This window comes from Staurois parvus, unplaced genomic scaffold (genome assembly GCF_062004578.1).
Source record: "Staurois parvus isolate SC_StPar_1 unplaced genomic scaffold, SC_StPar_1.0 ptg000066l, whole genome shotgun sequence".
Taxonomy (NCBI): Eukaryota; Metazoa; Chordata; class Amphibia; order Anura; family Ranidae; genus Staurois; species Staurois parvus.
Genome location: NW_028317862.1, coordinates 3040108 through 3112196, shown reverse-complemented (window position 1 = coordinate 3112196; position 72089 = coordinate 3040108). Strand labels below are relative to the sequence as shown.

The 72089-nt window shown below is 43.2% G+C and overlaps 1 long non-coding RNA gene across 1 annotated transcript; it reads left to right on the top strand.

Annotated features, from left to right (window-relative positions):
- The first annotated feature begins 37765 nt into the window (after positions 1-37765).
- On the top strand, positions 37766-67185 carry LOC149469605 (uncharacterized). The gene is made up of 4 exons (XR_016311547.1): positions 37766-37855; positions 64495-64572; positions 66497-66574; positions 66959-67185. It is a non-coding gene; the product is annotated as an uncharacterized LOC149469605 (long non-coding RNA).
- Positions 67186-72089: the final 4904 nt, after the last annotated feature.

Sequence of the window (72089 nt, the reverse complement as noted above, 5' to 3'; positions counted from 1 at the left end):
AGGGGGATTGCCCTCTTAAAGATAACATTCAGCAACAAACAATAGACCAGGAGTCTCTCTTCTCTCCTAAAAGCAAACTGAGGAGGTACAGGTAGGTCCCCTGATTTTGTGTTTTAGCAATAAAAATTGGAATTGGGGACCTGGACCATCCTTCTTTCCATCTGGACACCAGATGTTAATGGCCCACACCTGGTTCCTGTGACCAGCCTTCACAACAAGAACTTTGACCATGGATGGACCTCCCAAGTTCTTTTTAATGTCCAGAAACTGCTGTCACAACTGGGGATTTGCTTGATTCAGAAATGGCTTGGGTACAAACATAAAGTCCCAGGCTTCATTCTCACATCAAGATACCCTTTGCTTCAGTCTCCTTAATGATTTCCTGTGGGACATAGGGGAAATTATACCCGTACTCCAGAGCCACCTGCTGTTAGACTATCCATTGGAAGTCGGAAAATCTAGGCAGCTCATCCCAGTCTCATTTTCCTGGTAGAACAAAAGGCTTTTGGCCCTTTTTATGAGATGGCTGTAGGCCATATTTTGTGCCCAAGTGCAGGCTATGGTGCGAGGTGGGGATAGATCAGGCCTCTTCTCCGCATAGGCCTCCCTGCACACAAGAGTTTTGGCACACTATCTCAGTTGTGCAGCAGGCTCCTTCTCTTCCTTGTCTGGGCCAGAATCTGGGGAACACTTTCCTACTCCAGCTTCACAGTCCCAGGCAGTCTCTGCCACTGACTCCAAGTCTCCTATCCCCTCCTCTATGGTTCCATAGAAATTTTTGAACCTTGGAGACCCCATAACAATGACCCCTGGCCCCTCGTCACCTGAGGAACTTGCAGACTTTGGCCCCTGGGTCCTATGGGTCTCAGAAATTTGCATTACAGCCAACTGGTTACTCGCTGTGACTGAAGATCTGGTGCTAGGCTGCTGTACATCCTTGGCAAACTGGATGCCTTGAATGGTGGAGATGCATGTCTCTCTGCTCTGGCAGAATGTAGTCTGGGCGGTAAAGGGGATGGAGGACCTCATTTATGAGGATAGATTACACAGATTACAGTTATTTACTCTGGAGAAGAGACACTTACATGATTACAATGTACAAATATATTAAAGGTGACTTCAGTAACTGTAATAACCAGTTTACTCTGAGGTCTCTGAAAAGGAAATGCAGCCATGATTTGAGGTTAGAAGAACGGAAGTTTAACATTAGATTGAGGAAAGGGTTCTTTACTGCTAAAGCAGTAAAAACGTAGAACTTCCTCCCCCAGAAAATGATACTAGCCAAGAGTGTCGACAACTTCAAAAACTTTTTAGATGTCTTCCTCGGGAAGCAGAATGTACAGGGTCATGGGAGTTGTTAGAGAATAAAAATCACACACACAGGTTGAATAGATAGACCTGGGTCTTTTTTCAACCTTATAAACTATGTTTTATGCAACTCAGCAGAACTGTCACTCTTGTGTAAGCTTTGCTTGCTTGCACTACAGTTGGGTCATAAGATGTTGCAGGCATTGTCACTGCTGATAAAAAAAAGCCTAGAGCTTGTCAGTCAGTACCTTGCCTAGTTCTGCCCATTGCCTTCTGAATTGGCAGCACTGCCTCTTTTGCTAAATCCCTGCCACTGAGAGCTGCAGTGTCTGCAAGGTGCACATGAAAGAGGATTTAGCTCATTTAGAGGGGGTAAAAATCTACTTTATTGTGCATTACATAATAACTGGATTTTGTACCTGTTTAGGCTGTCAAACAAGAACACTTTGATTTAGATATTATTCACACAGGGCGTACTATATTGTATGCCCTGAAGGGTCATATTTACCCACACAGGTGCTCTGTGCATCCCCATGCAGGCTGCTGTCTCCCAATATGACAACTGTGTGAGTGAGGGTGCATGTTCCTCAACTCACCCTATCTGTGTATGAGGAAATTCCCCCCGTGTGCATGCAGGTGTCATACTGGGGGCACAGCGGCTGTGTCCGTACAATTGCTGTGTCCCACATAACATCAATGTGACCCCATGCACGCCCCATGGAACACCCCATGGTAAACATGGCCGCGCAGGGTATATGTAATGTAAAGTAAAAGTAAATGTAATTGCAGCTTGATTTATACCTAGAGGTGTGTTTTGGATCATTATCTTGCTTAAGGATGAACCCCTGACCCACTCAAGTTGCCTACACTGGATCCGGCAAAAGAGCCCTAGACCATTATGCTTCCTCCTCCATGTTTGACAGTTGAAGGCACACACTGCGGAGCCGTCCTTTCACCTACGGTATACAAAAAGCCTGCGGGATGAACCAAAGATCTCAAATTTTGAGTCATCTTCAGTATTCCGTGCTTCATGGTTTTCATACAGCCCCTTGGCCTGGCAAACCTGCAGCTCGAAGTCTTCTCTTCATGGTTGAAACTGAGACTTATTTACTTTGATCAATGCTAAAGAATAAGTCCACCTTTTGGACAAAAATAATAAAAAATTAAAAATGCACAAAAAATAATAAATGCACATTTTTTTGCAGGTATTTTGCATTTATTATTTCTGTCCAAAGGAGCCTTGAAAGCACTGCACCAGCGATCAGTACACCGCTGATGCCATGCAGGTCTCCTGCAGACCTGTCAGAATATCTGCTTGCCGTATGGGATGTATGGTCAAGCAGATATTCTGACAGGAAGCATTAATGAAAACTATAAGCCCACAGCCGCTAAGGCCACCGGGACTTGTAGGCACTCATTCACAGAATCTGTGAATGAGTGACATGACCCTGTGGATGGAGAATCGCTGTTTTCAAATCTAACAGATAGTACGCACTATCTGTCAGAGGGGAAGGGGAGGGGGGGGGGGGCGGTGGTGGGTGCTGCTTCGATTATGGGAACATATTACATGCTATATCTTTCACACAAACCAATTCATATACACTTACTGGGACATTTTTTTTTTTTTTTTACCAAAAACATGTAGCAGAATACATTTTGACCTAAATCTGTGAAGAAATTTAATTTTTAACATTTTTTTATTGGATGTTTTATAGCAGAAAGAAAAACATATCTTTTATCAAAATATTTGATCTTTAATCATTTATATAATAAAAACAAACAGTGGTGATCAAATACCACCAAAAGAAAGCTATATTTGTGAGAAAACAATTACAGAAATGTAATGTGGGTATGGTGTAGCATGACCATGTAATTGCCAGTTAAAGTAGTGCAGTGCCAAATAGCAAAAAATGGCCTGTCATGAAGGGGCTATTTTATAGTTATCTAGTTAGATATTCCAGTAGAATGTTAATCTAGTACTTTAATTATTTTAAAATTGCTGTTTCTTTATTTAATTAATTCTTGCTTAATATAATGGCTGTAACTAAATTCAGTGTCATGCGGTTTGCTATTTAAATGGGGGAACTGTTTGGAGGGTAGGAGTAGAGACCATTTCTGACAAATCCCTCACCCTAGGTTCACACCTAAGTGTTTTCTGCAGCATTTTGCAGAAACTCAGTACAGTCCATTTAACATGATTTCCTATGGGACATGTTCACATCTGCACGTTTTCACCCGGTGCGTTTTTTGGAAAGGGTCAGGGACTTTTTTTTAACACAAAAAGTTGCGTTTTTGTTTCTATAGACTTCAATGGAAATGCTACATGCAGAAAAGCATGTATTGCGTTTTTGCAGTGTTTTTGATGCATTTTTCATTTTAAATCTGCCTAGCAACAAAGAAGCAAAACGCATAAAAAACACAGAAATGGCTCAAATGCAAACTGCATAGGTGTGAACCTAGTCGCAGTCATGTTGGCTTCAGGGCAGGTATGCCAGATTACATGATGGTGTAAAGGTGTGCTCTGTCTTGGAATTGCTACTTTAACTAAAAGTCAAGCAGTGGCTCGTTCTTATAGGACCCCTTTTCAAATATGGAATGTTTAAGCTTGCTAGAGTTTAGTTGTTTAGGATAATAACAATTGTAAACCCAGCTGCTAGGGGATAACATGCTCACACATGTAAGACACTGTGAAAGAAGATAGGTAATCAGTTGACATCTACATCACAGTAACTTGAGCTTTTTGTTTTCTGGAAAGATATATAGTCAAAGTGACTTTCATGGCAAACTCTGCAAATGTGTCCTTTCAACAGAAAAAAAAAAGACAAATTACCGGCAACAATATGTACAAAGAACAATAACCACAGCAAGCCATCTATAATTGTTCATTAGGCTGTGTGCAGAGATGTTAAAAATGTATTTTGTTTATTTCAGGACAATCACAGTAAAGATTTGTACAGCACAGTGGCTAAATGGTTAGCACTTCCACCTGACAGTACTAGGGTTGCTGGTTCAAATCCCATCCATTGCACCCCCTGCCTGAAGTTTGCATGTTCTCCCTGTGCCTGCATGGGTTTCCTCCTCCACGCCAAAGATGCTGGTTCCTCTCTAAATTTGCCCTAAATAGTGTATGTATGAGCTTAGGGACCTTAGATTGTATGCCCTTTGACGGTTAGGGACTGATGTGAATGTATAATATAGGTATGTAAAATGTTGGTGCTGTAGAAGCACCTGACATAAATATCCTGGAGGTGAAGCAGCTGTCACTCCCACTTCATCAACCCCCCAGCTAATCAGCATAGCATGTCAAACATGAAAGATGAGATCTGCAAGAATGGAATTTGTAAGAAAATTCCATTACAAAGAAAAAAGTAGAGCTTAAAGTGTTATTAAATTGAAAAGCAAACATTGTGTTGCAGCTTACCAATTCTTAGGGCTATTCTACTTTCCTTTTTGTGCCTTTCATTACTCTATTTTCATCTGGTGATCCAGCCAGTAAGTCTGTTGTTTTTCAAAAGAACAAGCTCTCCTACAGATATATCAGTTACAGGAATGAGGCAAACCAGTACCACTGACAGAGTGCTTACAATGATCAGCATGTATTCATTTATGTAAACCCTTTATCCCAAAAGGAAATAAATAGTTGTCGTACAGTAACTGCTTATAAGGTATTAACTGGAGTTTGACTTCAATTTGGTGCATTTAAATCTGCTAATACATATAACACTCCACTGCCCAGTGGTGTATTTAGATTTTGTGCTACTCTAGCCAACACAAAAATGTTGCCTCCCCAATGAGAAAGCAAGAGAGTTCAATAAGTGTGCGTATGCATATATAATTCTCTCTCTTTCTTTCTCCCTCTCTTTCTTCTCTCTCTTTTCTCTCTCTTTCCTCTCTCTCTTTCTTCTCGTTCACTTCCCTCTCTCTTCTCTCTCTTCCCTCTTTCTCTCTCTCCTCCCTCTCTCTTTTCTCTCTCTCTTCCCCCTCTCTCTTTCTTCTCACTTCCCTCTCTTCTCTCTCTCTCCCCTCTCTCTTTTCCCTCTCTTCCCTCTCTCTCTTTCCTCTCTCTCTCTTCCCTCTCTCCCTTCTCTCTTTTCTCTCCCTCTTCCCTCTCTCTCTTCCCTCTCTCTCTATCTCTCCCTCTCCCTCTTCCCTCTCTCTTCCTTCTCTCTTTATCTCTCCCTCTCCCCTCTCTCTCCTTCCCTTTCTCTCTCTTCCCACTGTCTTTCTCAGATCGTATGGGACTAGACACACACATAGTATGATTACCCCCCACCTTCTGCAAGGGCTGCTGATCTCCGGGCAGCAGGAAATGTGGGTAGGGGGTGGTAATCATTGTCTGTGTGTGTGTAGTCTCATACCATCTATCAGTGTATCATGTGCTGGGTGGATGACAGGAGGTACAGCCCACAGAACACAACACAGCTCACCTCCTCCGGGTTCTTTCCTCTCTGCCACATCTCCTCTCCCTGCTCCAGGCGTTACCCTGGTCCCAGCTCTGAGTGTGGGTGGGGAAGGAGCTCAGAGGAGAGCGGCCATTCAGGAACACCAGGGTACACCCTCCATCTGATCAGGTCTGTCTCTCCCTCCAGCAGCAGGAAGCCGGTGGGAGGGAGAGGGGGGGAAACCTCAAACCGGCTTTTAGCTGCTGGAGGGAGAGATACACAGGGCATCCTTCTACAGCTGCTTTTCCCCACTACACTGATCCTCCTGCTGTCCGGGCCACCTACAGAAGTACCGGAGGTACCCTTCAGATGGCGGCTCTGCATGGCTCTGTCCACTGCTGCTCACCAGGTCCCTTCTTTCGGGGGGCAGTGTCGCCCCCCTAAAAATTGCCGCCATAGGCAAATGCCTTGTTTGCCTCATGGTACATATGCCCCTTCCCCCAGACTGGCAATACTGCTGTCCAAATGTGCCACCTGTATTCATTCACCCAGAGTGGGTGCACGCTAATACAGGAGGTGTGTTACTGGCCTGATCACCAGGTGAAAACAAAGGGAAAAAAAATGAAAAAAAGAAAAGGAATGAAGCCACCACATCTAATGATGGAAAGCTGCAATATATTACATTTTTGGTTGTGGGTTTAATACCACTTTAAAAAGTGATTAAAATAAAATCAGAGAGAAAAGGATATGATGTAATCCCTGCTGTTACACCTCCTCCTTGGCAGAACAGATGCTGTTATGTTTTGAAGTACAGAGATGAGGTCATGAAAATTCAAGTAGACTTTTCTCCTAAATGGTAAGGTAAAATTGTACTAACTGTGTAGCACTGCAGGTCACGCTGGATGGCTTAACAGGTTGGGACTCTATGACCTCCACCTCGTTCTGGAGGACCATGGAACATTCCAGAAGCCAGTGGGTGGAAGGGGTGGAGACCTAATCTGCATGTTTATGGGAGCTTAACCAATCCCAGATTGGAGGCCCTTGTAGAGTGGTGAGACCAACCCATAAATATGGGAGAGCCAGGCTGGCAAGGGAGTCAGGAGGAAGATAGTGCTAAGGAGGCTGTTGGTGGTCTGGGAAGGGTCCCCTAGGCCTCCAGGCTGGGTTTGGGCTGGCTCAAGCGGGTCCATTCAGCATATCAGCATAAACAGGATCAAGGCCTGAGAGCAGTGGGAGCAAGGAGGACAGAGTGAGTACATCAGCACACCCAGGGATTCACAAGGGGAGAGACTGCCACATGCAGCAAGCTTTCAAAGGACAGCATTGTGCTTAATCCTTTATCCTTGTCCTAGGAGATCTTTAGAGAAGCCAGGAGGGTTGGTAGTGTTTGCAGGCTGCGTGCAACACACTAAGCTAACATTCAGAGGGACTGTGGGTCCCTAGCCCATAAGGGACAATTGCTACTGGTCTGTAATGGCTGACCACTTTCAAGAAAAAGAACAGTCCAAGATCTGTTTCTGTAAATAGGAAGGAAGTTGTCCCTTTGCACTGATTCAGTCAAGTTTGGCATCCCATAATCCCTATTACCTTAACCAAATGATATCCTCTAATAAATAACAAAAACCAAACTGGCTCTTTAAGGATACTCAAACCTGGGAGGCAGAGGCGAGCCTTCGGGTATTGTGACCACTGTGGCTGTCAGAGTGGTCGCAAGATCGGAAAGCTCCCGATTGCGCATTTGCATCTGGGCTTACCAATCACCGCCATCTACCATGTTGGGGTTGTGCAGTGACTGCACTCTCAGCATGGTAAGCAGTTTTAACAGGGCCGCATATACACTGCTCAAAAGAATTAAAAGAACACTTTTTTTATCAGAGTATAGCATCAAGTCAATTAAACTCCTGGGATATTGATCTTGTCAGTTAAGTAGCAGAGGGTGTTGTTAATCAGTTTCAGCTGCTTTGGTATTAAAGAAATTAACAACAGGTGCACTGGATGGGCAACAGTGAGACGACCCCCAAAACAGGAATGGTTTTATAGGTGGAGGCCGCTGACATTTTTTTCCCTACTCATTTTTTCTGACTGTTTTTCACTAGTTTTGCATTAGGCTAGGGTCATTGTCACTAGTAGTAGCATGGGACGATACATGGACCCTACAGAGGTTGCACAGGCAGTCCAACTCCTCCAGGATAGCACATCAATACATGCCATTGCCAGAAGGTTTGCTGTTTATCCCAGCACAGTCTCAAGAGCATGGAGGAGATTCCAAGAGAGAGGCAGTTACTCTAAGAGAGGTGGACAGGACCGTAGAAGGTCCTTAACCCATCAGCAGTACCGGTATCTGCTCCTTTGTGCAAGGAGGAACAGGATAAGCACTGCCAGAGCCCTACAAAATGACCTCCAGCAGGCCACTGGAGTGAATGTCTCTGACCAAACAATCAGAAACAGACTTCATGAGGGTGACCTGAGGGCCCGATGTCCTTTAGTGGGCTCTGTGCTCACTGCCCGGCACCATAGAGCTCTATTAGCATTTGCCATTGACCACCAGAATTGACAGGTCCACCACTGGCACCCTGTGTTTTTCACAGATGAGAGCAGGTTCACCTTGAGCACATGTGACAGAACACCTCTGGGATTTCATGCTTTGGTCCATCTGACGCCGCCAGATTGCACCTCAGACTGTCCAGGAGCTCAGGGATGTCCTGGTCCACATCTGGGAGGAAATACCCCAGGACTCCATCCGTCATCCCATTGAGAGCAAGCCCCGACATTGTCAGGCATGCATACAAGCACATGGGGGGGCATACAAACTACTGAGTAGAGTACCATTTTGAGTTGCTGCAATGAAATTTCAGCAACATGGACTAGCCTGCTGCATCATTTATTCACTTTGATTTTCAGGGTCCTTGAATTCAGTCCTCTGTACGTTGACAATTTTCATTTCCATCAATTGATGGAACATCCTTATGTTCCTAACACATTACCCAGTCCATATCAGTATAGATATCCAGCATGAGATTTTTTTCCATTGAGATCTGATGTGTTTTCAAAGTGTTCCTTTAATTTTTTTGAGCAGTGTATGTGTGCAGATGGCGTTAAGAGGTTAAAAATTAAAAGAGAGACTCTGTTACTTGAGTTTAAAAACAGTAGATCTGCGGAACGCTACTATCCATGGTATAAACAACCCGTAGCCACTTTATTTTCCTGTTAAGCATTCTTTCTCACCAAAAGCTTTATGATGCCACCTAAGTGACTCATTTCCTACTACTATATTTTTTTTTTACTTTTTCTCTTTCCTCTTGTTCATGTATAATTTCCTGTGTGTTTCCATGATTTCTTTTTTCTTTTATGGAGTTATTATGTCTGACATAAAGCTTTTTTATCAATGATGGGTAGTGATGGGTGTGCCAGTAATGATGTACATGCCATGTAATCCATTGCAACCTTTTTTCTTTTCTTGGTCAATAAAGTGACATTTTTAAACATGTAGGGTATATTTATCAATGATTCACTGGGCAATTCTACCACTGAATTACTGAATGATATTCACCCAAGTGAGCTTTAGTTGGATTTTTTCCTGCATTAAACAGCCACGATTACCCTATTTACAATAGGGTGAATGTGCAAGTGAACAGAGAGCACACTGAAGATTCACATAACCTGGAGGTGCATTTACTGGTACTAGCTCTCCATAATGCTAAAATGGAAACAGTTTCAGAATTTTTGTGTTGTAGCATACCCCCGAAAGAGCCATTGATTTCCTTTCCCCCTCATTACAACACACACAGCCATGCACACAGCATTTCTTCACTCTTCCACTGGCTCGAAGGTACAGTCTAGGGGTGGCTTTTTAGGCTCTTATTGGAATGATGAACTTGAATAGAATGAAGGGAGCATGCAATACCCTAAAACCAATGAACTGCACACTTTGAGGACTTTTCTGTATCTTCCTGAGCTGCACAAAAATGTTCCACAGAATCTCTAATGCTGACGGGTGACTAGGAATTTCCCAAAAGACCAAAAGTTGGACACAGTCACTAACTTTCAGCACAGGGGTAATTCACTCACATGGTCACGGGATCATTAGTTGCCTCTTTTTGATATCCACGGCCACTCTCCAGTGAGGGAGATACGGACTCGCAACACCATAGGGCAGCTTGACTCCTTTCCTCAACTTCCTCCTGGTACTCTCAAGTGAGCTTCTCCAGGCCCAAATTATCTCCAGGATTAGGCTTTGTGACTAGGCCCCCCAGTTAAAGGTTTGGATGGGACCTTCATATCTTCTATATGGCACCTCCAGAGCCCCTGCACAGAGGTTTCCTCCAGCAGAACTTGACCCAATAACTCTGCTGCTCCTGTCTTAGGCCCCAGGCTATTTATGGGCTCTCCCACCCCCTATTGGGCACACCTCTCTAGGGATTGACTACTTACTCTGTTCTTCCTCCCACTATAATTCTAGAAGTTTCTAGAATACAGGAGGAAAAAAATTAGACTAGCAGCCTGTGAGACACTGAGAGCTAAATAATCAATCCCTGTCCACTGACTACAGAGGAGCAAACTAAGTTTGCCTGACAATATGCACTACTCTAGGAGGGCTCTATAGTGTCATCTCCTGCCCCCCCTCCAATCCCTCCCCCGAGCTAACCAGCATGGCACACTCCCAATAGCAAGGGAGCTCCAAGAGTGAAGCCTCCCTGCTATGCTAATGCCAGTCTTCATGTGCATTTGCATAAGGGGGTGCTTTGGGAGGGGTTCCCCGAAAAAGCAGGGATCAACTCCCAAAGAACCCAGCCTAGTGCTGAAAGGCACCAGCCTTTTTAGCTTCCCTAGTGCCCAAGGTTGGCCAACTCCTCCCCCAGTGAACCATTTCACCATTAACTTCCAACCATGTGGAAGTACAGGTAAGAAATTTAAGTAGAAAAAACTGTTCAGGTTCTAGTGATGTCCGAAGATGGCATCCATCTTGCATCAGTAGGTGGGAGGAATGAAGAACAGGGCCATCTTTCCCACAGCTTAAATTCCTGATGTGCAATCCTACAGATGGAGTTTCCTCTGATATTATAGCTCATGTCCACAGTTGGGCTTTAACCATTGCACAGCCAGATTGTTACATATAGTGTCCATGTCTTTTCATATTCTAACTTGTAGTCTATTTATTGAGTCCTTTTTATAGGCAAAATTAATCACAAAGAAAAAAAAACTGAGCTTAGGGCTGGCTCACACCAGAATCACAGGAACACAGTGCACATTTCTGTGTGGTTTCTGTGTGCTCCCCTGCAGTGCGTTTTTCAGCTCATCCACCTGCTAGCACAAAAAGCAGTGCAGGCACTGCTTTTGAAAAATACGCGGTACCAAATCGCATGGTACTCCTGTAGCAGGCGATCCGATGCCTGCAAAAACACTGTATTTGTGATCTGCATCTGGGGTATAATTAACAATGTATTTGCACTGCAACAGATCGCAAAGGCAGTAAGTTTTGAATGTGGAGTGGGAAACACAAACGGAACACTCCGCGTTCTGGCGTGAACTGACCCTTATAAAGAACATAAAATGAAAGCAGCACTTCAAAAACTGATGTATGTACAAATTTAGCCCTGCAAAGTATACCTTAGACATATTCCTTTACATTATGCAGTCAAATTTGTCTAATATGTAGCAAATTATCGTTTTATCCCACCTTGATTACTGCAACTCCCTCCATACTGGCCTTACATAGGCTATCCCTCCTTCAGTCTATTATGAATGCTGCTGCTAGACTTATACACCTTACCAACCAATCAGCAACTGCTGCCCCTCTCTGCCAATCCCTTCACTGGCTTCAACTAACCCAACGTAATAAATTCAAAATACTAACCACAGCTTGCAAAGCCATCCACAACACTGCCCCTAGCTACATCACCAACCTCATCCACAGATATCGACCAAATCGTCTGCTCTGCTCCTCCCAAACATCTGCTCTCTAGCTCCCTCATCACCTCATCCCATGCCCGCCTCTAGGACTTCTCCAGAACCTCTCCCTTCCTCTGGAACTCCCTACCCCAGTATGTCCGGTCAGCCTCCACCCTGTCCACTTTTAGGTGATCTTTGAAAACCCACCTATTCAGGCAGCCTACCCCACCTCCATCTAAGGACTGTACTTGAATCACCTCCACCAGATCACCCCCACAACTATCACCTTTTGTATCACCTCCCCTTCCTTTAGATCAGTGTTTCTCAACCTTTTTCCAGTCGGGGCGCCCTTGAAAAGTATTTTCAGTCTCGAGGCACCCCTGTCCAAGGCTTGGTTCATGATACTGCGTGTTGCGGAACGCATGCAAAATTGTGCTCGTTCATGACACGCAGACATATGCTCTGCTCTTTGGGAGTGCCATGAATTTTTAATGGTACTCCACATATTGGCAAACGTTGGGTGTTTTTATGTGGCACAATTTTAAAAAAAGGGTTGGGACTTCTTTCCCTGTATTTCTATGGATTGGGCAGCCCACTGAAATGAATGGGCTGTGCTACACGTAGCATGCAGCCACACAGATGTGAACCAAGGGCTTGTTCACATGTGCGGTTGTGGGTGGTAAAAACACGTGGTTGAGCTGTTTTTACCACTCCCAATTGCTCCCCTTTAGCTGCAGAGGCAGCAGCTGGGAGTATACACATGATGTTGCCGTGGCTGGAAATATACCACCAGGTGAATGGATTGCACTGCAACCACCATGCAACTGTGTGGTGTGGTGATGCTGAATTTATGAGCTTAAAACAGGTGGTGAGGAAGCAACACATTGCCTCTTTACTACCTGTCAAATGCCTCTGAAAAGCAATCTGAGCATGGACTGCTTTTCAGAGGAGCAGCAGTCCATGTTGCTATTGTAGGGAACTGTTATTTTATACACTAGTTGTGGTTTGTTTACATTCATATACAGCCACTACCATAGAGGTCCCATTACAGACAAGTCCCTAGGTGTGCTTCCTGCCCCTACAAGGAGGTCAAGAAACCCCAGGATGTTATATAGTTTGTTTTCCAGGAAGTATCAGGCAGAGGGTACCAGCCTGCCATGTGCTGTGTATCTGGGGAGAACTGTATGGTGATTCTGTGAGTAATGATCCAGATTAACAAGGCTGTTATCTATGTAGTTGTTACTGAAGCAGATTAGGTCTGCCTCTGTTATATTTCAACTTCTGTATAGGAACCCTAATATCTCTGTAAGAGAGAGATTTGTGGTTCATTATCATTATTCTATTTACACACTGCAGAATCCTTATAGTTGTCTATATATATCTATAGATCAGTGTTTTCACCTGCATAAGACTGTCAGGTGAACTTTCTGTTAATTGCAGTGTATCTTTGCAGCCTCTTTGCTTGAAGAGCCTTATTGGTCTGGATCTCTCTTTAGCTAGGATTAGCATAGGGAGTGTTGGATAGATTAGGCTAGAGGTAGGTTAGGCATCCGACAGCCACTTAGACAGATAGAGGCCCGGTTGCAGTGACAGCCCAGTTTATGGATAGAGACTAAGAGTAAGGCTAGATAGGGCATTTTATCCTTTTAGGTGATGCATCGCTGATCTTCAGACGAGCAGTGCAATCATCTGCATGTTACTTGGACGCCATCACAGCATCTAAAGTGGAAGCGTGCATCTTATGGACTCTCACCTCTCCAGGGGCCCCTGCAACCGGACAGCGCTATAACCCATGGTTGGAGGTATTCTGTATACTACATGCATATATACCCGGGTATAATTGCAACCTCCCAATTTATGCTAAATTGTAATTCCTGAATGTTATTCTTATGCATCCTGTTTTATGTGGCTGCTTTATATAAACTTTGCATTAATCTCATACAGGTGTGGTGACATGTTTCCATGTTAGAAATATAAGCTGGGTGCATTAATACTGCTATGTATAGTTACTTTAAGTTGTCTACCTGTTACATTCCTAGAAAGGGGTGAGTCTCCTCAATTCTAGGTGGAGGCACTGCCATTTGTATTATCACAACCTCCTCTTCCATATAGCGAAGGCTCAGGATTGCCTACTCATATACAGGTTAGCGCCATAGCTTGTTTGGTGTGGGCCATTTCACATAACCCCCCCCCCCCCCAAAACAGGGCTACATTTGGAGGCACTGCTGAGATCGAAGTGGGTTTAATAGTCAATTATGGAGGAGCAACACGAAGAAAAGTGGCGCCCTCAACCTACTCATAGAAGGAGGTACCTTCCCTCTGTCCCACAAAACGTCAGTGTAAAAGAAGAACAAATGGCAGTTAACTATTCTTATCAGGAAGATGTCAATATTCCACAATCTAGTGAGAATGCTGTTGGCACTTTAAATCAACTGACTGAGATGCTAACACAAGGGTTACAGGCGGCACATTCTAGAAAGCTAAAAGTGTTCTCTGGTAATGTTCCTGTACCATAAGGAGAAGAAGCTTTTGAAGTTTGGAAAGAGCACACCCTTCAATGCTTGAAAGAATGGTCCTGCTCAGAGGAAGGCAAGCGTCAGCGTGTTATGGAAAGTCTGCGATCTCCAGCAGCAGAACTAATCCGCTTGTATCGAGATACCCATGAGGGGGTAAGTGCAACAGACTATATACAAGTACTGTCTGACCATTTTGAACCATACTATGACCTTGAACAGATGGTTGCTGACTATCGTATGACCCGTCAGAAAGAAGGAGAGAGTGTTTCCACTTTTATTAATCGATTGCAGTTACTGTTGTCACGTCTGGTGTATCACACTGCTATACATCCTGATGCAGTGAATTCAATGAGAACTAGTCAATTAGTACGGGGGTTGTTACCTCATCATCCTCTCGCACAGCTCTTCAAAGTGAAGTTATCTGATGATGATCTTCCTCTTCATGGACTAATGAAGTTAGTGAAGAAATTGGAAGCTGACATTCAGTTTAGCACCCCTAAGAAAGTGAAACAACCTTTTAAAGAGGACCTCCCTTCTCGTCCTGTTCAAAATGATCAACCTGAATTCACTTGGTCCAAGTCTTCCATTAACAAGCCCGTTGCATTACACAGAGGGAGAGACTCTAGAAAGTGCTTCAGGTGTGGTCAGACGGGCCATTCAGCTAGACAATGTCATGACGATTATGAGGGAATGGTGCAAAGTGTGTCATTCCCTGTACAAAAGCACAAAGGACGACTGAAATATTCAAAGTCAGGATCAAAACAGCCTATCATAGGCTCCAAGTCCATTGTTAACGTTACTGTCAACGGACTTAAAACTTCAGCTTTGTTTGACACTGGGTCTCAAGTTACCCTTATCTATCGTTCCTTCTATCAGAAGCATTTGAGCAACACACCACTTCAATCTATTGGACAGATGAAGTTGTGGGGGTTGAACTCTAAGTCATACCCTGTTGATGGAAGCCTGCGCATAATTGTTACTGTACCTGGTTTAGAGGACAAAGGTGTTCCTCCCATGGAGATCACTGCACTTGTGTGTCCTGACACTGGGGACTCCAATGCCGCTCCTGTGATATTAGGTACTAATTGTAAAGCAGTACACTGTGCTTTTCAGAAGTTTCTTGAAGGAGGTCGAACTGCTTCTTTTGATCAAATTGAACTGTCTTCTGATCTTAAAGAGCTTTGTAATGTCCTCTCTGTTGGCTATCAACACGGAGTGGTGTATCACATCGGTAGGCATGCAGTGGAAATTCCTCCAGGGGGAGAGAGAATACTAAGGGTTGCTTCCAGCATTGCTCCTGAGCTACTTGGAGATGGCAGTTACGTCCTTATGGAAACACCTGAAGAGATGATCAACAAAGAGGGGTGGAAGGTGATTCCTGAAAGGAAAGACTGGAGGGCCAGAGTGGACCTATCTACGGTTGTGACTGTGAGAAACTGTTCACCTTACCCCATTGTAATTGATCCTTACCAAAAGGTAGCCCATTGCTATCCTGTGTTTGGTGTTAACCCCTATGCTGAAGTGTGCAAAGTGCAAGTTGAAGGTACCGCTCCTACTGTTGAATTTGATCTGACTGATCCAAACTTATCAGAGCTTTGGGTTCACAGATTGACACAGCAGTTATCAGGATTACCAGAAGTATTTTCTATGGATGAAATGGATGTAGGCTGTGCCAAAAGTGCTCAACACACTTTCAGGCTAACAGATGCCACTCCCTTCTGGGAAAGGCCCAGAAGGATAGCTCCAAAGGATGTTGATGAGCTCAGACAGACCTTACATCAGATGAAAGATCAGGGGATCATTGCGGATAGTAAAAGTCCCTATGCTTCACCTATTGTTGTGGTAAGAAAGAAGTGTGGATCTATTCGCCTATGTGTGGACTATCGAACCCTGAATCGAAGGACAATACCTGATCAGTATACACTACCCAGGATAGAAGAGGCTTTGGAAGCTCTGAATGGAAATCAGTGGTTCACAGTTCTTGATTTGCGGTCAGGGTACTATCAGGTTCCAATGGCTCCTGAAGACCAAGAGAAAACAGCCTTCATATGTCCTTTGGGCTTCTATCAGTTTACCCGCATGCCACAAGGCATAAGGGGTGCACCAGCAACATTTCAAAGATTAATGGAACGCGTTTTGGGTGATTTAGTGCCACGAGAGTGTCTTGTGTACCTCGATGACATTATTGTATTTGGAGCTTCATTGGAGGAACATGAAGAACGTCTCATGCGAGTGTTGCATCGTCTAGAGGAGGAAGGGCTGAAGTTGTCTTCAGACAAGTGTAAGTTCTGCCGTTCATCTGTTACCTGTGTAGGCCACATTGTTTCTGCTGAAGGAGTGGCCACAGATCCTGCCAAAGTTGAAGCAGTTGTGAATTGGCCACGACCTCAGAATATCACAGAGTTACGTTCATTCCTTGGATTCTGTGGTTATTACCGCAGATTTGTAGAAGGATATTCCAAAGTGGCCAAGTCCCTACATCATTGAAGACTGATTCAAGCGGTCAAGAAAAACAGAAGAAATCCACCAAAAATCCTTTTGGCGATAAGTGGACTTCAGCCTGTGAGGATGCCTTCATTCAGTTAAAGAAGAAGTTAACAGAGGCACCCGTTCTGGCCTATGCTAATGCTCGAAAGCCGTATGTTCTCCATGTAGATGCTAGCTTTGAAGGACTGGGTGGAGTGTTGCACCAGGAGTATCCAGCTGGGTTGCGACCCGTCGCCTTCATCAGCCGAAGCCTCACAGTTAGCGAGCACAATTACCCAGTTCACAAGTTGGAATTCTTAGCTCTCAAATGGGCTATTGTCAATAAGTTACATGATTATCTTTATGGAGCAGCTTTCGAAGTAAGAACGGATAACAATCCTTTGACATATGTCTTAACCACAGCAAAACTAGATGCCACTGGGCATCGCTGGTTGGCTGCTCTATCAAATTATCAATTCACCTTGAAATACAAACCTGGTCCAAAGAACATTGGTGCAGATGCGTTATCCAGACGCCCTGGGTTACCGCCTGTCTCTGAAGACAATGAATGGGAGGAAGTCCCTGGTCCTGGTGTTGGAGCACTATGTTCTATGGCTGCAGTAGTGGACGATAACGTGACTTTCTCAGAGATGCGGCTCATAGACTCCATAGGAAGTGGACCTGATGCTGTACCAGACATGTTTGCTTACCCAGCAGCCCTAGGCTCATTTGAGAACTGTTCTATATCTTCTCAGCGGATGATTAAGAGTCAAAAGGCTGACCCTTTGATTGGACCTTTTATATAGAGCAGTTAGTGTTAATGATCCAGAGATATTGAAGAAAACCTTGCCTGCTGAATGTAGCTCATTTCTGAGAGACTGGGATAAATTCAGGATTGAAAAGGGCCTACTCTACCGTGTGACTCTGTATCATGACCACCCAGGGAGACGTCAACTGGTTCTCCCTTATTGTTTTAGAAAGATGGTTTTCAGAAGTCTACATGATCATCATGGTCATTTGGGGCCTGAGAAGACCTATGGCTTGATTCAGGACCGCTTTTATTGGCTCAGAATGAGAGAAACTGTGACTAGCCTTTGTAGAAGGTGCCTCCGTTGTCTGAGACGAAAAACCCTCCTAGTTCGAGCTGCCCCAATGGGACATTTACAGAGTTCAGGTCCCATGGATTTGGTCTGTATCGATTTTCTATGCATTGACAATGATTCAAGAGGAATTGGGAACGTGTTGGTAGTGACTGATCACTACACCCGGTATGCACAAGCTTTTCCTACCAAGGATCAAAAGGCAGTGACAGTCGCCAGAGTGCTTTGGGAGAAGGATTTCATCCACTATGGCTTACCCCACAGATTGCATTCGGATCAGGGAAGAGACTTTGAGAGCAGACTAGTTAAGGAATTACTTCAACTGCTCAACATCCATAAAAGCCGGACTACCCCTTATCACCCTGAAGGTGATGCTCTCCCTGAGAGATTTAACAGAACTTTGCTTGATATGTTAGGTACTCTACAGGTTGATGATAAACGTACTTGGAGTCGTAAAGTTGAAGCCATGGTTCATGCTTACAATAGCACAAGACATGAGACTACGGGATTCTCCCCTTATTTCTTAATGTTTGGAAGGGAGCCTAGACTGCCAATAGACCTCTTGCTAGGGGTCTCCACTGATGGTGTCGATCATCAAAGTCACTATCAGTATGTAGCTCGTCTGAAAGATACCCTTAAGTCAGCTTATCGTTTGGCTGAAGAAAATGCTGCCAAGATAAATGAAGGGAACAAAAGGAGGTTTGATCGTCGTGTGAGATACAGAGAATTGAAACCTGGTGACCAGGTATTGCTTAGAAACTTGGGCCCTTCTGGGAAGCATAAATTAGCTGACCGATGGAGGAATGAGATTTTTACAGTGGTGAGCAAATTAACTGGAATTCCTGTGTACAAAATAAAGGGACCAGAATGTAGAGTAAAAGCTTGGCATCGAAACCATTTGCTCCCTATTCCTCAAGTTACTGATGATGATGACTCAGAAGATACTGTGGGAAGGGACTCCCCACAACCTCAGGCTAACATTACAACTGACCCTCCTGACTCTAAGGAGAGTGACTGGACTGTAGTTCCTGAGATTCAGAGCCCAACAGCTTCTCCTCTTCCAAGAGAGTCACTGAACCCTAGATCTCCAGAGTTTGTGCCTGAGTCAGTGAGTACGCCTAACCAAGAATCTAGTTCTACTCCACAATCAGTGCCATCTCTTCCCATGACACAAAGCCCTCATTCAGTACCTGAAAATCAGGGATTACCTCATAGGGAAGTGCGTAGAGGAGGAAGGGTTAGACATCCACCACCAGTTTTGACTTATGATACTTTGGGAGATCCCAGCATCATTCCTCAGCCCCCTCTATACCATGCCTGGGTAGGGGCAGTATCTAATCTGGTCAATATGCTACCTGTATTTGCATCACCTGGCATGTATTTATACTAATCTGTTGTTTTCTTTAGCAAACCATTGTAATGGAGAGAGGACAACGTTGTGTATTTGAAATTGAATTTCATTATTGTATATAATTTGAGCTTCCTTTGACGGGTTGTAAAGGTTTCACCAGGGGGAGAGTGTAGGGAACTGTTATTTTATACACTAGTTGTGGTTTGTTTATGTTCATATACAGCCACTACCATAGAGGTCCCATTACAGACAAGTCCCTAGGTGTGCTTCCTGCCCCTACAAGGAGGTCAAGAAACCCCAGGATGTTATATAGTTTTGTTTTCCAGGAAGTATCAGGCAGAGGGTTCCAGCCTGCCATGTGCTGTGTATCTGGGGAGAACTGTGTGGTAATTCTGTGAGTAATGATCCAGATTAACAAGGCTGTTATCTATGTAGTTGTTACTGAAGCAGATTAGGTCTGCCTCTGTTATATTTCAACTTCTGTATAGGAACCCTAATATCTCTGTAAGAGAGATTTGTGGTTCATTATCATTATTCTATTTACACACTGCAGAATCCTTATAGTTGTCTATATATATCTATAGATCAGTGTTTTCACCTGCATAAGACTGTCAGGTGAACTTTCTGTTAATTGCAGTGTATCTTTGCAGCCTCTTTGCTTGAAGAGCCTTATTGGTCTGGATCTCTCTTTAGCTAGGATTAGCATAGGGAGTGTTGGATAGATTAGGCTAGAGGTAGGTTAGGCATCCGATGGCCACTTAGATAGAGGCCCGGTTGCAGTGACAGCCCAGTTTATGGATAGGGACTAAGAGTAAGGCTAGATAGGGCATTTTATCCTTTTAGGTGATGCATTGCTGATCTTCAGACGAACAGTGCAATCATTCGCATGTTACTTGGACGCCATCACAGCATCTAAAGTGGAAGCGTGCATCTTATGGACTCTCACCTCTCCAGGGGCCCCTGCAACCGGACAGCGCTATAACCCATGGTTGGAGGTATTCTGTATACTACATGCACATGTACCCGGGTATAATTGCAACCTCCCAATTTATGCTAAATTGTAATTCCTGAAAGTTATTCTTATGCATCCTGTTTTATGTGGCTGCTTTATATAAACTTTGCATTAATCTCATACAGGTGTGGTGACATGTTTATCATGTTAGAAATATAAGCTGGGTGCATTAATACTGCTATGTATAGTTACTTTAAGTTGTCTACCTGTTACATTCCTAGAAAGGGGTGAGTCTCCTCAATTGCAGGATCCCTATTCTAGGTGGAGGCACTGCCATTTGTATTATCACAACCCCCTCTTCCATATAGCGAAGGCTCAGGATTGCCTACTCATATACAGGTTAGCGCCATAGCTTGTTTGGTGTGGGCCATTTCACATAACCCCCCCCCCAAAACAGGGCTACACTATTATGAACAAGTCCTAAAAAAATCTGTTCTGATAGTACAGGAATAGGGGGTCAGGATTAAAAGTAATGTGCACACACACATACATATAAACACACACACACACGTACCCAGACACACATGTCAACACATATACAGATACATGTATACACACATACAGACACATGTTCACACACATATACACACAGACACATGTACACACAGACACACTCTCACCCACACTTTGGCCAAACTGCAGCAGGGAAATGTGAAGCATACCAAATAAATAAAATATGCCGCACAACATTAGAAAGTAATGAAAACCTCATAGCAAACAAAAAAAAGTGTGTGATAATATAAATATATATATACTGTATATAGTTTTATACTTGATTACATCAAAACCAATCACCAGAGAAAAGCTGTGTCTTTTTCTGCCCTCTCACACGCCAGCGTGTGCCACCTCAGCTGCCGACAGAAGGGCGCCATCCACCACCACAGCTAGAGTAGGTTGCTTACCGCACTCCCGGAAAGCCACGTGGGATGTGATGATGTCATCGGATGCCAGGACACGGGCGGGTTGCCTGTGGAGCTTCTTGAATGCCGGTGACATCTGCATGCCCTTTTACTCAGCGGACCGGCACCGCTGTAATGAAAAAACATTTCTGGTGGTGAGAAATCTATTTTGCATAGATTGAGGGATATTTTGGCAATTTTCCTGCGGCACCCTTGGGGACTTCCGCAGCACCCCTGTTGAGAGACGCTGCTTTAGATTGTAAGCTCCATGAGCAGGGCCATCCTATTCCTTCTGTATTGAACTGTATTGTAATTGTACTGTCCCCCTTTATATTGTAAAGTGCTGCGCAAACTGTTGGCGCTATATAAACCCTGTATTTCAATTATAATAACTAGAGATGAGCGAAGTATTCAAAAATTTGATTCGGCTGATTCGGCGAATTTGCAGAATAAATTCGATTTGAGTCGAATATATTCGCTGCGAATTTAACTTATAAAAAGGGTGTTTCTGGGCTTCAGAGAGCCTTTATATTAGTGCAGAACACTGTACCTTTAATTTAAATGCCCTTGGAGTCTGCTGGGGAAGAGAAATAATACTGTCAGTCAGTATGACATGCAGATGAGTGCCGTCGATCTTAGAATCACCGCACACTTCACTCATTTGGGCAGTCACGGGGCCAAAATCAGAGTGTGGAGCCACAGTGTGGCGGTGGAGGCAGCAGCAATGGGAGGCCATACAGCACCCTATGACAAAATGGAACCCACCAGCAGTGTGAGGAGACCTGAAAGTGGCACATGGCAGAGTGTGGCGTTGGAGACAGCAGCAATGGGAGGCCGTACAGGGACCCATGAGACACTCTGGACCTGGCAGAAGCATGAGGAGGCGGTACGGGGGCCCATGGCAGATTACGGGCCTGGCAGCAGCAATGGGAGGCCCGTAATCTGCCAGCACCCTATGACAAAATGGAACCCACCAGTAGTGTGAGGAGACCTGAAAGTGGCACATGGCAGAGTGTGGCGATGGAGACAGCAGCAATGGGAGGCCGTACAGGGACCCATGAGACACTCTGGACCTGGCAGCAGCATGAGGAGGTGGTACGGGGGCCCATGGCAGATTACGGGCCTGGCAGCAGCAATGGGAGGCCCGTAATCTGCCAGCACCCTATGACAAAATGGAACCCACCAGCAGTGTGAGGAGACCTGAAAGTGGCACATGGCAGAGTGTGGCGATGGAGACAGCAGCAATGGGAGGCCGTACAGGGACCCATGAGACACTCTGGACCTGGCAGCAGCATGAGGAGGTGGTACGGGGGCCCATGGCAGATTACGGGCCTGGCAGCAGCAATGGGAGGCCCGTAATCTGCCAGCACCCTATGACAAAATGGAACCCACCAGCAGTGTGAGGAGACCTGAAAGTGGCACATGGCAGAGTGTGGCGATGGAGACAGCAGCAATGGGAGGCCGTACAGGGACCCATGAGACACTCTGGACCTGGCAGCAGCATGAGGAGGCAGTACAGGGGCCCATGACAGATTACGTGCCTGGCAGCAGCATGAGGAGTCGGTACGGGGGCCCATGGCAGATTACGGGCCTGGCAGCAGCAATGGGAGGCCCGTAATCTGCCAGCACCCTATGACAAAATGGAACCCACCAGCAGTGTGAGGAGACCTGAAAGTGGCACATGGCAGAGTGTGGCGATGGAGACAGCAGCAATGGGAGGCCGTACAGGGACCCATGAGACACTCTGGACCTGGCAGCAGCATGAGGAGGCGGTACGGGGGCCCATGGCAGATTACGGGCCTGGCAGCAGCATGAGGAGTCGGTACGGGGGCCCATGGCAGATTACGGGCCTGGCAGCAGCAATGGGAGGCCCGTAATCTGCCAGCACCCTATGACAAAATGGAACCCACCAGCAGTGTGAGGAGACCTGAAAGTGGCACATGGCAGAGTGTGGCGATGGAGACAGCAGCAATGGGAGGCCGTACAGGGACCCATGAGACACTCTGGACCTGGCAGCAGCATGAGGAGGCGGTACAGGGGATCATGACAGATTACGGGCCTGGCAGCAGCAATGGGAGGCCCGTAATCTGCCAGCACCCTATGACAAAATGGAACCCACCAGCAGTGTGAGGAGACCTGAAAGTGGCACATGGCAGAGTGTGGCGATGGAGACAGCAGCAATGGGAGGCCGTACAGGGACCCATGAGACACTCTGGACCTGGCAGCAGCATGAGGAGGCGGTACAGGGGCCCATGACAGATTACGGGCCTGGCAGCAGCATGAGGAGTCGGTACGGGGGCCCATGGCAGATTACGGGCCTGGCAGCAGCAATGGGAGGCCCGTAATCTGCCAGCACCCTATGACAAAATGGAACCCACCAGCAGTGTGAGGAGACCTGAAAGTGGCACATGGCAGAGTGTGGCGATGGAGACAGCAGCAATGGGAGGCCGTACAGGGACCCATGAGACACTCTGGACCTGGCAGCAGCATGAGGAGGTGGTACGGGGGCCCATGGCAGATTACGGGCCTGGCAGCAGCATGAGGAGTCGGTATGGGGGCCCATGGCAGATTACGGGCCTGGCAGCAGCAATGGGAGGCCCGTAATCTGCCAGCACCCTATGACAAAATGGAACCCACCAGCAGTGTGAGGAGACCTGAAAGTGGCACATGGCAGAGTGTGGCGATGGAGACAGCAGCAATGGGAGGCCGTACAGGGACCCATGAGACACTCTGGACCTGGCAGCAGCATGAGGAGGCGGTACGGGGGCCCATGGCAGATTACGGGCCTGGCAGCAGCAATGGGAGGCCCGTAATCTGCCAGCACCCTATGACAAAATGGAACCCACCAGCAGTGTGAGGAGACCTGATAGTGGCACATGGCAGAGTGTGGCGATGGAGACAGCAGCAATGGGAGGCCGTACAGGGACCCATGAGACACTCTGGACCTGGCAGCAGCATGAGGAGGCGGTACAGGGGCCCATGACAGATTACGGGCCTGGCAGCAGCATGAGGAGTCGGTACGGGGGCCCATGGCAGATTACGGGCCTGGCAGCAGCAATGGGAGGCCCGTAATCTGCCAGCACCCTATGACAAAATGGAACCCACCAGCAGTGTGAGGAGACCTGAAAGTGGCACATGGCAGAGTGTGGCGATGGAGACAGCAGCAATGGGAGGCCGTACAGAGACCCATGAGACACTCTGGACGTGGCAGCAGCATGAGGAGGCGGTACAGGGGCCCATGACAGATTACGGGCCTGGCAGCAGCATGAGGAGTCGGTACGGGGGCCCATGGCAGATTACGGGCCTGGCAGCAGCAATGGGAGGCCCGTAATCTGCCAGCACCCTATGACAAAATGGAACCCACCAGCAGTGTGAGGAGACCTGAAAGTGGCACATGGCAGAGTGTGGCGATGGAGACAGCAGCAATGGGAGGCCGTACAGGGACCCATGAGACACTCTGGACCTGGCAGCAGCATGAGGAGGCGGTACGGGGGCCCATGGCAGATTACGGGCCTGGCAGCAGCAATGGGAGGCCCGTAATCTGCCAGCACCCTATGACAAAATGGAACCCACCAGCAGTGTGAGGAGACCTGAAAGTGGCACATGGCAGAGTGTGGCGATGGAGACAGCAGCAATGGGAGGCCGTACAGGGACCCATGAGACACTCTGGACCTGGCAGCAGCATGAGGAGGTGGTACAGGGGCCCATGACAGATTACGGGCCGGGCAGCAGCATGAGGAGTCAGTACGGGGGCCCATGGCAGATTACGGGCCTGGCAGCAGCAATGGGAGGCCCGTAATCTGCCAGCACCCTATGACAAAATGGAACCCACCAGCAGTGTGAGGAGACCTGAAAGTGGCACATGGCAGAGTGTGGCGATGGAGACAGCAGCAATGGGAGGCCGTACAGGGACCCATGAGACACTCTGGACCTGGCAGCAGCATGAGGAGGCGGTACGGGGGCCCATGGCAGATTACGGGCCTGGCAGCAGCAATGGGAGGCCCGTAATCTGCCAGCACCCTATGACAAAATGGAACCCACCAGCAGTGTGAGGAGACCTGAAAGTGGCACATGGCAGAGTGTGGCGTTGGAGACAGCAGCAATGGGAGGCTGTACAGGGACCCATGAGACACTCTGGACCTGGCAGCAGCAAGAGGAGGCAGTACAGGGGCCCATGGCAGAGTGGCGAAGCGTAAGCAGCTTAAATTGAAGGCCATACAGAGGCCTATGTTAAAAATAATAACATGTTTGGGGCATGATTCATGGCGGATTTAGTCAGTTGTGTCAGGAACTGGTGGTTTGAAATCCAGACTAATCCACGCCTGATTCATTTTCACAAACGTGAGTCTCTCCACACTTTGGGTGGACAGTCGTGTCCTCCGGAGTTACAATACCTCCAATCGCACTAAACACGCGCTCCGATGCCACGCTACTGGCCGGGCATGACAGCCTTTCAAGGGCAAATTCAGCTAGTTGGGGCCAAAGGTCAAGTTTCGTTGCCCAGTAGTCAAGGGGATTGTCTACCTCGGTTGGCAGGGTGCTGTCAAAGTAGGCCCAAGCCTGTTGTTTGAGGTCCTGCTCCAGGTCCACCTGATGCTGCTGCTGCGGCTGGTTAGTAGTTTCCTCACTGCGCTGGTGAAGAAAGCTACTCATCATCGACTGCAGACTGAGGCAGCCGCTGCTGGTGGAGCTGCCACTGCTCCTACCACCCCACCCCTCCCCTGCTGCCATGGCAGCGGAACGCGAGCGCACAGGGCCCACAGTGTCTGAGGATGGAAGTTGGCGCAGAAAGGCAGAGACCAACTGACTACATAGGTGGTTTTTATAGTACTTTATTTTGGCCTCCCTCTCAGCAGTTGTGAAAAAGGCCACCATTTTTGAACGGTAGCGAGGGTCCAACAAGGTGGACAGCCAAAAGTCATCCCTCTGTCTGATGGTTATTATTCGGCTGTCGCTACGCAAGCAACCGAGCATGCTATGGGCCATTTGTGCCAAGGAATGCGAGGGACTCCCTGCCTCCATCTCCACAGCATACTGCCACGGTGCGTCTGGGTCCTCTGTCTCCTCCTCCTCCTCTACCAGATGCTCCTGCTCCTCCACTCCTGTCCGCTGAGTGGAAAAAACACCCATTTTACTCAATAATTCCTGAGCACCAATGTCCTCCTCTACCTCCTCCTCTTCTTCCTGTCCTGCCCCCACAGGGGTCATGTGGCGTTGAGATCTGTGCGCCACGTCTACCGCACCCTGACCAGCCATTGTTAACAGCATTTGTTCCAGGACGTGCAACAGAGGAATGATGTCGTTCATCCCATAGTCCTGCCGACTCACGAATAGCGTGGCCTCCTCAAAGGGCCTGAGCAAGCGGCAGGTGTCACGCATGAGCTGCCAATGGCTGACATCTAAGTTACACAGGGGAGTACCTTTATCCGCTTGTAACATCAGGAAATCGGTGATGGCCTTTCGCTGTTCGTAAAGGCGGTCTAACATATGTAGGGTTGAATTCCACCTTGTTGCAACGTCGCAGATCAGGTGATGCTGACGGAATCCGTGAAGAGGAGTAGCAGGAGAAGGAGCATCTGAACGAGCGGAAGATGCCAACGAGCGACAACTCCCCTCAGCAGAGGTGTTGGAGCCTTGACTGGCTGATAGAGGGCGATTGACGTCGGGTGACGGAGCAAGTAACGGAGCGGGTGATGGAGCGGGGGCTGGGGCAGGCAGAACCGCCGTATCTTTATCACGGTTTTCCCAGGCCACCGAATGGCGACGCTGCATATGCTGACGCAACGCTGTAGTCCCAACATGGGCCCCCTGGCCACGCTTGACTTTCTGGCCACATAGTCGACATACGGCTACGTTTACTTCCTCGGGCGGCTTGACGAAAAATTGCCACACCGCCGAGTAGGAAACTTTGCCCCCGCTACTCCTCACTGGCTGACTGCTACTTCCTCCGTGCACACCGGCACCACTACTGGCCGTGGTGGTAGGCTGCAGTGGAGCTGGTGCTCTACTCCGTGGCCATTTGCCTCCACTGACACTGCTGCGACCCTGCTGCCTCCTGGGCAACCCACCGACTGTTTTGCTCGCTGCCAAGCTGGCACCCTCTTCTCCTGATGATGCGGAAGCAATAGCCTGATGACGACGAGGCTGCCAAGTGCGATCAGCCTCATCATCATCAATTAGGGTCTCCGCCTCACTACTAGCCCCTTCGGCTGCGTGTGGGTCAGGAGACAGACCTGTCTCTAGACCGGCTACCGAGCCACTCTCCTCGCCAGTACTTCTTCGCCTGGCTGCTGAAGAGGCGGATGTCTCCCCCCGTTCCTGACCGCCCTCTGTTAGCTCTTCCTCACTGTACAGTGGGGCTGAGCCCACAGCATGCGATACTTTGCTTGGTGAGGGAACACCAAAGGACAGGGGCAGGTAGAGGACACGTGATTTCAGTGGGCTTGCTCCCGGGCCATGCCAACTAACGGTTGTGTCTGACATACCCACCGACCGTTGGCTGTAGGTGTCAGAGGTGACCTGGGAAGAGGAAGACGACCGAGCCAACCAATCGATGACGGCAGGGTTGTCGGTGGAGACACGACCGCTGGAGGACACCAGGAGCACTGGCCTCTGGCTGCGACTAGTGCTGCCTCGACCCCTTCCTCTGCTGCCACGTCTACTCGCTCCTGAAACATTGCCTCCTCTGCCACTCCTCTGCGTGTTGTCTGACATACTCTTTAATTCAACGATTCTGTGTCCCTGAGTAACGATTCTGTGTCCCTCAGTAACAATTCTGTGTCCCTCAGTAACGATTCTGTGTCCCTCAGTAACGATTCTGTGTCCCTCAGTAACGATTCTGTGTCCCTCAGTAACAATTCTGTGTCCCTCAGTAACAATTCTGTGTCCCTCAGTAACAATTCTGTGTCCCTGAGTAACAATTCTGTGTCCCTCAGTAACAATTCTGTGTCTGTCCCTGAGTAACAATTCTTTGTCCCTCAGTAACAATTCTGTGTCCCTCAGTAACAATTCTGTGTCCCTCAGTAACAATTCTGTGTCTGTCCCTGAGTAACAATTCTGTGTCCCTCAGTAACAATTCTGTGTCTGTCCCTGAGTAACAATTCTGTGTCCCTGATTAACAATTCTGTGTCCCTGATTAACAATTCTGTGTCCCTAAGTAACGATTCTGTGGCCCTAAAGTCTCTCTGGCCCTAACTCTGTCCCTAATACAGACAGGTCTGTCTCTCTTGAATGACCGCAGGCTAATGGAGAATTGTAAGATGGCCGCAATTTATAGCTCCACCATTACACAGTGCTGGCTGGCTGGCTGCTGATTGGCTAATGCGATCACATGTCATGAATGAATGCATTATGGGTCAGCGCGCCTTGTCTGCGCGCCTTCCCAGACATCCCCGCTCCGTCGCCACACATGTCACCGCCATTTTTGGGAAAATTCGATTCGTGCATCCGAAGTTGGCTAATTTTCGGATTCGGCGCGAATCGAATATTTCCCAATATTCAAAACGAATTCCACTTCGCCATGTTCGATTCGCTCATCTCTAATAATAACGTTTATAAAAAAAATAAAATCAGTGAATAAGCTGAGTTTGAAAACATATATATAACAAACTATATAAAACAAAGTACAGTATATATATGGGCAGCTGCCATTCTTGACGTAAATAGCCTTTAATCTGCTTTATTTGCCTGGTGTACATTCCTCCTTACTGAAAGTTTTATTATGTCACTTGAGTGACTAACTTACTACTGTTATATTTTTGTTCAATCCTCTTCCCTTTCCTCTTGCTCATTTATACTTTCCTTTGTTTTTGTCTTTTCTTTTATGGAGTTATCATGCCCGACTTGCTGTATTTTCCTTATGTTCATGACAGTTCTGCTATGTGATCTATACCTAATTAGGATAAAGGAATCAGTCCATGAGTCATGATAGCCCGCTTGATTCTGGATTGATATATATCAATAAAATCAGAGAACACGTTTAAGCTTTTTATTTATTTATTTCAGTTACTTATATAGCGCCATCAATTTACATATATATATATTTTACATTCACATCAGTCCCTAACCCTCAAGGGGCGTACAATCTAAGCTCCCTAACTCACATTCATACATACACATACTAGGGCAATTTAGACAGGATCCAATTAACCTACCAGCGTGTCTTTTTGGAGTGTGAGAGGAAACCGGAGTACCCAGAGGAAACCCACACAGGCACAGGCAGAACATGCAAATTCCAGGCAGATGGTGCCGTGGTTAGGATTTCAACCATTGACTCTAGAACTGCCAGGTGGAAGTGCTAACCATTTAGCCACATTTCAAGCAATCTTTTATTCTTCCTTAAATATAAGACAAAAAAAGCTGTGTACATTTTTTCAGAAGGAATACTTACTGTTTAAAGGATCAAAAATGTATGGGCTTGAATCCAAAGAGTATACATATAAAGCTGTATGTGAGATGTTATATAGGTGTGACCATGTTACCACTTGATAGTCTCAGTGGACCCTCTGTACACACTTATACACTTCCAGAAGATTTTTTATTCATTCTTGGTTTGCATACTCTGTAATACATGGTCTGGGTGGTCCACTCCAGAAACACACATTTCAGAGGCACTGAGCTGTTAGTGAATATTCTAATTGTATACATGTAAGGAAATCTCCAAAGAGGCTCATTTGGCTCTGATGAGGCAACATTCACACAAACAGGCCTTCCTTAACGGGTACCCAGAAGCAACTCAAAGTATAGACAATGTACTGTATGTCAATGTGAACTCTTCCTGGCCAGTCTATACTCTATCAACCAAAACCAGATATTTTCATGTACATAGGGCTTGTATTACTAATGGCACATAGAGTGTGCACTCTGCAAGTACAGTTTCTCTGGAGCTTAGTAAAAGAGGGGAAGCTCTGCTAACTTCCACCACCGAATCACGTTCAAGCAAAAATGCAGCTTTTTCTCCATTTTCTTTGCATGTGATTGGGTATTCTTTGGAAAGTGAAGCTTCACCTCATTTACTAAGCTCTGGGGCAACTTCAGCTACATAGTGCACAGTCTGTGAAGACTAAGCAGATATAAACAACACATATGAATTCAGTTCTCTATTGTTACATTGTGACAGCACCCAATATTGCAGCGTTCCCCTTCAAACTTTAACATTTCTAACAGACTCTGTTTACAAAAAACAAGGTTGTCGGCTCACTTCCCCCTTCTCTTATTTCCTGCGGAGTAATTTGTTACAGCTTGTAGCTGGTATCCTTATCTGTAGCTGGAATTCAAAGCCATATACTGCACAGTTTAGAAAGCCTTTTGAATGTACAGAAAGTGAAAGAGGAAAAATATGCATTGTGACGTAATTGTTAATATGTATACTCTTTGAGATGTTTTTGAAGCCACTTAGCTTTGCAGACATGAGTCTGGCTAAGTCTCAACCAGCGCTGGTTAAATAAAAGGTTTGTTTTCCTCAAGTCCGTGTCCGGAGTTTACCAGGTAGCCCCCAAGTTGCCGCTACAACATCATAAATGTATTTTTTTAATGCAAGCAGTATACGTACTCGAATTTGACCTGATATCAGCTTCTGTAGTCAATGTACAGCAGGGTTGAAGTGGGAGAGGAAGAAGCAATACAAGAAGCCAATCAGTTTGTTTGTTGAGTTTATTTGTTGACAGAGATCATGCTCCTAGGAACAGAAAGCAGAGTAACAGAGGTATGAAATCACTGTGCTGTTTTTTCTTATACTGTTCACTCACAGGTGGGGGTGGATTCATGACAGCTTGGGTTCAGAAGACGTACTGTGATGGACAGCTCTAGATTGAAGATGAGTATTGCAACAAAAGTTGCTTTTTTATTTTTACTCTTATACCTATATCACATGCGGCAGACTCCATTTTGATCAGCAGGGGATCTATCTGCTGATTCTCTGCTGATCAGAGCAGAGTGGGAAGATGACAGGTCTGTGTCCACTCAGTTTATGTAGAGTAGACATGGACAGAGCCTGCTCTCCGAGCAACCACGAGTAAACGGACTCTGCTGTCATTTACACCTGACTACCGGAGGACGGATCCCTATCCATTCCTTTTTTTAGCGGACCAGTGCAGATTAGAGGTAGGTACGAGTAAATGGACATAAATCCATTTACACCTGCTGGTCCATAGTGGTGAATAGACTGGCCAATCAGGTCCATCTGAAAAACTGACAGGTGGACTTGATCTGACCCTTTGCGTGAAAGGGGCCTTAATAACCTAATATATATGGGGACTACAATTGTGTCCTTTGTTTTCTGAAAATCAGTTAACTTCAGTAAGTCAGAAACCAAGAAGAAGTATATAGCAAATGAGCTTCAGCAAAAAGTTTAAAATCCTTATATGTATTCTTGTTCCAGGCTAAGAAGACAAAGCATCATCATGACCACCAGGAATCAACCTTTTCCGTAGAGGACAGGTAAACAGTAGCAGCCCACACATACACTTCTACAAGTAAGCTCATTTTGAGCAACATGAATTGGGAGAGGTGATCAGTGAGGAGTGAGAACCCATTTTGGTAAATAAAGAAAAGCAAATAAAGATAGTGGTTCGGTAGTGGAAGTGTGGAGTTTGAACTCCGATCTTTTGGATTCATGGCTACATATCTCCCTTGTAACGTTATCCCATCTAAACAATAGCTTCATCACCTGGGCATTGCATATTATACAAAATAATATTAATATTAGTACTATATAGTAGTAGTAATAATAATAAAACACATAGCTCTGAGGAAGGGGGCTCAGCCGGCTCTGCCATCCATCTACCAGTTGGATTGGATAGCAGACAAATGCACTTTGTGTCTGTGTGTTTACATGTTTTTAGCCTACTGGGCTTGTGAATATCATTTTATTTATTTCACAAATAAAGTGCCTAAAGATAATACACTAGGAGTTTGCGCCCTTTCTGTTTTTGATGTTTTAGCATTTGATTTCCCCGATCTGAGGAGGGCTGCACCACCTACCCTTCCATTTTGGGTTGTCTGACTTTGGCGCTACCCGGCAGTATAAGATGGGGGCCTCTACCATTTGAATGCTAAAGTGTCACATCTTCAGTTTATTCCTACTCATTGAAATCCATTTGCTCACATGATATGAAAGATTTGAATCAGAAAAAAAAATTATGGCCACGTTTCTTTTTCATCTATTGAAAGTCTGTCAGTGAATGACTATCAATATTCATTTGTCCAACATTCAGACAAGTGCATGTTACTTTTCTGTTTGAGTGTGATCTATCCATCATCTTCCCACTGAACAACTAGACAAGCTAAAAAGCATAATGTAGATGACGCGGAACAACTCAGGGTCTATTGTGTTCCTCCTGTTTGTGGTCATTTAAAGGCTAAAGAATGTTTTCTCTGGGTGGAGAGAAAAAAACACCTTGGCTAAACTGAAGGTTTAAAAGGATTTAATTGCTAGGGGCCTTTGTGTCGAGTTCTTTAATGTTCACTAACTAGAAATGGGACTTGAAGACTGCAATTAGAACATACACCACTAATTTAACTTCACATAATTAAAGCTACCCAATCAGGGGCGGACTGACCATTTGGAAACTCGGGCACTGCCTGAGGGCCTGGGGTCAGTAGGGGGCCCCATGAGATGCCCCTGCTACCTTTTTCATAGGCTTTTTTTTAGTTTGGGCAAGGACACAAGGGCCCCATGATCCCCTATTGCCCGGGGGCCCCATGAGTTGTCAGTCCACCCCTGTACCCAATTAAGAAGGTGCCACACCTGTGTAAAGTGCCTTTATCTCATGGGGTTAAATTGTGAGAAGGGTCTGAGGAAGTATGGAGACCACTATCGTTTTCCTTTCTTTCTAAAAATAATAGATCTCTGGCTGTCATGCTGTTCCAATGGATTCAATCTTTTTTGAGTTATTGACCTAGAATGTGTATGCAGAACTAATTTTTTTTAATACAGTTCCTCATGTTGTGGTGACCTCCAACCATAAAATTATTTACCCATTAAGTATAATTCATGAAGTGTCGTTTTACCTCCAATACTGCTGCTTTCAACACAGTAGCTGCTTTCTACACAGTACCTGCTTTCTACACAGTAGCTGCTCTTTCCACATTGGAAATGTGTGTTTTCCGATGGTCTTAGGCGACCCCTTTGAAAGGGTTGTTCGACCCCCAAAAGGGTCGCGATCCACAGGTTGAGAACCACTGTTCTAGGTAAAAGCCTTTGCAAGATATAATTGGCTCCTATAGGGGTAGCGCTACATTTATGTAAATATATATATATATATATATATATATATATATATATATATATATATATATATATATATATAATATATATATATATATATGCTGTTTGCTAAACAATATTTTCTCTGGTATTTATTGATTTTACAGTAATCATTGTTTCTGTTTTTTAACCGCCTCCCGCCCACCATATAAGGAAATGATGGGCGCAAGGCAGTCCTCTCGTTCTGGGAGGACGTCATATGACGTCCTCCACTCTAACTATGCGTGCGCAGCTCCGGGGGCGCGTAGCACGGCAATTGTTGGTGCGCTTTGCCCCTCAGACACAGTGGATCACCGATCAAAGGAAAGAGCCGAAGACTTCGGCTCTGTCATGTGATCAGCTGTGTCTAATCACAGCTGATCGCATGTAAATAAGGAAATGGCATTTCTCTCCTCATGAGCTGTTACGCTGTCACACTGTCATAAATTTAGGCCAAAATGTATTCTGCTACATGTCTTTGCTAAAAAAAATCCCAATACGTGTAAATTAATTGGTTTACAGTTATAGCATTTACAAATGGCAGCATAGATACTGGACATTTTATTTTAATTTTTACTAGTAATGACGACAATCAGTGACTTATAGCGGGACTGCGGCGGGCATTCTGACACTGGAGGGGAACTGACTTGGTGTCACTGACATCCCCAGTGACACCAATACAGTGATCAGTGCTAAAAAAAGCACTGACACTGTACTAAGGGCACTGGGCAGGAAGGGGTTAATATGTGGGGCGATCAAAGGGTTAACTGTGTGCTGTTTGACTTGTGTCTGTGTCCGTGTGCTTCACTGTAATCACACTGCTTTGCATGGCTGTGCTGTGCACAACCATCCAAAGCAGTGTGCATGAGTTGACAGGGAGGAGAACTGTTTTGTTATCATACAGTTCTCCTTCCCGTTGGAGATGCTCGGCAATCACTGGGAACCGGCGAGTAATCACTGGCCGGAACCCAGTGATTGAGAGCCGTGGCTGTGAAATGCAAAATCGCGTATATATACACGTGATTTTGCGCATCCGTGCCGCCCTGTAGCAGTATATCTGCTATAGGGCGGTAGGGAAGCGGTTAAATAGCACAGGGTATATGCAGATTTCACAATCTCAGATGCAAGATGTGATGTAGAACTCTTGGCTTCTGCCCCTATCTTCATGTCAGTGCATTCTTAGTGCTGATAAAACTCAGAATGTATGGATCTGTTACTCTGAGAATACCATATAATCCTGAGATGATATTGGTTGCGAAGCTTTGAGATTCCATGCCTCTTAAAAACATTTATATCCTGAGAAAATATATAATCTATGGAAATCTTTATATAAACAGTTTTGTAAAAGCATAACAAGCACATTTCTTCTTTAAATATCAATACATTTTGAAATAACCAGATGTGATGCATTTGCAAGTATAGTATCTCATAGAAGTAGGATCTAAAAAAAAAGAATTGGCTATTTTTATATATTCTAGATGATATTTAACTTATTTAATTTATACATAGATGGGTATTGGCTGAGTACCTGAACATATCACAATATTTGTCCAGGTACGGGCAAATACTTTTTTATTATTACAAAGAACAAATTTATATTAAAAAACATATAGAATCATCCTTGTTTACAATAAATTCCCATATGAACTGTAAAGCTATATCCATGCGTTGGGTAGTCATAATTTGTTTCCCAAAAACATATTACTTGATGTATCAACAGATGCCATGGGATAAGTACAACAAAGGCGCATGGGTAACCTTTTCACAGTTGATATATTTCTACATGTTTTGCAGCATAGAGCTGCTTCTTCAGGAATGATGGGAATAACAATATCTACAGGAAAAAAACAAAAACAATATAATACATATAAATCTCCAAAAAAACTGCCATTGGGCAGGGGTCTACGGGGTTAGAAATTGGACCAATGCACCCCGGCCCAGAATCCAGGGAACCACATCCTACTCCCAGCGGGTATGGGAGACTCACAGACAGATCAGACACTCAATAAAAGCTGTAAAAAATATATTTCGATATTTGGCACATGGTAATTTTATTATTGCCATTTATAGAAATCAGAGGGTGATTGGATGAACCATCAACATAAAGTGATATTTCTTATTCACAAAGGTCATAGATTTTCCATAGCTTAGGTGTGTGATTAATTTTGTCTAATTAACCACATGCTGCCCAGCCACTGTAGAAATACGGCGGCAGGGCGGCACGGCTGTGCAAAACCGCATTTTAAAACGTGTGTTTTTAAAACAGGTAGGGGGCGTGAGCGAGGCGCGCCACTGCCCTACCTGTCCCGCCGATCACGGCTGCGGATGTCAGTCGCCAGGTCACAGCCGGTCGTTACCCTGACAGCTCCAGGACACGCTGATCGGGACAGAAGAGTTTATCTGTCCCGATCAGCGGTGTTCCCTGCAGTACACCCCCCGGCCCCTAGTAAAACACTCCCCTCACACAGTTAACCCTTTCACTGAATAACAAAGTTAACCCCTTCCTCCCCAGTGCCATTAGTACAGTGTCAGTGTTTTTTTTTTTTTTGCACTGATCACTGTATTGGTGTCACTGGGGATGACAGTGACCCCAAGTCAAGATATAAGTTGTGTAGCGAGCGCTTACTGTAATGAAAATTTGGTACAAGCCGCTAGAACACCAAAAAGGTAACCAATATAACCTTCCAAGACCTATTTATAGATAATAAAGGTGCAGCGCTATTAATAAAAATAGTGAAATATCAACATACACTCAATTTTTAAGAGTATAAAGATAAGGACATTAGATCATATTGTTCATCTTAAGATAAATTCGATGTTCAGTCTAATGTCCAAAAACATAAAAGGATGTGATGTGCAAATTCATTCCAGAAATAACAATGAAAACATATAAGTAAAATACTGACCGCAATGATTAAAGAATAGCCACCAGCGGTGACTTAGATGTTCAGATGCTGTAGCCCCCCTACTTATATGTTTTCATCGTTACTTCTGGAATAAAGTGCTTTTATGCAGTATCACGCTATGTGATGTCCCTTATTGGGCTCTTTATGAGCGCCACCCTTTCGCAGTATCAAGTTTAAGGAGGGACCCCAGAGGTGCATGAGTGTCTGAGGAACCAGGGAACCTGGCCATGATGGATGACTAGTGAGGACCAGGGAGCGCAGCTTGACCTGAGTGCAGAGGACCTAGATGTACCTGATGAGAGAGGAAACTTCTTTCATGCGTATTTTAAACGCACTTCTGGTGAGTGCGCATTTAATTTATTTCCTGTTCACCTTTGGATCACTTATCCTTATTGTCAAAGGAGACCCGGCAGAATTTGCACATCACATCCTGTTATGTTTTTGGACATTAGACTGAACATCGAATTTATCTTAAGATGAACAATATGATCTAATGTCCTTATCTTTATACTCTTAAAAATTGAGTGTATGTTGATATTTCACTATTTTTATTAATAGCGCTGCACCTTTATTATCTATATAGTGACCCCAAGTCAGTTCCCCCCCAGTGTCAGAATGTCCGCCGCAGTCCCGCCATAAGTCGCTGATCACCGCCATAAGTCACTGATCACCGCCATAAGTCGCTGATCGCCGCCATTATTAGTATAAAAAAAAATTAAAATCCCAGTATCTTTCCCGCCATATGTAAATGCTATAACTTTTACATAGACCAATTAATTTACACGTATTGGGTTTTTTTTGTAGCAAACACATGTCGCAGAATGCATTTTGGCAGAAATTTATGACTAAATTTGATTTTTATATTTTTTTTTACTGGACTTGTTTTATATCAAAAAGTCCAAAATATTGTTTTTTTTCCTCAAAATTGTCAGGCTTTTTTTTTTATAGTGCAAAAAATAAAAAAAAGCACAGGCGATAAAATACCACCGAAAGAAAGCTTAATTTGTGGGAAAAAAAACGATGTAAATTTAATTTATGTACCGTATTGCATGACCGCGCAATTGTCCGTTAAACTAGCGCAGCGCTGTATAGCAAAAAAATGGCATAAATTGCAGTATCTATACCATAGTTTGTAGACGCTATAACTTTCACATAAAGCAATCAATATACACTTATTGGGATTTTTTTTGCCAAAAACATGTAGCAGAATACATTTTGGCCTAAATTTATAACTAACTTTGAGTTTACTAAATATTTTTTATAGCTGAAAGTAAAAAAAATATCGTTTTTCTTCAAAATTTTTGGTCTTTTTTTGTTTATAGAGTAAAAAATAAAAAGCGCACAGGTGATCAAATACCACCGAAAGAAAGCTCTATTTGTGTGAAAAAAAGGACGTAAATTTCGATTGGGTGCAGCATTGCATGACCGTGCAATTATCAGTTGAATTAGTGCAGCGCTGAGTAGCAAAAAGAGGCCTGGTCATTAAGGGGGGTAAATCCTCAGGAGAGCAAGTGGTTAAAGGGCAACTTGACTGAAAGAGACAAATTTGATAACACAAATTTGATCGCTCCCACTCATTAATCAAATTTACTTTTAACGTACGTCCTCAATAATTTAAATTTAGTATTATTAATTTAGTTGATTATTTGCTGATGCATGCTGATGTGCTACTCACTATTTTTATCCTCATTAGTTCCCCAGTCGCTCCAAGCTCTGAACATGAAACAGTCATTCCCAGCCCCATAGCCTGGATACATCCACCATCCACCTGCATTCCTATAGGTAATGTGCTAAGATTTTACATTCTAAACTGTACTCATGAAGATTAAAAGCTGTACATTCAGGTATATCTATTACCTGATTTTTAATCCTTTATTTTCATTGCTCATTACTATATAGGTACATTTTAACCGCTTTCCCGCCAACCTATAGCAGAAATACTGCTGTGGGGAGGCAGGGCTGCGCAAAATTACGTATATATATTGCATTTCTGGGTAGGGGGCGCGTGCTAGCTATTTGCGGCCTCAGCTGTCAATCACCGGGTCCCGAATGGTGATTACCCGCCGGCACCCAGTGATCGCCGAGTATTATCGATGGGGGGATAGAACTGTATGTAAACAATACAGTTCTCTCCCCTCAGCTCCAGCACACTGTTTGTATGGCTCTGCATAGCCATAGCAAAGCCATACAAAACAGCGTGCTTACACACACAGCACACAGTTAACCCTTTGATTGCCCCACATGTTAACCCCTTCCTGCCCAGTGCCCTTAGTACAGTCTCAGTGCTTTTTATTATCACTGATCACTGTACTGGTGTCACTGGGGATGTCAGTGACACTAAGTCAGTTCCCCCCAGTGTCAGAATGCATTTTGTCCTAAATTTATGACGAAATTTGTTTTTTTTTTATTTTTTTACTGGACATGTTTAATAGCATAAAGTCAACAATATTGTTTTTTTCTCAAAATTATCGGTCTTTTTTTTGTACAGTGCAAAAAATAAGAAACGCACAGGTGATCAAATACCACCGAAAGAAAGATCTATTTGTGAGAAAAAAAGGATGTAAATTTCATTTGGGTGCAGCGTTGCATGACTGCGGGTAAAGTAATGCAGCGCTGTAATGCAAAAAGTGGCCTGGTCAGGAAGGGGGTTAAATCCTCAGGAGGGCAAGTGGGTAAAGGAAGTACGAATAACAAAAACACATTAGCCATATCATTTTGCTAATCAGGTGTGTAAACCTCCTCCTGTAATCAGACAGGATTGATCTCATACTAATAAGAAAGGCACCTAATCTCTTACTGGCAGTCATTTCTTTGCTACACATTAAAATCAATGTTTTGCAGTTTAGACTCACGAAAAGGAAAGCAGTAACATCATGTCATCTTTGGTAGCTGGGTAGGCATATTGTAGCAGCCTCAGTTCTCCCTAGCCTGAGATTTTCTGCTTTTTTAAGCGTTTTTGCATTAGCACTTAGCGACATTTTATGTCATTTAGCGGCATTTTATGCGTTTCCAGCTTATTTTTACCAAAAATTTTTTTTTAGAGGGGGTCAAAAAACATCCAGAAATGCTGGTTTGCAGCATTTTACCACGTTTTACCACGTTATGCCACGCTTTTCAAAGTTTTTCAGCATTAGAACATTTTTACAGTTAAAAAACTCCCCTAGAAACCCACTAGTTCTGGGTTTTTTTCCAGCCCAAAAATGTCCCAGCCAAAAAATATTGATTACAGTCTACGTGTGCATGGACACATAGGATAACATGCTGGGGGGTTTACTAGCTGTAGAAAAAAATGCCAAAAAGAGCAGCCGTAAAAACATCCAGTGTGCATGAGGTCTAACATTGATAGGCATGTACACAAGTACTCCTATGTGCATTTGTTTAGCTTTGAATGGGAATGATAATCTACAGACCAAAGTCTTAAAACCCAACTCTGGGCACAAACAAACTTATCAGGGTCAAAGCAGGTATACATTCCTTTGCCTCAAAAGCAACCCCACATCATGCAGGCTTTCTTCTTGTCAGGACTTATTTCATCACCTGGGTCACCTGCTGGCGGCACCATTGTTCCCACAGTCAAAGGGTGCACTTCCGGAGGTCACGAGTGGGTGTCTCCCAGTAGGTGGGCTGTCCGAGTAATTAGGTTGCACCTGACATAGGCTGCTGCTAGGTATATAATCCGTTCCTTGACTGAAGTTCAGTGCTTCAGTGTTCTTCCTGCAAGCCGTGTCCCTGCCTGAGCCTGATCCTTGTTCCTGTAAATGCACCTGACCCTGACCCTGAGACCTGTTCCTGCTCCCTGTACCCTGCATCCAGCTCTCCCAGTACCTTGCTCCCTGCTCCTCTAGTTTCCTGTTAGTCCTGGCCTTGCCCTGCTTGTCTGTGCCCCCTCCATTCCTATATAGTTAGGTTATCATTTGGGTTGCTACACTTTCACGTTTATTTTGTAAGTTTACATTGTTTATGGTTTTTTGGTGTTGTGTTGTAGATGTTGTACGAGTGATATTTATGTTAATAGATTGTAAGCTCTACTGAGCAGGGCCCTCTGTTTCCTCTTCTACCAAATTGTATTGTAACTGTAATGTCTGCCTTCATTTTGTAAAGTGCTGCACAAACTGATGGTGCTATATAAATCCTGTATAATAATAAAAAATTTCATTTAACTTTGCTCAGCCTAGTTCCTGATTTCTTAAGGTAATGTAAACTAGTAGATTTTTGATTTTGAGGCAACCAAATGTTTAACTGCTTGAACCCTGGTAAGTGTATTGCACTTGTTGAGCTTTCATATATACAAATGGTTTGGAACTTGGCGACAAATCTACTTTTTCATACTGTGTCTATATTTACAATGCCTACATTTGAATTCACTGACAGAATGGTTTCTATGCAGGCAGCAATATTATTAATCGTTGAGCTTTAATATATACAAATGGTTTGGAACTTGGGGACAAATCTACTTTTTCATACTGTGTCTATATTTACAATGCCTACATTTGAATTCACTGACAGAATGGTTTCTATGCAGGCAGCAATATTATTAATCGCCAGATAGTTAGCTGGTTACAGACAGGTACTTCCTGTCCCTGCTAGCTGGGTCAGAAACCCCAATTGGAGGACTATGATGATTCATAAAGAGGAATTTCAAGAAAGTAGACACAGAGAACTGAGCCACATGACCTTATACACATAGGAGTTGCTGTATTTCCCCTGGGCCAGATGCAGAGACTATTAGGCAAGTATTCCTATGTATTTATAGTTTAACTGCAGCTGTCCATAGCTTCTTAAGGCTCCATGCACACTGGGTGTTTTGATAACGCTGGTAGCCTTAGCTGTGTAAAGTCAAGTTAAAAACGTAAGTTTTTCAGCTTTTTTTAGCTTTTTTTTAGCGTTTAGAGGCGTTTTGCAGCGATTAGCAGTGTTTTCCCATGTTTTTAGCATTTTAGTGGGTTTGTTTGACCAAGAAAAACATTTTTTTGGTATAAAAAATGTCTAAAACCTCCGGTTTGCAGTGTTTTGCCACATTTTTCAGTGTTAGAGCATTTTTACAGCTAAAACAACTCCTCTAGAAACCCACTAGTCCTGGGATTTTTTTCCAGCCAAAAAAATGTCCCAGCCAAAAAACGCTGACTACAGTCTATGTGTGCATGAACACATAGGATAAAATGCTGGGGAGTTTATTGGTTGTAGAAAAAAACGTCAAAAGCTATTGTTCATTGGATGTACAGTATGTACAGTATATTGTAAAAACGTCCTGTCTGCATGAAGACTAAGTGTGCATCTAAATCCTTGTGAAGGACGTAACATTAGTAAGTGAACTTGTTTATTGCAATAGAGTTTTATACACCTCCTGTTATTTAGTTAACCCTGTCCCTTCGGTTCTGGGATTCTATAGCTAGTTTTAGCTCTGGGCTCAATAACCAGCATAGGCTAAAGCCAGGTTAGGCATCCAATGGCCACTTCTGGCAGTGCGGGGTTGGGTTACATGATAGATTAGAAAATACTAGGACTAAGATGTGGAGTAGATAGGCTGACTCTAATTTCCAGTGTCACGCCACAGTTTCTGCTGGTGAGAATCTGCATTTCAGTCTGGTTGATTAAAAGGTTGGAGGATCTCGCCATCGCCATTGATCTTGTCTTTAGATAGACAAAGATACCCCCTGTATCGTGGTCATCCTCAGGGGCTCCTGCAACTGACCTCTGCTGCATCATTCATCTGGAGGCATCTTTATTAATAACTAAATATATGTGCACAATTCAATCAAGATTCTTTTGGGCCCTTTTGCAATAATACATTATTTATTTATTTCAGGTACGTATTTAGTGCCATCAATTTACACAGTTCTTTACATATAATGTTGTACATTCACATCAGTCCCTAACCCTCAAGGGGTGTACATCTAAGGTCCCTAATTTACATTCATACATACAGATACCAGGGCCAATTTAGACAGGACCCAATAACCTACCAGCATGTCTTTGGAGTGTGGGAGGAAACCAGAGTACCTGGAGGAAACCCATGCAGGTACAAGGAGAACATGCAAACTCCAGGCAGGTGATGCCATGGTTGGAATTTGAACCAATGACCCTAGTACTTCCAGGCAGAAGTGCTAACCATTGAGCCACTGTGCTGCCCATGTTTGTTTATTGGATGTACAGTATGTGCAATTATTTATTCATGTTTTCTTATATAAAGCTTGTATTATTTTCATACTGATGTGCATCTGTATATGGTTAATGTTATATGCTGGTTGCAGTAGTTCCTCTGCTCCCAAATCCTTTGACTACATAGCTGGTTACCTTCTCAGAAAGGGAATCCCTTCTGTTTACAGAGGCTCTGTCCTGGATGGAGGCTCAGCCAGCTTTATTATCAAACCCACTCTTCCTCTTAGTGAAGGTTCTGGTTCTCTTATTTACCTACAGGTTTAGCACAATACCATGTTTGGGAAGGGCATTTCTCATAACCCCCTAGAAGACAGCTACACACATTTATATGGTTCTTAAAAATCATTTACAACTGCTGGCTGTTTGTGCTTTTCCATGGTAAGGATTCACCCAACAGCAAACCCTTAATAAATGATTAATGTTTCACTTTTACAGGGTTAGCTTGCAGACATGGGACCTGATTGATTTGGTAAAATCTTTTAAGAGAAACACGAATTAGACCGTGTCAGGTTTTCCTGTAAACAGGGTGGAGATTGAATTCCATTTTAAGGTTAATCTTAACCATTTCCTTTTAATAGTAGCACAGGAAAATACACTGCTCAAAAAAAGTAAAGTAACGTTTTGAAAACACATCAGATCTCAATGGGGAAAAATATCATGCTGGATATATAGCAGAATGCCCCATCGTTTGATAGAAATGAAAATTGTCAACCTACAGAGGACTGAATTCAAAGACACCGAGAAAATCAAAGAGAAAAAATGATGCAGCAGGCTAGTCCATTTTGCTAAAATTTCATTGCAGCAACTCAAAATGGTACTCAGTAGTTTGTATGGTACTCAGTAGTTGGTATGGCTCCCACATGCTTGTATGCATGCCTGACAATGTTGGGGCATGCTCCTAATGAGATGACGGATGGTGCCCTGGGGTAATTACCTCCTAGATCTGGACCAGGGCATCACGGAGTTCCTGGACAGTCTGAGCTGCAATCTAGCGGTGTCGGATGGACTGAAACATGATATCCCAGAGAGGTTCTATTGGATTTAGATCAGGTGAGCATGGGGGCCATTCAATGGTATCAATTCCTTCATCCTCCAGGAACTGCCTGCATACTTCTGCCACATGAAGCTGGGCATCTTCATGCACCAGGAGGAACCCAGGACCCACTGCACAAATGAAGGGTCTGACAATGGGTCCAAGGATTTTATCCCAATACCTAATGGCAGTCAGGGTGCCATTGTCTAGCCTGTAGAGGTCTGTGCATCCCACCATGGATATGCCTCCCCAGACCATCACAGACCCACCACCAAAACAGCCATGATGAACGATTTTACAGGCAGCATAACGTTCTACACGGCTTCTCCAGACCCTTTCACATCTATCACATGTGCTCAGGGTGAACCTGCTCTCATCTGTGAAAAGCACAGGGTGCCAGTGGTGGGCCTGCTAATTCTGGTGTTCAATGGCAAATGCCAATTGAGCTCTATGGTGCACAGGGCCCACTAGAGACATTGTGCCCTCAGGCCACCCTCATGAAGTCTGTTTTTGATTGTTTGGTCAGAGACATTCACATCAGTGGCCTGCTGGAGGTCATTTTGTAGGGCTCTGGCAGTGCTCATCCTGTTCCTCCTTGCACAAAAGTGCAGATTCCGGTCCTGCTGATGGGTTAAGGACCTTCTACGGCCCTGTCCAGCTCTCCTAGAGTAACTGCCTGTCTCCTGGAATCTCCTCCATGCTCTTGAGATTGTGCCGGGAGACACAGCAAACCTTCTGGCAATGGCATGTATTGATGTGCCATCCTGGAGGAGTTGGACTGCTTGTGCAACCTCTGCAGGGTCCAGGTATCGCCTCATGCTACCAGTAGTGACACTGACCCTAGCCAAATGCAAAACTAGTGAACAACTGTCAGAAAAGATGAGTAGGGAAAAAAATGTCAGTGGCCTCCAGCTGTAAAGCCATACCTGTTTTGGGGTTGTCTCATTGATGCCCATCTAGTGCACTTGTTGTTAATTTCAAAGCCACTGAAACTGATTAACAACCCCCTCTGCTACTTAACTGACCAGATCAATATCCCAGGAGTTTAATTGACTTAATGCTATACTCTGATTAAAAAGTGGAGACCTGTCAGAATATTTGCTTGGCTGCATGGGATGTACGGTCAAGCAGATATACTAACAGGAAGCTTCAATGACCTACCACTGTGCTCCACAGCACCAATGTAGTTCAATGAAAACTACAAGCCCACAGCTGCTAAGGCTGTTGGAACTTGTAGGCACTCATTCACAGAACACTGACAGATAGTACAAGGAAACCTCTCCCCATATAAAAAAAATATTATGAATACCTTTTTTTCACTATTTATTTATGTTTTATAATTGAACATATACCGTCTGTTTTCATCTGCATAAGTAGCTCAGAGAGCTAAGGGAGGAGAAACAGCAGTACACTGAACTTTCCAGTAAATGGCTATCCTAGATTGTAAGCTCCAAGGAACAGAGCCCTCTAATCCCTCTTGTATTGAACTGTATTGTTACTGTACTGTCTCCCACCATAATGTAAAGCGCTGAGCAAACTGTCGGCGCTATATAAGTCCTGTATAATAATAATATAATAGGCTGGGGTAGGGGTTATTCTTTAAAGCCAGTATTGTCTGTTTTCAAGCAATTAAATAAGCACCTGGATGTTATTCATTCTTGGTGTGCTGATCACCCTTGTTAGTACCTGCATGCGAATATGTGTGGAGCACATGGATCTTAATTTGGTGGAGGGAGTGGATGAAGGGTGAACTGGCAATTTTACTGTGAAGCATACTTGAGATTTACAGTAATTTGCTAACTAAGGCAAGATAATCAGTGATGCTGTCAGTCAATCACATTTTGCATCATTAAAAATTAAATATTCAATTGAAATTCCAATTTAATCACCACCAACTGAATTTGAGTCACCCATCCCTAGACTGTGCTTTTGTGTTTGAGCCTAGAGTCCTAATTCTGAAGTTATCATTATAACCCAATGGTCTATCAGTGGCTGAATGTGGTCCTTTGATTACTTTTATCTGGCCCTTGGGGCACTATCCTCCCACTGATATGAGGCACCACTCCTTCCACTAACAACAACATTGGGACATAATTCCTCCCCCTGATATAAACTACAGAACACTATTACTTCCACTAATGCTAAAGATGGTGCACTTTTCCTCCCACTGGTACCATCATTGGGGTACTGTTCCTGCCACTGACATCAACAATGGGGCATACTTCCATTCACTGATATAAAATATAGAGCACTATTACTCCCACTAACACTAAAGATAGGGTACTTTTCCTCTCACTGGTACCATCGTTGGGGTACTGTTCCTGCCACTGACATCAACAATGGGGCATAATTCCATCAACTGATATATAATATAGAGCACTATTACTCCCACTAACACTAAAGATAGGGTACTTTTCCTCCCACTGGTACCATTTTTGGGTTACTGTTCCTGCCACTGACATCAACAATGGGGCATAATTCTATCAACTGATATAAAATATAGAGCACTATTACTCCTACTAAGGATGGGACACTTTTCCTCCCACTGATACCATCGATGGTGCACTACTCCTGCCACTGACACCAATGCTGGAGCACCAGTCCTTCCCTGACACCAATGTTGGGGCACCGGTCCTTCCATTAACACCAGTATTGGGGCAAATTTTCTTTCCTTGATACCAGTGTTGGGTAACCATTCCTTCCACTGACACCAATGTTGCCGTACTATGCCTCCTACTGCTACCAATAATAGGGCGTTATTCCTTCTACTGACGCCAATGATTGGGCACTATGTCTGCTACATTTTCCACTCCCACTGGTTACAGTCCGGCCCCCCTAAAGTCAGAACACCAGAAAAAGGTCCCTTTGTTCAGAAAGTTTGGAGACCCCTGGTCTATATTAATCCAAATGTATAATCATTTTGCAGGGGGTTCATAGACTAAAAATATATAAATACTTTGCAAATTCAAATGTACTCCCCTACTTTAAGACCAAGTAGTTAAGCAAAAATGTAATAACACATATATATTTGGTATCCTTGAAAAAAGGACAAATATTAGAATATGTTCAGCGATGCACCTAAACATTATATATAACACATGCATGTTTCATAGGTATCACTTGAACTAAGCAGATGGGAGAATAAGGAGTGTTCATTGCTTCTGCTGAGTCATTTGCTCTGAATAGCCTGTGCAATTCGATCTTCTGTTTTTCATGTCACTTCAGGACAAACCCAGTTAAATGAGTCATTTTCCCTTGAAATGGTGTCACTCTGGTTATAAATGTGTTTTTTGTTTCCAATAACCCTATGCAACCATAATAAGCTACAAAGTTCTGGGGACGGGTAAGTCCCTGAGTCACATTGATGATTAAGACGTACATGTCAAAGTGGTTACTAATCACTACAGAGGAAATTCATTTGGCGACATCTGGCTCAGACCCCAATCCATATTTGTTTAGCTTGTGATTTATTCACCCAGATCCACTTTGTTCCAGTTTAGGTGTGTTCACTACAAGCTTAATAGGGTACCTAATACAAGGCTCACAATCACCATAGAAATGATCAGCAAAGTAAGTCGCTAATGCTGTGCACCAAATATGGCGCATGCAAGTCACTCCAAATAAATCACCAGATGTGAGGGAGCAAAAACAAAAATTCAACCCAAAGCAATGACTATAAAACCTAAATCAAACTAGAGAAATATTAATTTATTAATTTTTTAAAATGAATATCTTTGAAAGCAATCACAAAATAAATTTTGAGGCATCATTTTTATAATACAGTAAATATCTACTAAATCAGTCAAGAAGACATTATGATTTAAATATCTCACTTTACAGAAGAACTTCAGGAAGAACGATTAAGAGTCCATTCACACTTATGTGACTTTGAGGTCCGGAGTCGCATGACAAGTTGCACCTCATTTTTCCCAATGAGTACCGTTCATATCTGTGTGACTTCAGGTCGCATAGAATTTAAAATATTTCCTGCACTACTTTGGTCTGATTAGTGGAAATCTGTAACATCAGCCATCCATTTCGAAAATATTTTGTACTCAGTCAGCCTCCTCACTTTGTTCTCCTGCAACAGGAGAGCCAATTAAAAGGGACCCTGCTGCCAGGCCATTCATTTCATTAGTGCTCACTGATAGACTCATTTTATTAAATGAAAAGAAATGCATACGCACTCATATGAATGATTAAAAAACAAGCACCGCGAATACTATGGAGACCGGCTACTGCTGCTCTCACTCACAGGCTGTTGGATCTCAGAAAGCCGCTCAGGGAAAGATCACACATGTAGCCTGCAGGATCTCTCTCTCAGACTCAAATCTCTTCGCTGATCCCTGCTAAGCAGGCGGATGACAGATCTGTGTCTGATAAATAGAAGTATCGGTATGCTACTAAGTGCTAACACAATAAATAATATACTAAACCTCGGATGCCAAATAATACTTTCTCCCCCAAAAGTCCAAAACACATAGTCCAACTCTTAGTCAGCGTCTCCGTGTCCTGAAAACCCAGTGGTGTTGATATCTTCCATTAAAAAAACTCCTCTTCCTCCACTTAATACCCCTCTTAAAAATTTTAAAAAGCGTCGTGGCTAAGCTCCTAAATCAGTCCACTTTCGCATGGAAAATGTACCTCTGAAGGAATTACATATAGTGTCATATATTCAAAACAGTATTCGTGCTCACCTCACATCAAAAAAATTTCCCATTGCTGGTAAACACACTGACCGCCACCTCATCCCATGCACCTTACCAAAGGATAAAGTCCACTCACATAGAAAGGGGGGCTCCTCTCACTCCATAAAGCATCCGATTCACAATGGCATCATAACATGTGGCAAAGTACAACCAAAATAGTGTAGTAGGCAATAATAGGGATATAACTCTTTAGTAATAACATTGCGCTTACAAACAAGCAAGGTGTCTCAGCATATGTTCAAATGGCAAACAGTATGAAAAACCTTTTCCAAAATGGCCGCTCCGTAACTTTCGTTTTACGTCCGACGTCACGTCCTGTCTGTGTCTGCTCCACTGCTGCAGAGCGGAAACACAAACACTGCCCACTGTCCTCTATGGGGCAGTCGGATGGAAACAGACCGCCTGTCCATTTCCATCTGACTGCCATCCGATTCGATCCACCACATAGATCCCCATCCGTCTGTTTTTGATGTACATGATCGGATGCTGGCGGGTGTCAGCAGATCCGATCGGGCTATCAGTGTGAAAGGGGTCTTAAGGGTGATCCTTAACAGGGATTCATGTGAGTGCATATTCCTTTTCTTTTATTAAAATGAGTTTATCAGTGATCATTATGGATTGTGGTTTATTTTATTGAGCTTGAGATCTGGAGATTATAAGAGCCATAGGGCAGTAAACAATGGCATTTGTGGATTGACCTCCTGACCAAGTTGTGCCCTACATTAATTGAATCCATCTGGTTGAGCTGTGAATGATGGTTTCCAGGCGATTATTGACCTTAGTAGTGAGGGTCAATCAGTCAGATAAGAGCATATCTTTGGGGGGTTCAGTGGAGGACTTGTGTCAGTTAGCTGCAGATTTTCCACACGGATCAATTTTTGAACTTTTGGAGATCATTTGTACTTTGAGCACTATTGGTCTTTCTTATGATTATGCTCAACAGTGATTTGTAATAGATATACTCAGCTTGCAATATTGATGCTTTGTTATATATGAACACAGTGGTATTTATATTTACTTTAGCCCTGGTTCACACTGATGCAGTGCGGAATTCGCTGTTGTTTTCTGTGCAAATTCCGCACCGCATCAGAATTGCATCCTGTTCATGCGAACCGCTGTGGGTATGTATGTTAAGTTAGCAACACCCCGAAACCGGTCCGCAAAACATGGTGCAATGTGCAGAATTGCATTGCATAGGTGTAAATATCTATGCAATCCGATTCTAGTGCGGACCATAAAAGGGTCCTGCATCTTTTTGGTGCGGGTGGGGTGCGATTAGAGCCATACAAAAATGTATAGCTCCAATCACACCGCACACAAATTGCATGTGATTTGTACAGGAATGCGGTGTGGTTCTTGTGTGAATCACATGCGATATACCGCACCGCATATATGTGAACTCAGGCTTACAGTATTGACTTTTTGGGGTTGATTTACTAAAGCTGGAAACTGCAAAACCTGGTGCAGTTGTGCATGTTAGCCAATCAGCTTCTAACTTTAGCTTGTCCAATTAAGCTTTGGCAAAAAAAAAAAAACTGGAAGCTCATGATCTATGCAGAGCTGCACCAGATTTTGTCCAGTTTTTGTAAATTACATTTTTTGTATTTTATTTGCTGTTATATTTAACCACTTCAATACCAGGCACTTTTACCCCCTTCCTGTCGAGGACAATTTTCAGCTTTCAGCGCTGTCTTTGAATGACTATTGTGCAGGCATGCAACACTGTGCCCAAACTACATTTTTATAAATTTTTCACACAAATAGAACTTTTGCTAAATATACAAAAAAAGACAGAACATTTTGAAAAAAAAAAGAGTTTTCTTCATTTACAAATAAATAATTGGTCTTTATAAATTTAGGCCAGGATGTATTCTGCTACATTTCTTTGGTGAAAATAACCCAAATCAGTGTTTATTATTTAGTCTGTAGGAAAGTTATGGAGTCCTCAAACTATGGGATATATTTGAAAATCGATCAAACCTGATCTCATTTCCTGAGGCCCAAAAATGTCAGGACAGTACAGATATCCCCCAAATGACCCCTTTTTGGATAGTAGACAGTCCAAGGTATTTATTTATTGTCATCATTTTTTTGAAAAAGAAGAAATTTAAAAAAAAGAGCAGAAGAACATCACTGGAAGATACCTTCAATGAGCTCAACCCCTGAAAATGCCCTCTTCCCAAAGAAGATCCAGCTCAAAAGTCGCCGTTTTGAGAATATTGCGAAGATCCAGCAATTTGCCTAGTTTCACACAGACTTTCACGTTTGCTCTTTGTTGTAACTTGCTGTTCATGATGAAATAGCAGATGTGGCAAAGCACATGATCAGAATAGCACCAGTTGCAAAGTTCCTGATGTACACAGGACGATGTCTTTTGGCACACTGACTTTTGAAGGTCGGTGCTCCCTGTGACTGTGGGTGCATCCTTGTGCTGCCATCTGTTGGCATGTTACAAAAATAGTCTGGAAACTTTAATACCACAGTAACATTGAATTACTCTGGGGAAGTGATCAGGTTTTTTCTTTACACATTATGATTGCTTATAGCAGTGATTTTCACTTTATAAGCAATCATATTACTGCATGAAATTGATTCATTAAGTGTGTTTTGTTGTGATTAGCTGTGATTGACCACAGCAGTCACATGGTACCAGCAGTAGGGCAGTACACTGAGCAGTCATTGCCTGTGTTTGGTGGACACAGACGATGACAGATCACACCCGCCCACCTGGAACATCCCGCTAGGCAGAGGCATCCCTAGGGTTGGTGTCACCCGGTGCGGTAACACACGGTGTCACCCCTCCAGAGAGGAAGGAGCAGTGCCGGTGTAGCAGTAAAATGAGTATCCTGACCTGTGAAGATATGTATCCCCTGAAGCAGCTGCGCATGTGCCGGTTTCAGGTCGAAGAAGCCGATCTCCGACTTTAGCACAGAGTTGCCACAGTTAATCCCTTACAGGCTGCAAACCTCTGAAGCTGATCCCGTGGATCACTATGGGTTGCAAGATCAGTTAACCCCGTATAGGTTGAACCTATATGGCTTCTTCGGCCTGAAACCAACACATGCGCAGTTGCTTCAGGGGATACATATCTTTACGGGTCCGGGATACTCATTTTACCGCTACACCGGGGGCAGCTGTCACTGTGCCGGGAATCCAGGATCACACCAATAACTGGCCAGGACCTTCATAGAGCCCAGAAGCTCTGCTGGCATTCTGCTCCTGCACCCCCTGCGATTGTGTCACCCGGTGCGGCCCGCACCCCCCTAGGGACGCCACTGCTGCTAGGGCCATCAATTTGCTATAGCCCGGGTGGGATGTGGTTGACTAGTTAACTCTTAGGCTCCATTATGGCATTTTATGATCTCGGCAGAATTGCTGCAATTCTGCCAGCGATCCCAAATCGCACTGTAATAACAACAAAATGCACCACACCTGTTTAAGTGCCATTCATTTTCAATGGCACCTAAACGTGGTGTGGTTTGGTGCGATTGTCACACAATAAATCATGCAGCAATCACAGCAAACCGAAATTCACAAAGCTTGGCGCCCAAAAGAAGCCCCTGCTCCTTTTTTGGGTGACAAGCTTTGCGGGTTGCGGTTGGCCAGGATTGCAGTGCAATTTATCGCACAGCAATCACGTCCAAACCACACCACATTTAGGTGCCATTGAAAATGAATGGCACTCGATCAGGCATGGCACGTTTTGTCATTATGGCAGTGCGCCTTATGATCACTGGCAGAATCACAGTGTTTCTGCCCAAGATCGTAAAAACACCAGATGTGAAGGGCCTGTTCACACTAGGATGCAGTAGGTTTCCTACATTGCATTCCAATTGCTCTGCCTTGCAATCTGCAGCAGGTGTCAGTGCAAAATTAACAACAACCCAAACGCAGATCGCAAATGCAGTGTGTTTGACCGCACTGTATCGCATGGCACAGAACTGCATGTGAATAATACGGGAATGGCACAGTGTTCCTAGTGTGAATGGGCCTTGAATAACAAGTAATTAATAGAAAGGGAAACACATAAATAAGCATTTAAAACACTTGATTTTTCTGTTTTCAGCTGCAATTTTTTAAGCTGGAGACCATGTCTCCGTAACTCCCACCCTCCCTAGCGGCATATATCTGCTGTTACAATAGTTTCCCACTGCTTAGTGGGGCAAAGGAAAGTGTCACTTTAAATGAAAGGTTCATCCTATAGATATGTATGTTATAAACTGTTTACTGGCTTCATTCACTTCTACAAATCTACTACTGGCCACATTTCAGTCTCTTAGAATTATTCAAATTTCAAACAGAAGCTGACATGGATTTGTGATTTAGTGGTGGGGATGGAGCTAGAAAGGGAGGGGCAAAAAAAAAAATGTAAAAAGCAATTTCATTCCGCATTCGTTTTGGCCCCTCCCCCTCCTCTGGCGTCTCCATCTCCCAAGCCCTGCTGCACATCTACACATGGGTGTGTTGACAGGTGGAATTGTGTCCCCCTTTAAGATTTAGCACTCTCCCTGCTTTTGGGTCCTTTCCTGGAGTAGTAGGATGAGTTTCCAAGGGATGTCAGCAGGGTAAGGAGGACTTCCTCGCAGGAGGATGGTGCCCCTGGGCCTGGGGGATGCTAGAGGGGGGACTATGGAGGATGCTGGCCTACTTAAAACATAAGCAGTGAGCCCTGGAATGGTGAGTACCCCAAAGCACCCCACCCCCTCTGGATTACCTCTTGTTTAGTGTTTTACACTTTTACACTTGATGTTAACAAAAGCTATGGATGATATCATGTAATTCTACAATGTATTAAAGTGATTGCAAAGGGATTGTTTTAATTAAATAGCAAACATATTATACTTACCAGCTCCATGCTATGGTTTTGCACAGCCCCAATCCTCCTGTTCTGAGATCCACCACTGGCAAGCTGCTTTCTATGAGGCACTTATGCGGACTTGATCCTAAGCCAAGCTCTGTGCGTCTATTGATACACAGTGTGTGGCTCAGCCACAGGCAGTGATTGACAGCAGTGGGAGCCTTTGCCTCCATGGCCAGTAAGGAGAGAGGAAGCAGAGAGAGCCGCTGCTCTTGGGTGCAGCACTGGATCGACATTGGGCACAGGTAAGTATAAGGTGGGGCCTGGGAGGATCCTGTGCACAGAAGGTTTTTACCTTAATGCCGAGAATGCAGTAAGATGAAAAAACTTTCTGCCTTAGAACTACTTTAAGTAAAAGTTAAAGCAAGCATGTTCTAGACTTGGTACTGCCTCAGTGAAGTGAACTATTGCATTACAGAAGGTGGAGAGTCAAATTCATTTGAAAGTGGAGTAAGTTGAAAGTTGTAACTTTAAAGCCTCATGCACACAGGATGTTAAAAAAAACTCTCCTAGAGGCTGTCCTCCTGGCAGCAGCGTTTTTGCAGAAAAAAATGTCTGCTGCTTGTAAAAGTATCTAACGCTTTTACAAGCGTCAAGCACTTGGGCGTTAATTCATTTAATTGGCCAGAATGATCATTTATTCTGGCTATTGAAATGAATTAATGCTCAAGCGCTAAACGCGCCAAACATCTAGGCGTGTTTAGTCACGTGAAGTGTTTTTTTCTGCCAAAACGATACTGCTCTTGTACACACTGGCCCCGGTGTTTTTTACCTGCTGGTAAACGCTACTGTTACTAAAAGCTTCTAAAAATCTATGGGGGGGATTTACTAAAACTAGAGAGTGCAAAATCTGTTGCAATTCTGCATAGAAACCAATCAGCTTCCAGGTTTTATTGTCAAAGTCTAACTTAAGAAGCTGAAGTTAGAAGCTGATTGGCTACCATGCACAACTGTACTGAATTTTGCACTTTCAAGTTTTAGTAAATCTCCCCCTAGGTGTGCATGGACACATGTGATAACATAAAGGGCCATTTGGAAGCAGTAACAAAACACGCCTGACTCCCCTAAAAGTAGCCTGGCCAGCCACAGAGCGGGTGGTGGTTTGAGGTCACCTTTCTGGCGGTGATAGATAACCCGACAGGTAGCATGCGTCAGATAACTTGGGCCACCATGTCTCATGGCTCTCAGAGTCCAGATTGACTTTGGGAGCTTTGACCTGAACCACTAGTACACGGGTGTCAAACTGATGGCCCTCCAGCTGTTCCCTTACTACAAATCCTATGAGGCATTGCAAGATTGACATTTACAAGCATGACTCGCAAAGGCAAAGACATGAGGGGACTTGTAGTTTCGCAACAGCTGGAGGGCCACCAGTTTGACACCCCTGCACTAGTAAGTCACCAATTGGTGCCGAAAGAGCTCTGGGCACAGAGAGTGTTAACAGTGCTGACCAGAGAGATGAGAAGGAGCGTGTGGCCTTTGTCCTGCATCCGTGTACGTGTTTTCTATGAGTTTGGCAGAAGACGTGGTCACCTACCTGAAGTTCTGTTCTATAGGTGGGATACCCTTCTGCTTGTGCCCTCCCGTGTATGGTATACAGGGTGGACCTTCCTACACTCAGAGCCCGGGGGCAATTTGCATTATTCTTGTCTAGGTGAGTGATGGAAGTGCTGTGCCGCAGCTCAAAAACTCTACAATGTAAAAAATAAATAAATAAATAAATGTGGGGGAGAAGGCAGGGGAAAATATGTTTACATTTAGGGCGAATATCCACCTAAAAAAAAAAACAGCTATTATATATTGTAGAGGGGTGGAGGGGGTGTCAGGGTGGAAAACTCAATTTTAGAAATGAAGGTCCGCTTTTCATTTCCCTGTAATTAGCCATGCCTGCAGAATGCATTGTGTACAACATAGGACTTTGTGTTTATTTGTACAGATCTTTCAAGTACTGGAAAACCAGAATGATGTAACATTTTCCATGGAATGTTGAAGGCCTTTCTGTTACAGTGTCTCTTATTTCCCCTAATTTGTACTGTGACATGACTTCTACATATCTGGAGAAAGTCCAACTTTCGCTTCAGCTGAATTTATTGTTCAAATACATGTCGTGCCAAAAAAAAATTCAATAGAACTGATTGAGGAGGTGTTTAGAAAATGACTGGCTACTACAGTCAAAACTTTCCTTTCTCTTCTGTGCGCCTGCGTGTTATCTTTGTATAACCTGTAAAGAATGATAGGAAATAACCAGTTAAATAAAGCAGGCAATATTTGATATAGCTCACAATTCTTTTCTTGCATTGCTGTTATTCCTCTGCTTTTCTACATTTATTTTTCTTTCAATAGAACTAAAGCCAACATTTTTTTTAATTTTGGATAAAGGGTTATAACCACTGGGTTTTATTTCCATTTGTGTCCTACTGGGGAGACTTTCCTTCACTTCCTGTCCCAGAGCCAAAACAGGAAGTGAGAGGAAATCCCTATGAAGTAACCAAAACAATCGTCCACATTAGAAGATTTCCACTCTATTCCTGTTTTAGGGGCAACCCAAAATTTGGGATTTTCTTTAATTTTCAGTGATAATGGTAAGCATTACAATCAGAGAGGGTGAATCGCACTAACAGTTACACAGCAAAAAAAACCCGACAGTTGTATTAATCAATGGCATGCCTAGGGCATTTGGCACCAAGGACTGGTAATTTCCCCCCCTATTGATAAACAATCTGTGGAAATAAACTGGCTCAAAATTGTAGGCGTGGTCAAATTGTGTTAACAGTGAGTGGGGCTTAAGGGCCATAGCTGAATTAACCACTTGCCCTTCAGAGGATTTACCCCCCTTCTTGACCAGACCTTTTTTTACGATACGGCACTGAGTTACTTTAACTGACAATTGCACGGTCATGCAACTCTGCACCCAAATAAATGTACGTCCTTTTTTTTCCCACAAAGAGCATTCATTCAGTGGTATTTGATCATCTGTGCGTGTTTTATTTTGTGCGCTATAAACAAAAAAAGACTGACAATTTTGAGAAAAAAACTATATTTTTAACTTTTTTCTATTAAACATGGCCAGTAAAAAAATTAAGAAAATCAAATTTAGTCATAAACTTAGGCCAAAATGTATTCTGCAACATGTGTTTGCTAAAAAAAATCTCAATACGTGTAAATTAATTGGTTTACGTGAAAGTTATAGCATCTACAAATGGCGGTATATATGCTGGAATTTTTTTTTTAAATACTAGTAATGGCGGCGATCAGCAACTTATTGCAGGACTGCAGAACTGCAGGGGGCATTCTGAGACTGGGGGGGGGGTGGGAACTGACTAACTGCCACTGACATCCTCAGTGACACTAATACAGTGATCAGTGTTAATAAAAAGCACTGACACTGTACTAATGACACTGGGCAACAAGGGGTTAACATCTGGGGTGATCAAAGGGTTAACTGTGTGCTGTTTTACTGTGTGCTGTTTTACTGTGTTGTCTGTGTGTGTTTCACTGTGTAACCACATTGCTATATATATATATATATATATATATATATATACACATGTGATTTTGTGCAGCCCTGTCACCCTGTAGCAGTATTTCTGCTATAGGGCAGCGGGAAAATGGTTAAACCTGAGCCTACTGCCGCTATACTCACATGCCACAGTCCTTTTATCCATAAATATGCCCTCATGACTGTGCCACAAGAGAGTGTAAGGGTTACACTAATTATCACTCTTCAGCGACAAACGACAGGTGGTAAGGAGGCGTTTTGTTTTGCCTCTTCACCGCCTGCTTTAACCCCTTGGACCCCACTGAATGCATCACAAGTGGTTGTGGGGAGGTTGCAGAACGGCCCCATTCACATATATGGGTTGCATTAACTGGGTGGTAGGGCCCGCTGAAAGCGAAAAGGGGTACAGTTCCTTCCACGGCATGTGAACATCCCCAGTTGTTGCCTCTGCAGCTAAAGGGGGAGTGATTGGGGGACAGTAAAAACACTGGATTTTACCGTCCTCTAATGGCTAGTGTGAACAAGCCCTTACAGACATGTACAAACCGCAGCACACTTATGTTAAAAAAATAAAATGTTCCATCACATATGCTTTTCTATACACCGCCTATTTCACAGAAGTTCAGGAGTAATGTACTTAGAGTGCAGTAGTCAGGAGTATGAAATGCAAACCACAACGAGGGGAATTTATCAAAACTGGAGCAGACAGAATCTGGTGTAGCTGTGCATGAGAACCAGTCAGCTTCTATCTTCAGCCTGTTCAGTTGAGCTTTGAAAATGAAAGATTGAAGCTGATTGGTTACCATGCACAGCTGCCTCAGATTCTGTCTGCTCCATTTTTGCTAAATTCCCCTAAGTGTCCATAGTGCAGGGGTCAGAAGCATGTTATATACAGACCACTTTACAGTACAACCAAAATTACCCCCTCTTCCCTGTACAAATCCCTCCCACCCAAACCTACATTCCCCATAGTACAGATCTCTCCTACCTTCCCCAAATACCCCCTACCAGCCTGCCCATTCAGCACAGACCCCCCCAGCACAACCCCCTTAGTACAGACCTACTCCACCAGCACAAACCTTTCAGTACAGACTAACCCTCCAAAACAGACTGACGTTCTTAGCATGGAGCCCCCAGCGCAGCCTGACCCCCCCCTCCTAGCACAAATCGATCCCTCAAACACAAAAAACTTTTCCAGTAAAGGCTGACCCGCCAGAAAACTCCTCTCAGCACAGACAGATCCCCCACACAAACCCCTTAGTACAGATCGATTTACCTAGCACAGACCGACCCCCCCTAGAACAGACGCCTCAGTGCAGACTGATTCCCCCAGCACAGGCCGACCCCCCCTGGCACATACCGTCTTCCCCAGTAAAGAATGGCTCCCACAGCTCAGACCCCTCAGCACTCACATACCCTCCCAGCATAGACTGCCCCCCCCCCCCGCCCCCCAGCACAGACTGCTCAGCACAGACCAACTTACCCAACACAGAATGACCCCCCCAAAAAATATACCCCTTAGCGCAGACTGAACCCCCAGCAGAGTGCAGACAATCCCCATTCCCTGTGTACAGACCCCTCAATGCAAGCATCATACAGAGCCCTGAGAACCCCCCTACACTCACCAGTGCTGCAGGACACTGCTGCTCTACGCAGCACCCCCCAGTGAGTCTGAACCCTCCCCACTCCCCCCATTAGTAGGCCTCTTATTTTAAACCCTCTCCACTCTTTCCAAAACTAAAAAAAATTGCCGTAAAGCGAAATGAAACCCTTCTATCCTTTTCAGTCAAGGCAACTGCCATCTTAGCTTCTATTTCATCTGCATACGCCATGATGCTGCATATGTGATTGGTTATGACTCCAGACATTTAATGGTTTAATAGTTTGTTGAGAGCACAAGCAAACGTGACAATTGGAATTCTTCCCATTCCAGGAATGTAACAGTTTTTTGAAACTGTTAAATCGATGTATTTTAGTTCCACTTTACTTTAAGCCCCGATTCAAACTGTCACGATTCATGTTATTCACACAGGAATTGCACTGCATTCCTGTGCAAGTCACATGCGATTCTGTGAGGTGCGATTTGACCCCCATAATTTTGTATGGCTGAAATTGCACCGCATCTGCACGAAAAAGGTGCACCCACCTTTTTTTTTTGCCGCACTGGGACGGATTGCATGGGTGTTCATACCCATGTGATCTGATTCAGGCAAACGCACTGCATTCTGCAACCTGGGGTGTCATTAAATTTTAATTGCAGATCGCATCAACACAGTGCAATTGCTATGCTGTGTGATTCCTGTGCATTTCCCACATCACATCAATGTAAACCAAGCCTAAAACTGAAATATATAAGAAATAGAACTGCTCTGTGAATGTGGATTGGATGCATATACAGTAAATTATACAAACAATATGTATGATATTAGAAATAACACAAATGTGCATATAAATCCAAATGCGAAGTGAACACATATAAAACAGATCTACAAGTCACAAATAATAAATTCCATGAATAACAATCCCAATGTGGAAAACAACAGCAATGTTCAACTAAATTGTCCGAAAAAAAGTGGGATGGCGGAATCTTCCACGAGAACCGTCACCAAAAGACCCCCAAGGGTATATGCTTACCTCACAGATGGGCCCTAATATTAGGGCAATAGGAGTCTTATATTGCCTAAGATTTGGACCAGTGGATGCCTCTGTGGATACAAAGAAAACAAAAAGAGGGCGCACCGGCCTACTGCATTATTGTAAAAAATATTTATTGAAAGGTAAAAAGTAAGTATCATACTCACAATTGACATACAGGTCAAAGGCACATCACACTGCACAACGGTGTCCAATCCACACTGCATATAAATCCACAATTGGAACCCTGGACTTCCAACAGGCTAATGCGTTTTAAGAACTTAGCCTCTTGCTCAGTCCTCAAAACGTGTTAGCCTGTTGGAAGTCCAGGGTTCCAATTGTGGATTTATATGCAGTGTGGATTGTGACAGTCACGGCGTCAGACCCCCAGCCCTTCTCACCAACTCGTGACCAAAGGACTAGCCAATCTAAAGCCGCGCTGTCACGTGCGTAACAATGCCACGCTTAGCTGCACCCTGCACAAAGATTTTCCAGCTAATTGACCACAATCTATGTACCTGCAGCCTGAGAGCGATTGTTATTGGGTCAGGTTAATTACGCAATTAACCCTTCACACTGCCACCACCGCCTTTTTGTAGAGAAAAGGAGGAAACTCACCAATATTAGCAATAACACTATGATGTTTGAATAATTGTCTGTATACCATTGTCACCACAGGCAGAGGTATATAGAGGTTTAAAAACACACAGTAGCGCTCTTCAGAGACAAGGATTCTTAGTTTGCATTAAAGAGCTTTAGAAACAGTTCAACACTTTTCAGAAAATAAGATTTATTTTAGTAATGGTGCAATAAAAGTATTTTCAGAAAAACGCAGAAAAAAAAGTAGTACATGCTGCATTTTTTCTGCACAGAACCATACTGGAACATGGCAAACTGCATCAAAACTGCATCGGGACTGAATGTGGTGTGAACTGTAAGCAAAAACAAATTTGGAATGCATTTTTGTAGTGTGAACTGGCCCTAAAGGATACGTTCACCCTTTGGGGACATGTTACTTATTCCACCCATTTTTAGGGTGGAACATGTAATGTTCCCAGAGCTGCAGCTGTCTCCCCGTACTATCTGTCAAACTTGAAAACAGTGCAGCCCCGCCCACACAGTCACATCATTCATTCACCGTGAATGAATGAACTTCAAGTCCCAACAGCCTTAGCGGATGATGGCTTGTAGATTTCAATTAACTGCCATGGAGCTGTGGAGCACCATGGTAGTATATTGAAGCTTCCTGTCAGTATATCTGCTTGACCATACATCCTGTACTGGAAACAGATATTCTGAGAGGTCTGCAGGAGACCTGCATGGCATCAGCGATCTACAGATTACTGGTACAATGCTTTCCAGGCTTCTGTAGACAAAAATAATAAATGCACATTTTGTTACCTGCAAAAAAATGTGAATTTATTATTTTTGTCTAAAAGGTGAACTTATCCTTTAAAACTGACCTAGCATCAGATCTGTCTATTCATGTGAAGTGTATGAATGCTATTTGTTACCACTTAAAGTAGTGATTCTCAACCTTCCTAATGCCGTGACCCTTTAATACAGTTCCTCATGTTGTGGTGACCCCAACCATAAAATTATTTACCCAGTAATTATAATTCATAAAGTGTCATTTTACCTCCAATACTGCTGCTTTCAACTCAATAGCTGCTTTTAACAGAGTAGCTGCTTTCAACACAGCAGCTGCTTTCTACACAGTAGCTGCTCTTTACACATCGGAAATATGTGTTTTCTGATGGTCTTAGGCGACCCCTGTGAAAGGGTCGTTCGACCCCCAGGTTGAGAACCACTGACTTAAAGGGATCCAATTCTCTAACAATGCTTTCATCTTCCTTTCTCTGCAGAAGACTAGTACGATCTTTGTTCAGGAATTACCCAGGGGCAGCATCTGCTTTTAGTAATTATTATTATTATTATACAGGATTTATATAGCGCCAACAGTTTGCTCAGCGCTTTATAATATAACGGGAGACAATACAGCAACAATACAGTTCAATACAAGAGGGATAGGAGGGCCCTGCTCCTTGGAGCTTACAATCTAAGAGGGAGGGGCTAGTGGTACAAAAGGTAGTAACTGTGGGGGATGGACTGGTTGGAAGAGCAGAAGATTTCATTATTAGCTGCGGACAGGATAGGCTTCCCTGAAGAGATAGGTTTTCAGAGATCACCTAAAAGTGAGCAGAGTAGGCGATAGTCTGATAAATCGAGGTAATAAAATGCTAGCCCTGAAAGACACAATCAAGAGAATCCTGGTATTTGTGCAGTATCTGTAAAGTCACAGCACTCATACTGCTGCCTCTGAAACTGTGACCAGTCACATCAGACTCACATAGCTCAGTGTATTTGCTGCCAAAATGTAAAAATTAATTGCCACAACAGATTAGACTTCCTGTTCCCTCCTAACCTGAGACCTGATGGAACAACTACACTGAACAGAATTATCAGTGGTGGAGAAAGGACTGAAGAAATGCTTCCTCCTGCTGACAGGAGACTGATTACATTTCATATCATTTACCATTCTCTGAAAACCCATCATTTTCTGGAAGATCTTGAAAAACTGTGCTAAAGTATTGGTTTTCAATGATGAAATATAGAGTAATTTTGAAAAATGACATCATTGTTGTATATTGTAACATTTTTTTTTTCGATAAGTATTTCAGGAAAATATCACAATATGGCCTCTAGATGGAACTGACAATCATAAAATATAATGATATTACAAACAAAATGGTGATCGTTCATGCCACCTGTGTGAAAGCTTAAAGGATAAGTTCCCCTTTGGGAACAGGTTACATGTTCCACCCATTTAACATGTTCCCAGTGCTGCAGTCGCTGCACGATTCCCCCCCCCCTCCCCGTGACAGAAGAAAAAGTTCCCCATACTAGCTGTCAGTTTTTCAGAACAGAGTAGCTATGCAGGGCTCTGCCCACACCCAATCTATGTCCATCAGTGCTGCCAATCTGTGCCTGTCAGTGCTGCCAATCTGTGCCCATCAGTGCCGCCAGTCAATGCCGCCTATCAGTGCTGCCATTCAGGGCCATCAGGGCTGCCTATCAGTGCCCTTCAGTGCTGCCTATTAGTGCCCATCATTGCCACCAGTAGCACCCCATCAGTGCTGCTTATCAGTGCTGCTTCATCAGTGCTACCTATCAGTACCCATCAGTGCTGTCTATCAGTGACCATCAGTGCAGCCTCATCAACGCATATCAATGAAGGAGAAAAATTACCTGTTTGCAAAATTTTAGAACAGAAACTAAGAAAAATGTGGGGCTTTTTTCTCAATATTTTTGGTCTTTTTTTTATTTGTTTAGCAAAAGATAAAACACCAGTGGTGATCAGTCACAACCAAAATAAAACGATTTGCGTGAAAAAAATTATAACATTTTATATGGATACAGTGTTGCATGACCACATAATTGTCATTCAAAGTGTGTCAGCGCTGAAAGCTGACAATTAGCCTGGGCAGGAAGGGGGTAAAAGTGCTTGATAGGCAAGTGGTTAAAGAATATGTTACCCCAATATTTCATTTTCCTGATATGTGCCTGTTGTACCATATATTTGTTCTCTTTGTATTGCTACCTTTATGTGAAATATCTAATGTTCCTGCCAGTCCTCCTACTTTCATATTTTGAACTGATGACTCTAGACATAGAAGCGCATCCTTCCCAGTATATCAGTCAGTCTTCTGGCTGAGCTGGAAGAACATCCTTCCTGTCTTCCACTGGCCAATACTTGTGCTGACAGACCCCCTGCAAGTCATTCCCTAGGAAGATCAGTGTAATGCTGTTTCTTTTTTTCACTCCTAGCTCTCCAAACCCCTAATTCAGCTGAAAACAGAGATTATGTGATCATTTAGAAAAAAAGGGGGAAAAAGAAAGAACTATTATGTTAAGGGTTCACATATACATTATTTTTTCTGTTTAAATGTCTTCTGAATATTTCTGGCTGTACTCTGATGTTATTGGTTTGTTAGATCTTATATCTATCAAAGCAATTCATAAACAAACCTTTATACAATGTATGTCTTCAAAACGTTTCTTTCTTGTCTGTTTTACAATAAATCAGCTATAGCTGTAGGGAGTGATATGGTTATAACCTGTATGGAAATTATACAGTAAACAAGAATGCATGCAAGTGTTTTTTTTATTATTTCTTTACTTAGGACTAGTGATGGGCTGAACACCCCCAAACTTCTAACCCTATGCAAGTCTATGGGACACAAACTTATAAATTCAAAAGTGCCCGTTTTGAAGGCTTATATGCAAATTATTGGCCTTGAAAGGGGTATGGGGACTTGGGTACTGCCCTGAGGGACTTGAATCAGTGAAAAAAATATATTTCAAAAAGTACCGTTTTAGTCATTATTTATTGCTTAAAGTAAAAAAAAAAGAGAAAACTTCCTTTAAATATCATGCCTGGGAGTCCCCTTAAACTACCTGAAAAGTTGTACATCTGTACAATGTATAGAATGACTGACATTTTTATATATTTATTGAAATATATTGAATATGGCCAAAATTGTAGTATTTCATATATATGGCAATATATTTGGGAAGAATATTTTAAAAATATATTTTAAATATATTTTCTTCCATATAGGTAGTGCAGTGCTGAATAGCAAAAAATGCTCTGATCAAAAGGGAGTTTGTTAATTCCTTAAATTTGTATACATTGTTGCTTACACAGTATACAGTATTTGAAGTTTGCTTGAAAGATGTTTTTGCAATTTCTCAAATGCCAGTTGGTAAATGTAGAGGCAATCTCACAAAAGAAGGCTTGCTTTTTATACCCAAAGAAAACTAGGCTATCCTAGACAAGTACAGTCCAGTCCCATTTTTATTTGTAGTCCTGAGAAAATCACCTAAAATGTATGACACGTGAAATGTATACATTCCCAATGCTTATAATATTTCAAAGAAAATTGTCAATAACCTTATTACCAAAACAAATTTCTTTAAAAATATTATCAATTAATCTCAAATGCATGTTATTGTTATTGTAAGATTCACCTGATGTAATATTCTTCCAAACACAAATGGACCAAATCCTGCCAAAAACATAGATAACATTAAAGTGCTTAGGCTACCCTTATTTTCTTCATAGAAACGTCCACTCATTTATGGACATCTATAGAGTGTGCAGTGTTTTTAGTCAGCCAGATTTGAAAACCATTTTATGTCCATGGTACCTGTGGACAACCCTGACTGACCGTCCCATATGGAATACAATTGAATGACCCGGTTTGAAAATCTTCTCCAAATGCTATTGCTCCCATTTTTATTTGTATTCCTGAGAATATCACCTGAATTGTATGGCAAGAGAAATGCATAATTTCAGATTCACTTGAAATACTTTTACCACTCCTTCGAAAACAAAATGACACAACCGTATTGCCACAAACATTTTCTTTAAAAATGTTTTAAATGCATCTCAAATGCATGTTATTATTATTGTATAATTTTTATTGTAATATTCACCAAAAAGTAATTCAGATGTAATTTTCCTAGGTGCATACAGTGATAAATGGCCCTACCGAGCCTTTGGTTCGTTACTCAGATGTGGACCATTTAACGACCAAAACACAGGTAACGTTCAGGCACCTTGGATACCGTAGGGGGTGCTTATTATATTTCAGCTTGTAAAATATTTGTGCTTGGGCTACCCTTATTTTCTTCATAGAAACTTCCACTCATTTATGGACATCTATAGAGTGTGCAGTGCAGCCAGACCTGATAACCATTTTATGTCCGTGATACCTGTGGACAACCCTGACTGTCTGTCCCATATGGAATACAATTGAATGACCCGGTTTGAAAATCTTCTCCAAATTCTATTGCTCCCACAAAGATAAAATGGGCAGGAACTGCCGGTCTGCCCACAACACTGTCTTCATCCATGCTCAGCTGTCTCTAGACATACATTTTTTACCCTCAGCAAGTCAATTGATGAAGTGGTCTGAAAACTGTGTTACCTGAGAGAACTCAGCACATCCAACCCTCCCCCTATATCTAAAAACAACCTAAAGTTGAAATATGGCCAAGGAATACCCATGCCTCTCTAGCTAACTGCCTCAGTATTAAGAAATCTAAATTACATATAAGGCTGAAATACTGTGGTCATGTGAGTTGTGGAGTCACATATCTTCTATCTTCTGGATTGTTGAGTGTGTGTGGGGGGCTTCTTCAGATAGCCCACATTGCTGCCTGGTGACAATGACACCTGCAATTGGATCCAGTGGCAGGGTTCTCGTTCTCGCAAAGTCCTGGAGACCCTAACAGTGGTGTGTTGATTGGCAACGAGCTAGATCCAATTTTGGCCAGAGATGGATTTTAAGAGACAACTATTGTCTACAGTGACTAAGCAGAAAGTAGAGCTACGGAGGTAATAGCATCTATGGCTGACTTTGCAGTGAAAGGCTGCCATATAGTGAACCATGATCAGCAACATAGACCCCCATCCCCAATATTTTTCTTATGAGCTACTAGATGTATACACAGCATCAGAGATATAAACATTTCACAAAGGAACCTACTATATTTACTTATTACAGGTACTTATATAGCGCCATCAATTTATGCAGCGCTTTACATATATATATATATATATATATATATATATATATATACATATACACACAGTATATATATTGTACATTCACGTCGGTCCCAAACCCTCAAGGGGCGTACAATCTAAGGTTCCCAATTCACATTAATACATACACATTCTAGGGCCAATTTAGACAGGATCCAATTAACCTTCCAGCATGTCTTTGGAGTATGAAAGGAAACCAGAGTACCCGGAGGAAACCAACTCAGGCACAGGGAGAAAATGTAAACTCCAGGCAGGTACTATAATTACCTTTCTGTACACATGCTGTGCTTATTGCTAAGCTGCTTTAACTGAAAGAACAATGTACAGTACTCAATAATCATGTAAGGGTTTTAATTCACTATTTCCTTGTTAGCAATATTTCTACCACTGCTATAAGGAAGTGAATATATTGAATTCAATGTCTCCATGTGCCATTTAACAGGTTACAACTTGTTTGCTTTATTTCTTATTTTTGAGTAAGCCTGTCTGTTAAAATTTGCATAAATTCCCCTAACCTCTTTTTAGTTATACTTTAATAGCAAATGATGTGTAATACTAGTGGTACACAATAGAATGGATTGATTATTAATGTTAATAATTATCAGAAAAATACATCTTGGCATAACAAATGGCACAGCTTTTATAAACGCAGCTAATCCTAGGCAAGCATGGTCAAGCCCATTTTTATTTGTATACCTGAGAAAATTATCTGAATTGTTTGGCAAGAGAAATGCATAATTTCAGATTCACTTGAAATACTTTTACCACTCCTTCCAAAAAAAAAATGACACAACCTTATTAACACAACGATTTTCTTTAAAACTGTTTTATATGCATCTCAAATGCATGTTATTATTATTATTGTATCATTTTTATTGTAATATTCACCCAAAAGTAATTCAAATGTAACTTTCCTAGATGCATACAGTCATAAATGGCCCTACCGAGCCTTTGGTCCGTTACTCAGATGTGGACCATTTAACAACCAAAACACAGGTAAGGTTCAGGCACCTTGACTACCCTAGGGGGTGCTTATTATCTCTCAGTTTGTAAAATATTTGTATAGCCGGGTTGATCCTTGCCACTTCTCCCCTCTTAGGCTGCATTCACACTTGAGCATTTTGTAGCTTGAAGCTCAAAGCTTGAAGCTCCAAAAAAGCTCAACCTTAAAAAAATCAATTGTTCTCTATGGGGCCTGTTCACACCTGATCAAGCGAACAGTCACTTTAGAAAACAATTATTTTTTTAAGTTTGAGTGTTTTTGGAGCTTCGAGCTACAAAACACTCAAGTGTGAATGCAGCCTTACTACTGAACCTCTGCAAGGCAAGTTGCACAGCATACAATCATGGGTCCCCATTATCTCCCTTTTCATTCTCAAGGAATATTCTTTCCATCTGTGGACAGCTTTGGAGAGTGCTGTGTTTTTGGTATTCCTGACCTGACTGCTAGATTTGCATTGTGAAAAAGGAAAAGCAAGATTAGCCATTAACATGAAATGGCAACACCTGAGCTACTTCAAGCAACCATCTTAAGTCTCTGGGACCCGTGTACAACCATGCCTGACTGTTCTATAGAAAAGGTAGCTGAATAAACAGGTTGGAAAATATTGCCCAAATGCTGTTACTTTCATAAAGATAAGCTGTTGAAGGAGCTACTGGTCTGGTCATATCACGTCTTCCTCCCTGTTCCCCTGTCGATACATATAAATGTGTACCCTCAGTAAACCAACTGACATTTATGAAGCAGTCCTCAAACTCTATAACCTGATGTGTGACAGCACATCCAACCACCCTACTATATCTAAAAACAACCTAAAGCTGAAAGCCAACCCTTCTCTAGCTAATTGCGCCAGTAAAAAAAAATATATATATATATGTAAACTAAGTACCCAAATACTTATCTAAATCCATGGTCGTGTTAGGTGCCGTGTCACAAATCTTCTCACTTGTTGATTGCAGTGCGGGGGGGTCCTTCTTTAGGCACCTACATTACTACCTGGTGCCATGGATAGCTTCCATTGGGTCTATTGGCAGGGTTTTCACATGGAGACTCCAGCAGTGGTGTGATGATTTCATGAGGAGATATTGTGACAAGACAGGTCTAAATTTGGCAAAAGTTGGTCCTTACGAGATTCTAAAGTTTTTTTTAATACAGACAATGCATTGAGGTAAAGAAAACCTTCTGTGCCACAGGATCTCCCAGACCCCCTTATACTTACCTGAGCCCCATCTCAATCCAGTAGACATGTGCAATTTGTTTAGTTCCGAGTCGAAATTCTGACAAATGTTCTGTTATTTGGAGATTCGGATGTATCTCCATATGTAATTCCGAATTACAATAGTAATGAATTTAAACGAATCTGAAATACAAAGGCGAAATTCAGCAGAAATGTAAATAGATTCAAATTCGATAACACATTTGAAAACAAGTTCACATTTGAAAACCAATTTAAATTTGAAAACAAGAATAGAATAAAATAGAACAGAGAATAAAGAAATAGAAAAGAATAGAAAATAAAAGCATAGAATAGAAGAAAAAAACAGAATAGAAAATACAAGAATAGAACAGAATACAGTAGAAAATAACACAGTAAAACAAAGAAAAATAGAATAGAAAATAAAGGAATAGAAAAGAATAGAATCCATTAGAATAGAATAGAAAAGATTAACATAGAAAATTAAAGAATAGAATATAATAGATTAGAATAGAAAATCAAAGAATAGAAAAGAATAGAAAATCAAAGAATAGAAAAGATTAGAATAGAAAATCAAAGAATAGAATAGAGTAAAATAGAGCAAAATAGAATATAAAATACAGGAATAGAATCAAAGCCATTCATAACACTGCCCCAAACTACCTCACCGACCTGATACCCAAATACCACCCAACCCATATTCTTCGCTCCTCACAAGACCTCCTACTTTCTAGCTCCCTGGTCTCCTCCTCCCAAGCCTGACTGCAGGACTTCTCCTGGACTTCCCCCATCCTCTGGAACTCACTACCCCAATCCATCAGACTCACCTACCCTCCTCACCTTTAGGTGCGCCCTGACAACCTATATCTTCAGGGAAGCCTACCCCACCCTCACCTAAGAGCTGATCTCCTCCACTCCTCCTACCACTCCATCCCCCACAGCCACGTCCTCCTGTACCTCCACCCCCTCCCTCCTAGATTGTAAGCGCAAAAGAGCAGGGCCCTCAAACCCCTCGAATATTGTTTTGTTACTGTATTGTCTCATGTACTGACCTCCACTATTTTGTACAGCGCTGAGCAAACCTTTTGGCGCTATATAAATACTATATAATAATAATAATTAGAATAAAATAGAATAGAAAATCAAAGAATAGAATATAAAAGAGTAAAAAAGATTAGAATAGAGAATCAGAGAATAGAATGGAATAGAAACACAATAGAATAAAAAAGAAAGAATATAACTGCATTACAAAATTAGAATTTTTAATAGAATGAATTGGAACAGAATATATTTGAATAGAATATGAAATAATAGAAAAGAATAGAATGGATTAGAAAAGACTAAAATACTTTGCAAAAAATTGTGAGCTGCGCTATGGTAACATGAGTAGTGCTCAACATAGGCACTGTGAAAATTTTGCTGTAATAGAAATTTCCAATATGGTCTCAAAACTCTTCATATAGCCTATATACCATCAAAAACACATGGATTGTGGATTATGGATTGCAATGTTAGAATTATTATCGAATGCTTTAGAATTATTTGTGAATCTGTTCGAAATTTCTAATTCAAATTCGAGAATTTAATTCAACGAATTTAACTGATCAAACTAAATTAAATTAGTCAGATAAAAAATTGAAACAAAACAATTTTTTTCTTTTTGCACATCCAGCGCTATGCCCACTACTGTCAATCAAACTGACAGACAGTGCAGCTCAGGATTGAGTCCGCACGAGTTGCCCCATAGGAAGCCACTTCCTATGGGGGCCACTCGCTGAAGAGGTGGAGCCAGGAGTGCTGGAAGGGGGACCCCAGATGAAGATGATCAAGGCTGCTCTGTGCAACACCATTGCACAGAGCAGGTAAGTATAACATGTTTATTATTTAAAAAAAGAAAAAAAAGGTTTACAATCACTTAGGGATAGTTATTGTTCACAAAGACAAAGAAGAAAGTAGAGCTGCATAGGTAATGAGCATTTACAGTATTACCAACTGCACTGAAAGGATGTCATCCAGGATGTGATCAGCAGCATAGACTCCCATATTTTTCTCAGCAGTTACTAGAGGGAAACACAGCATCAGAGATATAAACATTTCACAGCGTGGTTGTATAGTTCTGGGAGGGCGTCATATGATGTCCTCCAGAAACGAGCCTCCCTCGCACCCCCTAGGGCACGCATCTGGTGAGCTCTGTGATCGCTGTGCCCGTTAGATACAGCTTATCACATGGCATGGTAAAGGGCCAATCACAGCGCCCTTTTACCATGTGATTAGCTGTGTCCAATGACAATGTAAATACAGTTGCCGGTTATCGGCTGCACTTTGCTCACGCTGTTACAGCATGAGGAAAGAGGAGAGCCTGTACTCGGCGAATGTATGTAAAAATCAGGCAGTCCAGTACAGCCCTCGGCCCCAACAGTGTCCATCAGTGCAGTTCCAACAGTGCCCATCAGTGCTGCCAGTCAGTGTCCATCAGTGCTGCCAGTCAGTGTCCATTAGTGCCGCCAGTCAGTGATCATCAGTGTTACCAGTCAGTGTCCATCAGAGCCACCAGTCAGTGCGGCCTATCGGTGCCCATCAGTGCCAAAAATCATTGCAGCCTCATCGGTGCTATATGTCAATATATTTGGGAAGAATTTTTTTTAAATATATTTCAAATATAATTTTCTTCCATGTGGGTACTTCCAGAAAGTATTGACAGGCTGACAACAACCATCACTGTTTGCATTTAGCTGCATATCAAACAGTTACCTCTGGTTAGGGATGGGTGTCCAAGCCTCAACACAGTCCGATGCATCCAGGATTGGACATCCATTCCTAACAGCAGATAACTGCTTGGTGTGCAGCTACATGCCATCAGCAATGGCTGCTGTCAGCCTGTCAATACTTTATACAGGCTGAGCTGCTACCGCTATTCACATGTGCCTGTCATTCCAGCCACAAGAATATACTGATTCTTGTTGCTGGAATCTGGTGTATGCAGCTAAACAGCCATATGAGGGAAGCCTTAGCCACTTGCCATCATTGAGCCATTTTAGAACATTCTGGATTTCAAGTGGTTAAAGAGCTTGGTATTATTATATTGCGCTTGATCAATTTACTGTAATGAGAAAGGCAGAACCCACCCCACCACCACCCACGGTGGTCCTTGCTATCTTATTCTTCAGGGGAGCCTGGGACCATGGTAAAGTGGCCGCATAATGAAATCCAGAAGAGTTTGAGGAACATTTTTTCCCCATTCTCTTCTGCAATTAATGAATTCAGAATTAGCATTTCGACACTTCCAGCTGCCATTTCCTGGATATTGTAGCTGGGGAAGCAGCTAATCTAGCAAGATCTATGCTTTATTAGTTGTAGTGGAGGGTAGATGAGACATTGGGGGGTTCTTTTAGAACCCTGATGTCTCAATAAAGAGTATATGTCACCTGCCCACGCTATCACATATGGGGCTTATTAGCCTCCTTAGGATGACAATAAGGTTAAACGCAGTGGCTAAATGGTTGGCACTTCCACTTGGTAGTACTAGTGGTGTCGCTTCAAATCCCAACCCCGGCACCACCTGCCTGGAATCTGCATGTTCTTCCTGTGCTTGCATGGGTTTCCTCCGGGTACTCAGGTTTCCTCTCACACTCCAAAGACATGCTGGGAGGTTAATTGGATGCTGTCTAAAATTGGCCCTAGTATGTGTAAGTTAGGGACCTTAGATTGTATACCCCTTCAGGGTTAGGGACTGATGTGAATGTACAATATATATGTAAAGCACTGCGTAAATTGACAATGCTACGTGAAATAATAATAAACACAAAAAATATTTGATAAAAGTGTAAGTAAAAAAGTAATTTATTATAAAATAAATGAAAATAATAAAAAATGTAAATAACCTTCATCCACACTGCACTTACATTGTGCTGCTTTGACTGAAAGAACAATGTATTCAATAAGGTATTTCATTCAGTATTTCCTTGTTAGAAATATTTCTACCATAGCTACAAGGAAGTGTGTATATTGATCTCTATGCCTATGTACAGAGACTAAGTAAAAAGTAGAGCTACATAGGTAATGAGTATCTATGGCTGGCTTTGTAGTGAAAGGTTGCCATGTAGTGAACCCTGATCAGCCACATAATCCCCCATCTCCGATATTTTTCTCAGCAGCTACTAGATGAATACACAGCAACAGAAATTTAAACATTTCATAAAAGGAACCTATTAATTACATAAAAGTTTTTCTACATATGCTGTGCTTATTGCTGTGCTGCTTTGACTGGCAGAACAATGTATTCAATAATAACGTAATGTATTTAATTCGATATTTCC